General features: G+C 33.5%; 1 protein-coding gene across 1 annotated transcript; it reads left to right on the top strand.

Annotated features, from left to right (window-relative positions):
• Positions 1-231: 231 nt before the first annotated feature.
• On the top strand, positions 232-58999 carry LOC145296998 (V-type proton ATPase subunit d-like). The gene is made up of 8 exons (XM_080143220.1): positions 232-606; positions 25609-25780; positions 39397-39575; positions 42016-42095; positions 46409-46486; positions 48683-48859; positions 54668-54745; positions 58759-58999. Exons 1-8 carry the CDS (start codon positions 483-485, stop codon positions 58918-58920), a joined length of 1050 nt encoding a protein of 349 aa, XP_079999346.1. The 5' UTR covers positions 232-482; the 3' UTR covers positions 58921-58999.
• Positions 59000-60948: the final 1949 nt, after the last annotated feature.

Raw genomic sequence — 60948 nt, 5'->3', positions numbered from 1 at the left:
AAACAACAAGCACTGTGTGTGTGTGTGTGTGTGTTGTTTTGTTTTTTTTCTCTTACCATTTTTCCATCACTTCAGCAATCACTACAATACCACATTTACTCTGTGGGCTACCTTACTTAAAATATCACCAATGGTTTTAAATGAATTTTATTTACAAAAAATTCATATATATTCATAATTTCATGAAAAATTATTTTTACCCTACTTCGAAAACCGAGAAATGTAACAATCTACGAAAATTGGGGTGAAGCAAGCCCATTTAATCTTGTGACAAATTGTATATATTAAGATTAAATAAATAACAGAAAAAAAGGCGGTGTCAGGAGGAGATAACTATGAGTGTTTTCGTGGCCGTGAGATGGCGCTGTGATCACATGATCGAAAAGCGTGTGGTGTGTGTGTCAATTTCTTCACTTAGAATCTAATTCTTATCCCTTCCCTCGTACATTCTGAAAACAACAACAACAAAAAAACTTCTCAAAATGATGTCCGAAATTTCTTTCAACGTTGACCACGGCTATTTAGAAGGCCTTGTTCGAGGCTTCAAAGGCGGCATACTAAAACAGTCGGACTACTTGAATTTGGTACAGTGTGAGACATTGGAAGGTAAGCAGTAGTAATAATAATAATATTACGAAACTACTACGACGGTACGTCACTCCATTTTGACTTCGGCCAGAGGTCGTGGCTCAGTTTTAAACATGTTGATTGTTTTTATCAGCTGATGTCTATATTAAACTCGGGATCCAGTTGTATATCAGAAAGGATTGAAAAAAAAATCTCGCGTCCAGTATACAAGTCTTGCATTACATTTTTAGTCTAGCAATAAAAAAATTAATTAACTTAATGTGATTGTTGAAAATGTAACTTTACTTGATTTAATCGCCGGCGGCCATGGTTATTTATTTTTCTTTCTTTGTTATAACCTGAACCAAAAGTATTTTTGCTTTCTTAAACTGTAAAGTAACGCTGAACACATAAAAATAAACTTGAGTAAATTCCTATTTTAGTCGCGTAAAATACTTAGAGTGAAATAGATTTCAACACTATCCTAAAACAACTTGGTTATTACTTAAATTATTTTTCTTTTTTAATTCTAACTCGTGATTTTGTTTTTATCCGGAAATCAAAGCTCTATAAGAAGGTGTGGGTCGGAAAGGGAGATAATTCTGACATATCTTGTTTCTGAAACTACAACTTTGACATGGTCACCATTTCTCTAAAACTGAGCGACAATTTAACATTTCTTGCAAACTAGTTATAAATCGTTTTTTGATCTTCAAAAAAAGTGGGGGGGGGATGGGTGACAAAACCCTTCGGCCTTTCACTCTAATGTACGTGACTGAAATAGGAATTTACTAAATATTCTTTTTACACCTCCCTCGCCCCAGACCTGTTTACAGACATTGAAAACAAAATATCGTGATGTTAAAACATAGTTGGATCAATGTGGTCTGGTTGTCCCACTGAAGACTTACATGCAAAGGGTGTTTATTTTGAAAGCCGTTCTTAACCTGAGGAGGTTGGGAGTAAGACCGTTAGTTGATAACAATGACGATCGTTAATATAAATGGCCACCAGACCAGCGATGAAAAAAAATATATATATATATATATATATATATATAATATATATATATATATATATATATAATAATGGTAAACTTTTACTTGCATTCCACCTTAACAATCACCTTTAAAATGACGACTTTTATAGTTAGGGTATGAAAACGTTTACCGCAAACAAATAGTTTTCAGGATATTAAGTAATGCAATTCGTTATGTTATAAGTGGTAGCCGTTGCTGTAATAAATAATATGATAACGTTAAGGAAAAAAAAAATCCGGATTGATACGACACATATGCACGAGAAAAGGTTTTCTTGGATTTGAAGAGCACAAATGAATCGTAATACTTGGCTTAAACCAGGTCGGAAATTTCACTTTACTTACAAGTTTAAAGATTTCACAATTACTTTCGAATGATAGCGATAATAAATCGAGTTCGAGTTCTGTCGGGGCACTTTCGCCAATGATATATGGTATGAATCAAGGCGAATTTGACTTTTAATGTTCCTAATAATAGTTTATTAATGAACCTGATTAAACTTTAGTATAAAATTACAAAGACCCCAACGTTATTCATAAATACGCCCCTTCATTACCACTAACCTTAAGTCCGGGTGACAATACAAAAAATAAATGGTACTTATGCAAAATACGGATCGTGTTGAAATAATTATTTTTAAACTCGTTCTTAACACGGGGAGGGCGTTTTGTAACTATTTTGTACTTTCACCGAACAATTTAATTAAAAATAGATATAAAACTTTAATTTAATTTGAAAATCCTATCTAAGAAATAGTACAGGCGGACAGGCCGTAGTCTGCGTAAGTACCAAATAAATAATTTAAAATTGAAAAAAAAAAACAAAAAAAAAACGAGGACTAGAACAGTGTCCGCGATGTGTTTAACGGGACCGTTAAAAACCAAAGTGCTTTTACAGAATTTGAACCTAACTAAACCGACTTTTGTTGAACTAAACCTAAAACTTCGGGTTGAAAAAACAAAACAAACAAAAAACGTTCAAATTCTGTGTAAGTACGGTAATTAATTTCGTTTGCATCCATATATCCTCCCTCCAGCTATGGGCTAAATAAAGTAGACAAAAATTCTGAGATGGCATTCGTCTTTTTCTATTTGTCTATGCATTTTTTTTTCTTCTCTTACTAGGCTTCTTTAGCACTGGGACTCAAGTTATCCCGTTTAGGATAGGTGGTGTTGGTGATTACACAACCCTTCTTGCTTGCTTCAATGCTTCACTAATTCTCCATCTAGGCATTATTACAAAGGGCATTGTCCCTAGGGATGGGGGAGGCTTCTTTTTTTCTTCTTTTTAATCAGATATTTACAAAAATATTTTCGTAATAAATTAATATGGCTTCCTTGTGTTTATTTAACACCACCCACGAAATTCTAAAGTAATTTTTAAGCTTAAAATGATCGAATGATATAAAATTATTTCTGCTTTGATTAAAGTTTAAAGGTCAAGTATTATGATTTATTTGTGCCTTTATGAAAATGTTCATTTGTAAAATAGAAAGACAATCGCATTCTAATATTTTATTTAATTTTAAACTTTATTGACCATATCGTTAAACAAGTCACTATTACCGTGGCTTGCGCCTCTGTCGCATTAAAGAACCCATTGTTGAGTACTTGAGTACCATAAAACAACAGATGTTTATGAATTAAATGACACTAACATTCTTTTATCTGAGCATAACAAAAATTGAATACAGATGAAACGTAACAGTTGCCATCTACAAAATAATTATTTGCTGATCAGTGAAAGCCAATTTATATAAACATATCTCAATTAATTGGTTTTTAATTTATTAGCAAAAGCAAAATATAGTTATCTTGACAATTCGTGCCCCCACTTCACTTCCGGTTGCTGTTTCAATTAAAAAATATTTAAGATTTTTTGGCCGACCTGTGCGGAATGCGCACCCCCTAAAAATGCGTGTTTTACACTCCTTTTTTTATTATTATTATCCCCCCCCCCCCGGCGATTATCGAAGATTACAGACTTAAGTATTATATTAACAGAAAAAAATTGTGAAAAATAAAAAAAAAAATTGATGACTTTTAAGAAGGGGGTTCCACTTTCTGGTTATAACGTTCTACTTCATTCATTGCTATGGCCCATTTATTTACCGACGTGTCACGTAACTAGGACGTAATAACGAGAAAGTGATCCCTTAAGTCATTAAATTTATTTTGATACTTGTACACTTTTGCCACCGCAATTTTTTTTTTTTTTTTTTTTTTTTTTTTTTTTTAGGTTAAATTCAAGCTTCACGATATTTTTTTATTATTAAATTGTAAAGTGGAAGCACAATGGTTACAAAACATCCTCACCTCACCTATGTTAAGAATGGCTTTCAAAGTTGTTATTCAGCATGGTGGCACAACACATTGGAAAAAAAAATAAAAGTACTTGTATCTGGCACAAGTACCTTTTATTTTTTTTATTTTTTTTCCTGTTATGATACTCAAGTCTGTAATCTATGATAATCGTTAAAAAAAAAAAAATAAAAAACATGCACTTTTAAGGAGTGGGCACTCTCGTATAGGTCCGCCGATTTTTTTTATATACTTTTGCAGATTACAGGGAATGTTTTTTTTTTTTTTTTTTTTTCTTTGTTTTTAGATAGGATTTTCAAGTTAAATTCAATTTTTACTCGATCTTTTACTTATTAAATTAAATTGTTAGATGAAAGTACATAATGTTAAGTGTCTAAATAAGAACGTTAATATTTCAGTACGGTCCGTAAACCGCAGAAGTACCGATTAAAAAAAAATTCATTTGTATTTCCAAAGTGTTGACGTGTAAATAAATCACTCAAAAATAAATAAATTTTTTTTTTTTTTCTTTTTTTTTTTTTTTTTTGTAGTTTTACCTTGGACAACTCGTAGGGCAAAAGGTAGAAATTTTAATAAAGCATCTCCGTTTGTTCTGAATAATTTTCTAAATTTCATTTAAATTATATTTATTGGTCAAGTATTGTTTTACGATCGTTTCATTCTACGATATACATGTATTTATAAATTGTTCCAGAAAAAAAAAAAAACTAAACAAAACTAAAAAAAACAACAAACGGGATATGTGAATTGCGATGAATGAAAAAGCGTGAGTGGGTGTATATTTTTTTTTTTTTACCCCCGTTTCATATTGGAAATATAACTTTAAATAAACAGACGCCGTTGAAATAATAACGTTATTAAAGCCGCTTTTAACAAGTGAAGGAGGATTTGTTAACTAATCTGTACTTTCACTTAACAATTTGGTACTAGTGCAGAGAGTGATCCGGACGTAAATAATGTTATTATTTAAAAAGCCATTCTTAACATGGGGAGGGTGTTTTGTACCTATTATTCTATACTTCAACCTTACAATTGAATAAAAAAAAATATATCATAAAACTTTAATTAAACTTGGAAATACGATTTCAAAAATAGCACGGATCCGGATCACGGATCACTCTCTGCACTGTGCACGAGCACCAACAATTTAATAAACAAACGGTAGCGTAAAAATTAGGGAACTCGTGACTCTTGTCTCCCAATTTAAATTTCGTTCCGCTTTAAATTCAGTACATTTTTACATTTCCATCATTCACATTCGACATCAACCTTTATAGATTTTGCTGACAAAAGTTAAGGGTGTCTATTCTAAAAGCCATTCTTAACATGGGGAGGTTGGAGGGGTGTCTATTCTGAAAGCCGTTCTTAACATGGGAGTTTGGGGTGTTTATTTGTTGTAAATGTATAGATGACCACTAAACTTTTTAATTTTGATAAATTTACCTGTTCAGTTTTTAGAGAAGCAGAGCAGGTGGCAGTTTGCTATGTAGGTTTAACGTAAAATGAAGTTTCTGTTGCTGAAACTTCTGAAATTTTTTAAATAGATTATTTTTTGATAAAGATCTTTATCGAAAATAATGCAACCATTTATTTTACATTGAATTTGTAGAGAAAAGGTAAAATTGATAATTTTTTAATTGTATTTCTTGTCCAAAAAATAAAATTCTCTTTAATTTTTTTAGAACTTTTTATATGCTCCCTAGATTATAATATCTACGATTTGCGAAGGGACGTCCTATCTACATTTATTTACATCGACTTATAAAATTCACGCTATTTCTTCCTCTCGCGTGTTTGTTCGACTTTTTCGTGTAAATAAAGCGAAACTGAATTTAACAAAATTGGCTCACTGGCCTTTGTAGCCGGCACGTCTAGAAAGCAATTAGCTTTGATCAATGTGGGGAAAAGCCCTTCGTATCAGACAATTGCTATTCATTTGCGAGTTCCCCCTTTTCCTGGGGAGCTTTGTTTCCCCAACATCCTAGGGAAACAAATAAATGAAATGGCGGAAAGCTGAACTGGCCTTCAGCCAACATTCATTTCTGCGCCTCACTTAGCAAGTCAACTTTGTGATTGACATCGCTTAATTTGAACGCTTTTCACTTCCTATGGCCTTGTAGTGCAGCGGTAAAAATGTCACGTTTTCTTTCACTTTCTTTTCCACCTTCGTGTTCATCATGGGTTCCCTACTAACATTTTTTTTTTTTTTTTACACCTCCAAACACCCAGGCAACGCTGGGTACCCCCGCTAGTGCTGAATAAATAAATTCAGGTCGGCATGTTTCTTTTAACAAAAGCGTTTATTACGATCTTAACATCACTTAAAAAGTCTCCTGCTGCCACATGTCCATCTAACTTGGTTGGTATTTCTCTTTCTTCCGACCGCACACCAGCCACAGCAAACCCATTCTCGCCTTCACTTTTCACGTCTGGCTTCTTCAGTTCTTACTGTGTTTCTCTTGACCACGTGGTGTCCTTTTTTTTTTTCTTTTTTTTTTTTTCTTCAGACGCAAGCCCGAGCATACTTGCCAATTTGCATACGTGTTCAAACACTAATCTTGCTGCTCATACAATCGTTTGCCATCCATTCTTCACTGCTGCTGCTTTTTTTTTTGTTTTGTTTTTTTTACATGGAGGTCACCACTTATCAAGGCCCGGAAGCCATTCGGGGATAAGGGTTATTGCGTGAACAGTAATCAATGGGATAGTGTCGTAGTAATCGTTAGTATTGGAGATTTGATAAAGTGTCTTACTTAAGGGGGCGATTCATCAGGAATTTGTTTGTTGGACTTGAAGACATCAAAGTTGTAGTCAGGTGGGAAACAGGCAAACGGGAGAGAGTTCCACAAGCGTGCACTTCTAAGAAGCTTTGTTCATGGAATCTATTTTCATACGTGCTTATATGCGCTCTGTTACATTTTAAGCACAAGCGATCATTTCACATTTTCATTAAAAATATCTTTTTAAAAATGGGTACTTGCGCAGAATATGAACTGTGCTATTTTTTTTTTTTTTTTTTTTTTTTTTTTTTACGTGAAAGTAGAAAATAGTTTTAAAAAACACGGGTTTCTAAATAATGTTATTATTGCAGCACAGTCTGTATTTTGCATAAGTACCTAAAAATATAATATACAGCTTTTAATGGAAGTTAAAAGCTAAGGGGTTAAAACAAAGGTTATGGAGTCGGACGTTTTAAAAGGAGTCTAAGTTGGATTTGCAAGAATGCAGTTATTACTGAATATTGGAAGATCTTAAAATGAGAAACTGAATTTGTGGAATCCTAGCAGACTGATTTGAACAGTATACTTCCCGACTTTGCCACCCTGGTTAAGATATGAGTAAATTGATAGAAAGTTGTTCAAAATAAAAATGTTTAATCATTTTTGATTAAAAGTGAAGTAATATACATGTTAAAAATCAAAGTACATTTTTACTTGTGGAAAAAAATATTTAGGACAAATCAATTTAATCTAAAATTAAAACTAAAAAGTGAAATATTCCAATATTGCAGTACAACCAAAACTTTAAAAACAATTGAATGACAAAAATGTTTAGAATGCGTCATTTAGTATATACATCTGCATCGGACCAACTGACGTGCAATGTGAAACAAAGATTTTAGGTTATCTTGATTGTTTAAAAAATGAACTTTGAACTCCACTAAAAAAAAAAAAAACTAGAACAAAATGTCTGTGCATTTTTTGGGGGATAATAAATTGAAACTTGACAACAACCATGTTTTTTTTTGTTTTTTTTAAAGTTATAATCTTCTGGCTTGGGGTAAAGTGTAGTATCTGTTCTATACTCTGCCAATGAGGGCAAGACTCTTCTAGACTGAGTGTTTTTTTTTTTTTTATAATCTCCATATAAAAAACCGACTTCATTAGGAGGCAAATAAATAGGTATTATAATTTTGTTTAAATATCTATTTTATTGATTTAAAAACTCTGGATTTTTATAGTCCTATTTTTTTTCTATTGCCTTTTTTATTTCTAAAAAAATTAATTTTCACATGCTCCCTTAATCCTATAAAAATATCCCTAAATGGTCGTTATTTATCCAAATTATTTTTTTTTTAATATTTACTCCAACTTTTATGCCAAATTGATATCAGGGATGAATCCTGACCCCTTTATCCCTTTTATTTTGTGTAATTAATGAAGTATTTTTTTTTTTTTTTTTTTTTTTTACATGCATTATCTTTTAACAAGGATAACTTTGAAAAATTTATTTATTTCTGAAAAATACAAAAATAAATTAGGCACTAGGCCATTCAAAAGTGTTGAAGAGGGGGACAGGTCTATAGTCATCCTTGTCACTGTACCTTATATATGTCTATCATTTTCCTAACTAGAATTTTCATTCACCATAACTCATTCACTCGGGGACTGTCCTACTTAGGATTCTTTAATCTTTTTTTTTTTTTTTTTTTTAAATCAAATATGAACATGCATAAATTGTTTTTATTAAAATAATTTCATTGGTGTGGGGTGAGGAAAAACAAAAAATTCAAACAGATGTTAGTAAGACCCTCTCAACCCTTTCTAAATGGTAAACCACCCACTTTTTTCTGTCTTGATGGGAGTTAGGAAGTATGTAATGTACTTCCGAGATGAAAATGTGAAAAGAAGAAATGAGGGTGGGCGTCTTGGAGACTTCCTATCAGGAAGGGGGAGGGGGCATTCACTCGCCTAGCTGAAAAGGCTTACCTTAAAGGGTCTAGGGTCTGACAGGACCAGGAACCGTGTGCGCCATGCTCAGACAGGGAACACATACTCAAACTTGACTCTTCTACGAGCACACAAATTTGTTGCTTTTCTTCATCTTCGTTCAAAAGCCACAGGATGTAATCTTTTTTATCACATCTGATCTTGACCTTCAATTGAAAAATGCAATCAGATCCTGATCAGCAAAAGATTTATCCCCCCCTCTCCCAGTTCTCATTCAGATGCAATGTCCACACTACCATTTTTGCTACGACCAGAAACACTATTCCACGGCTACCCAACATTGTGGATGCTGTAGGATATCTTTAGTAGGCAAGGATGTTTGGGATTGATAGGAGCAATGAAGTGTTTGATTGGGGAGAAAAGTGATGTTGACAGATGATTTGAGCTGGCAGCTGGTTATCCCTGGATGAAACAACACCTTGAACTTGTCAATGTCATTTCTAATGGGGAATACTTCACCATGTTTTAAACATGCAATTCTTATCATTTGGTTCAGAGTTTTACATTGTAAAGGACGGCCGTAGCATCAACAACTGGAATTGTGCATTTAGTAAGATTGTCCGAAATATGCCAAGTATGATGACACTCATTTATAGTTATTCTAAGAGCGTATTCTTTGGAAATGTTTTGTTCCTGGAAAAAACCTCTCAACTATTTCAACCATTTCTCTCAACAGTAGTTATTTTTTCTTCTTGTATGGTTGGTCACTAAGACTGAGTCTTCCTTTCTTTGGTTTTTCGTCATGAGATGGTGTGGTTAAAGATGATAGTGCAGTGGAGTAAGATGATTCCCATTCCTCCATAACACATTCAGTTGTTTTATTTCCAGGTTTGCCTTCAATCAACCTGAAAAAATTGTGCTGGATTGCTCTTTGATTACTTTTAGAGCAGCAACATCATCTTTTTCCATTTTAGTAGTTGTTGCTAGTAAACGCTTGGTATACTGCAGATAGAGCTGAAGTGTATCTTTCTTGCTTAGTTCCATTTTCCTATAATTATTGATAAAAGGATGATGTCAAAACTCTCATTACTTCAACAAAACAGTTTATGTAGCATTTCAAAAACAATAAAATAATGAAATCATTATTATGCAATGCTTATAGTATAGGTAATTTGAGCCTTTCCCAAAATTGTGAATTTTTGAATTTTTCTATCACCAAGAGAATTCCATTCCGCTTCTAATACGCCATCAACCACTACAAGACGATCATTAAAACAGTGATATCTCCCCCCCCCCATATGCCATTATCGTTATAACCATTATCAGACTATCAGTTTTAGTCAAGATATTGAATTTATTTCCGTATTTGGCATTCTGGGCACAATGTGCTTTAAGTACTTCGCAGACAGAGAAAGTACAGCCGGTTAATAGAGGATGAGAGAGATGTACCTGGCATACATCTCTGCTCTACTCTTTAAGAAAAGTTTCCTTCAAAGCCAGGAGTCTATCGACATTTGACTGTACCTCCAACCAATTCTTTTTGAGCTGAAGGCCCAGCTTGAACTACACGCCAAGGATTTAAACTGGGCCATCCATCCAGCTGAAAGGAGTTGGAAGGATGGTGATACTGCTCCAGGCGCCTAACCACAGACCAACCGACTTACTGCAGTTGATTTTGGCCCCTGTGATTGTTTTGGAATGTGAGAGCACCTCTGCCACCATCTCAATGTTTTGGAAGTATGACGCAAAGACGGTGATGTCATCGGCAAATATGGAGAATCTGGCTGGCACTCCATCGGGCAAAGCGATTCTACAAAAGACAAGTTCAGTCTTTTGTAGAATCGCTTTGCCCGATGGAGTGCCAGCCAGATTCTCCATATTCGCCGATGACATCACCGTCTTTGCGTTGTGCTTCCATATGCCTCAGCCTGCAAAGTAGCAACTCCAATGCAAGGATGGAAAGCCGGGGCAACAACCGGCAGCACTGACCAGGAGATGGAGGAAGATTTTATCATTTTCCGTTAACCTGTACTACTGTCATCAGCACATGTACAGTACGGAGATCTATTTGCAGAAGTTCAGTTTAAAACCGTAGGTCTCTAAAACAGATGGCAGGAAACAATGGTTGACCTTGTTGAAAGCTTTGGACGGATCCAAGTTAATCAGCGCAGCTTTCACATTTTCTACCCTTCCCTCTAGGATCATTTGGATCGGGTGCAAGTTGTTCTGAATCAATCTCTCCTTCACAGCATAATTTTGCTCGGATTTGAGCAAGTCTCCGATAACAACATGCATGATTCGATAGGATTTTGGCTAAAATCTTTAACTCTGTTAAGCAGAGTTATGCGCCTGTAGTCATCTAGTTCTTCCTCACCGTGTCTGTCTCTCTTCATCAGCAATGTGATTACTCCTTTAGTGACTTGACCTAGGATGGAACCCTTGTCAAACGAATCGTTGAACACATCCATCAAAATTGGTATGAATATGTGCAACAGCCTCAATTACATTTTGTAAGACAAACTTTTAAAAACTTTAGTGGAAAATTATTTATCTATACTAGCAGGGTGACCTGACGTTGCCCGGGATTGAATGATGATCAACAAATGTTTCATGTTCGTATATTTTTATTGTCATTGAAATTGATGAAATAAATCATTTTTCAATCAAATCGATTAATTGTCTGCTTTAATTGGGGACCCATCGCAATGCACCTGGAGAAAGCTTCACATGCTTCTCGCAGTGACTTAAGTTCGCAATATACTGTAGTCTCCATTGCACTGTGGAGAACCCACTGTTGATTTTTATAAAATTATTTTACGTATAATGGCTTGCATTAAAGTGCAAAAGTCAAGTATCATACTTCAATTGTGCTTAAAATAGAAACATTCATTTCGAACGCGCCCTTGTCATCTCAAAGAACCTACTGTTGATTTTACGTCAGGCCTTTTGGCTTGTGTGGTAATAAAACTTCTCAAATGCACTTGTGATGTTAGGCTGTGTAAGGTGTTAACTTTAATCAAAATCGCCTGTTCCTTCTTTCATCAGATTATTTCGATTATTGATTATCATCAAAGATATTCTGACACAAAACCTATCTAAGAATACTGCCAGGCACATAAAGCACCTTCATGTTAAATTTCATAAAACTTGACCCAGCCGTTTTCGAGTCCATGGGGAACGAACTCGGACACAGATACACAAAGTTCCTCTTATATAATAGAATAGATAGATCATTAATTGCTTAATAATAAATTTTTTTTTTTTTAATTGTAAGAAAATGTACATAATGTAAAATAAATCCAACGTAATTTTTAGATTAAATTAAAATTTTTATACCTTACTTTGTAAAGTTTAGAGAATTGCCCTAAGAAAATTGATCAATTTAAAATAAAACATTGTACCCTAATTTTTAAAGTTTATAAAAACATTTTGTTTTACCATTTTTGATTAGTTGGTATTTTTTTTTATGACCTAACTCAGCATAGTATAAACACCCCCAACCTCCCTATGTTAAGAACGGCTTTCGCAATAAACATCCCACCCTTGAAAACTATACTACATACTAAAACATACTTTAAAAATTAGGGGAGGGGATGATTCTTGTTCAGGCCCCCCCCCTTTTTTTTTTAATGCTGTTTAAATTTCTATCAATGTCTGCTAGTGTAGAAGCATGTTAGGTGCCGAACCTAAGAATAGTCATTAACCCTTATATTTGAGTGGCTTTTAATCTTGATAAGTTGACTTTTTTTAGTAAAAACTAGCATTTATTAGTGGTATTTAAAAAAAAAAAAAAAAAAAAAAAAAAATGGCAGAATTTTATTGGTTTATTAGAAAAATACCCATCATTTATATATAGGTGTAAGCAATAGATATAGCATTAGTTTTAAGTTTTTTTTTTTTTTTTTTTTTTTTTTTTTTTGTTCTTGGGGTGGGGGTAAGGTTTTGATGTAAACCTTGCAAAACAAAAATTAACTAATATCCCAATGTTACTCACTCTGTTTCCTAGAGTACATATTCGATGATTCATAATGATAAATTCAATAATTTAGGATTTTACCAAGCATATATAGATTGAAGTTCACGCGAATGCACTAGTCTTTTTAAAAAATTCAAAAGTCAAATTTTTTTACTTTTTTGTATCCAACTTGTTTGAAACTTTTTTAGTTTTTTTTTTTTTTTTTTTTCTATTTTTTTAGAGGGGAGGTTCAATATGAGTAAAACCTCATTTTTGTGACACATGACGTAAATGCATCTATTCAAAAGACACTTATTTTTATCTACTTCACTCTGTCTCCTCTTCTCAGTCACTAATTTGAACCTTAGTGATCCCACATGTAATGAAGGAAAACTTGAATGGTTTGATGAAACATTTTAATCCTTATTGAAACTAATTTTAATTTTTTGTCAACTTTCTACAGGATAGAATGATAAAATTGTCGCCCTAGAAAAGACAACATGATTCCATTTCCGTTTGATGAAAACAAAGTTTCTGGCCACGGTTATGGTCTTTGGTGTGGTTTCAAGTGAAAGCCACATTATATCTTTGAAGTTGGCTTGAAAGTCAACACCAAAGTGTATCTGGATGTGCTGAAGAGTGTGGTGAACCCCCTGATGCAATCAGGTGATTGCTGGCAGACCCTGAGTGTGGCAGCAGGACTCGGCACTGGTTCACAAGTTCAAAGATACCCAGGCTTGGCTTAAGAAAGAGTGCTACGACTTTGTACCCTTCTCTGACTGGCCTTTCTCCTCCTCTGACCTGAACCCGCTGGGCTACTTTGTTTGGTCATACGTTGAAAACCTCATCAACATGACCTATCACAACACCAAAGCCATCTTAATCACCGTCATCTGCCGAGTATTCGCTCATCTCCCGCAGGTGCTTGTGGAAAAGGCGTGCTCCCAGTTCCGGCCCCATATCAAGGTGTTGATTGAGGCTGAAGGCAGCTACATTGAATAGATGTTGGCTCTACTACATAATCAAGTTATTTGAATTGATTTTTTTTTTCAATAAAAGCTTTAAAATAAGGCTGTAGTGTTTTCTTTAGGGCGACAACTTTATTGTTCCACCCCGTATAATGGGTAAACAAATTTTCTTTTATTTCGATAAGATTCTCCTAGTACAAAATATTTCACAATTGTTGCGGCAATTAACGTTGGCTTTTGAACAACCTGCTTAACCAGGTTGTAAGAAATTTCCATTTTAGATAAATGTTTTCTTCATAGCAGTCATTCCCATTGTTATTCTGATTGCAGCCTGTCGCATGACTATTCATATCAGCAAATGACCTATTATATTGACTCAAGCCATGAAAACTTGCCTGCTTGACTATTTAAGGACACACACATATATATATCTATATATATTATATTTCTTTTAGTTTGTCTGTCTGTTCATTTCACTTTTTCTCAGAAACTACTTGGCCGACATGGTTTAAATTTTGTATAATTATAAATATTAAAAATATTAGCACCAGTAGATATTGATTACAATATAATAATCAATAGAGTATTGCCGCTATAATAATAAAGATGAAATCTGCATAAATTAAAATATTATATTTAAGTGTATTTTACGATCGGGCAACGCTAGGCCGCCTGCTAGTGTATTGATAAGATTACTTTAGTTGGAACTCTATTGAATCTTTCAGAGACTCCTTCAAATGACCACATGTGATACTTGGAGACTCGCTACATTATAAACCTATCAGCATCAATATATGTAAATGAATGTACATAGTTCATATTGAAATTCATTTCTGATTGGCAAGCATATAACCGGTGAACCAAATGTTAGAGATTCAAACAATTGCCTTTAAAGGAACGGTCAGAATTTTAAAAAGATCTTTTGATTGGAATATCTGAGTTAGTGGGTAATGTGGTATGCCCCATCCCCAGCTTGAATAAACTGATAAGAAAATTAAGAAAAAAAAAATTATTAATCACGTTTTTGTCATTGACATTCATGGTTTTCTTCACCGTTTGTATATGTTTATATGTACAAGATTCGCCTTTAAAGTAATTAACCTGTGACCAGATGGTGCACCGGGCAACACCGGATAGTCTTGCTGTTAGGTCAAGAAGTGGTCGGTTTTCTGTGTGGTTCTTTTGACACGAGTCCAGGAGATTTCACATTGTTGGATGTAACAGTGATGATGATGGAAAAAAAGAATCTGTTAATAAATAATCAAAATGACCCCCCCCTCCCATCTTTTTTGGGAAATGGAACGTGACTGGACCTAGTGAAGGGCAAAAGACAAAGGGACGGCTTCCAATTGGCTGATGACCATTTGGGACCCATATTGAGAATGCGGAGTTACAGCTAACCAATTCCAATATAACGAAAAGCAAAGACATCTGAACGACATGTACTGCCATGTGTCTCCTTCGGCGACCCCTTCCTGTTGCACTTCTGGTTGGGACTTGCCACGGGTTTTTTTTTTCCAAGTTGATTTTCTTTCAAAGTCTACATCAACGATAAACAAACGAGGAACTTTGTTAGCGAACGGCTGCGGGCACCTATAAATTGTACGAAGTTACTAACGCCTTATAAACATACTAACTTGAAACTTTCGTGCAATAATTATTTTGTGTTGAGAAAAAAAATTAATCCTTTTGTCTTGTTTGTAAAACGCTGTTGTATAGAAATGCAGTCTATTTTAGATTGGCCCTGTTGACGCAGTTTGGAAGCTGGACCAAGATTGAGACCAGTAAATGAATCACAGCGACGGGAGCAAATCCTATCACTCGACAGAGGTAAAGGTGATGCCACGGGGATTGGAGCCAGGTGCACGTTTATTTCAAGCCTGTGCATTTGTTCCAGCCCTGTAGGGGTTACAACCGATCATTATGAATTTTGGAACACAGCTGCTAGTCATAAGGAGTGTTTATGTGGGCTATATTTAGTTTTAGTCTTTGCAAAAAGGGTAGGAGTCCCTTTGTAAAAATTCATATACCTCTGATTTTTGTGATATTTTAACAATAAGTATAAATATATCAATTAAATATTCTCCAAATTTCAATTTCTTTGAGGCATTTAAAAATTTCTTTTTTTTTTTTTTTTTTTTTTTTTAAGGGGATATACAAACGCCATCTATGATGTAAAAATTTTGTGTTTGCATTTAATTTGATCAAATCATTAGATACCAATTAAACAAGATTCCCTGAATTTCAAGGTGCTAACAGATTGACACGATTATGTAAGGGAGTTAATTAGCATCTACTTAGCAAAAGCATTTTTTTTTTTCAATCGACCAATGAAACATGATTTATGTATTCATGTATTGAATTTTGTTAATATTTATATTTGCGCTCACAAATTTATTTTTCAATTTCAAAAGGATATGATTTTTTTACTTGTACTAGCAGTTCAACCCAGCTTTGCTTGGGCTCTGTGTACTGTTCATAACTTTATGTGCATGTATATATATATATATATATAGATAACATACATCTAAAATTTCAAGTGTTTAAACCCAAATTTGTGCGGAGGAGTTTGGTAGCGTTTTGAAAAGTCAAATCATTGAACTTTGACCCCTTGACAGCCAAATTTCTGGCTGGAAACTGATTAAAAAGATTTTCCAAAATCTCCATTGCGCTTATGTCAAATCTCGAGTCTGTAGACTAAAAATTGACAGCTTAATTTAGTAGGGAAATGTACACACGCAGACAGGCAATTTCGCTTTGACCTCTTTATAGATATATGGATTTCTTTTTCATAAACTGCCTAGGCAATTTCCGGGACTATGCTCGTCTTTTTTTTAGTTGTTTCATTGTTCGATCAATTACTTTAGCGTCTCAAATTATCTCTTCCAAAAAATGCTTATTTTTGCTTAGGTGATGCTAATTATCTCCCTTACATAATCATCTTGAACTCTGTTAGTGCGAATTGAACTCTGTTAGTGCGAATTTCAGTTTCTTAAGACCTTTGAAAATGGAGTCTTAAATTTTAGACATTTTCTATAATCAAAACCATGCGATGGATTTTGATCAAAATTAGAATAAGGATTCTAGGCATGAAATTTAATATCATCATCAGATCTTTGTAAGGAGACATAAAAATGGTGCAAGTCTGTTCTGTACACGGAAGTTATTTTACCTATCCTGGGATGGGTATTCTAATTTGTGTTAAGCAAATGATTCTGTTCACCTCTCTCCTAATCATATAAAGGAATGAAGTATCAAGAGGCAAATTACAATAAAAGATTCATTCCTGGGATTTCTGCCTAGGGGAAAAGTGTAGTATCTGTTCTGATACCACAATTCATCTTTTCTGTCCTCGTTCATCATGAATTCACAAATATTTAATAAAAAATACGCCTATACATTTTAACAATTCCAGTGCTATAAATAATGTGACTGAAGAAACTTTACTGGAAAAAAATTCTTAGTCAAATGTTATAAAATTTCAAAATTCTGAATCTCAAGCCAAACATACTGATTAATGGAAATGTAAAGATAGAAATATAGATTGGAAGTTTAATTTTTAAGAATACATCAGTAAAGGTGAAAAATTTCTTTTTTTTTTCTTTTACTAAACAGCCATTAATTATTAAGGCAAAAACACTTGAGGATAAAAGTGAAGGAGATGAATAAATTGGTAGTTTAAAAACAAAAGGCAATTCTCCTCACTTTGTCAGAAACATCATCTCGTCTCGAATGTTTACCATACTGCAGTTCTTCATATAACAATTGTTTTGAGTCTCCCTTTTATGCTGTCATTCTTAATAACTTTTCGTTCAACTTTTACTCAGTGTCCAAAAATATAGAATGACTAGCCTGGGTGCCCGGCGTTGCCGGGGTGCTTGGAGGTGTGTGTTGAGCAAAAAAAAAAAAAAAATGTAATAGGCAGACAGGCTCGGACCCGTGACGCGAAGGGTGTAAGGGTGTTGGTTGAGCAAAAAAAGAGGAAAATTGCGAGCACAAAAAAAAAAAAAATAGGAGTAGTAAGCAGGCTTGAACCCATAACGTGCCAGAGGAAAAAGAGGTGAAGAAAAAAACTGTCTTACCGATGTGCCTACCATGGTTGTGACATCACAGGTGGTCGAAATAATACATTTTAAGCAACGTCATGAACGTGAGGGTTGAATGACTTGCAAAAAATGTCAGTGAAAAAATCCACCCTTCCTTAATAAAACTGCCCAGTTAAGGGTGAAGGAATTAATGTTTTTGGCTAATTTTTCGATATTTGTCGTTCGAAGTGTCGAGCTTCAAAACGATACTGATCTCGTTAAAATCCGTCGCCTATTTCGAAAGTTTTAGACAGACATACATACATACATTTAAACAGACAGGTGAGATTTACATTATAGATTAACAAGATGAATAGAATGCCAGTTGGATGATGATAAATACGGTGAGAGAACTGAAAATCTTCGCATACCATTCCTCCAATTCGGAAAACAGAAATTATTTTGTTAGAAATCCTGTTCATGGAATATGGGGACTAAAGGACCAGATAGAAGAGTTATGAAATTGCTGAAAGTAAACCAGTGGCGTAGCTAGGAGAGGGAGGGATCCACCTCTGGTGACAGCAAAAGAGGGGGTGACACAATGTCACCCCAACAAAATTTTTCAGCCAGACTAAGGTGCGAAAATAGTCTGAAAATAGGATTTATTTATCACATATGTAAAGTTTTTGAAGTTTTTAATCTTTTCTAAGACTTTTTGTATTCCTACATGCAGTGGCGTAGCTAGAGGGGGGAAGAAGGGGGGCGGTCCAGCCCGGGTGACAGCAAAAGAGGGGTGACACAATGTCACCCCAACAAAATTTTTCAGCCAGGCTAAGGTGTGAAAATCGTCTGAAAATAGGATTTATTTATCATATATATTATGTAAAGTTTTTAATCTTTTCAAAAATATTAGAAACTCTTACATTTTTTTTTTTTTTTTTTTTTTTTTAATTAGTAACTGAAGAATATTTTTGCCGATGTTTATTGAAAATTCTTGACCCTGTATTTTTTGTAGTTTTGAATAGTAATTCATTTGAAATCATTTGATGAAACTCATTTCATTTTCTTTTAACTGTGAAATATAATTGGAAAAAGAATTAAATGGTTATATATATAGTGCCCCGCAAAAGTTTACAATACACATTTGAAACTGTCAGTTTTTGTATTTCTAGCTTCCAAATGGTAATGAAACTTTTTATAAACATAGAAAATGTATTGAAACTAAAATAGGAACAGTGGGAAAAATAAAATATAACAATTTAACAAAACACAGAGAAAACTCAATAATTAGCACCACAAATGTTTATAATAGATATCAAATTCATTAGATTTCTCAAAAATTTTATGACAGTTTATCATGGTAAAATGCTTAGAAGCTTCTAGAATGTTCAGGAATATGCAATTGTGTTGTGAGACCGGATCTCACACCATAATGGACTTGTCCAGATCCTATATAATCAGCTCCTAAGGCTGGTACGGTGGAGCGAGATTTCAACGGATATTGTACCTCGGGGAAGCGAGATCTTACTAATACCTGCAACTACTATTGTTCTCTTTATCTCTCTCTATATCCTTGTACTTTTCCTTAATGCACTTGTAAACCACATACATGTTTTTCCCATGTTGCTCTTGTGGATCCAACTGAACCCCACAACAAATAGACATCAAAGTAAGCAATTAGTAAAAGTATTGCGTCATTCTTTATCTAATAAACGTATTGTAAGCAACCACATCATGGGAAAGAATAAACAGATTGGTCAAGAGCTCAGAAAACGAATTGTAAATTTTCATCAAAGTGAATTGGGATATAGAACAATATCCAAAAAGTTAATGGTTCCATTGAATTCTGTTGGAACAATAATTCGGCACTGGAAATCTCACAAATCAACCCTTCATTTGGCCAGATCAGGTCGTCCTTGAAAAATCACCAAACATGCTCAAAGGTTGTTAACAAGGAAGGTTATGAATTCGCCTAGAATTACTCTTGGAGAGCAGGAGAAGGACTTAGAAAACAATAAATTAAGGTTAGCAAGGACACAATCAGTAGAACCCTTCACCTTAAAAGACATCTCAAGATTAGCAAGGAAAACTCCCCTTAAGCCAAAGCATGTTTGTGCTTGGCTTGATTTTGCAAATGAGTATGCAAGCAAGCCTCTAGAGTTTTGGCATGACGTGCTTGGGTCAGACTTGTTTGGCACTCCAAAAACATCGACAGTTTGAATAAAAAAAGGTACTGAATACCAGTCAAAAAACACCATTCCAACAATAAAATTTGGAGGAGGATCCATTATGATCCAGGGTTGTTTTAGTGCAGGGGGCGTAGAAAAAGTGGAAATAATAAAATGAGAAATGAATGGAGCACTTTATAGGAGTCTCTTGGAGAAAAAACCTTAAAGAAAGTGAAGTTGCTCAAATTAGAATCAGACTGGATCTTTCAACAAGATAACGATCCAAAAACACACTGCGAAACTCGCACAAAATTGGTTTAATTAAAATTAAGTGAATGTTTTGAAGTGGCCAAATCAATCTCTCGATCTCAACCCTTTAGAGAATTTATGGGGAGAATTGAAATTACGGGTCCATAGAAGAGAACCTTCAAATCTGAAAGCATTGGAGAGATTTTGTGTGGGAGAATGGAATAAAATAACACAAGACACATGTAAGAAGTTCGTAGGAGATTACTCAAAACGTCTGCAAGTATCAACAATAATGGTTATGTTACAAAATACTAGATATTATTTTGTAAATGTGTTGTAAACTTTTGCATTATTGAGTTTTCTTTTCGCGTTGTGTTAAATTATTTTTTATATTTCCCACTGTTCCTATCTAAGAAAAAGTTTCATTACCATTTGGAAGCTAGAAATACAAATACTGACAGTTTCAAATGTGCATGGTAAACTTTTGCAGGGCACTATATATGTGTCGTATCTGGGGGTGGGGGGGTCGGTTGACAGCAAAGGAGAGGTGACAGTGTCAGTGGGGTGACGTTTACTCTAGCTACACCACTGAAGTAAATCCAAGGTCTACTTTCTACTCTCTAATGAGTTATTGAAAAAGAAGATTGAAGAGTTACGTACCTACCTTATACAATGAAACATGTTTAAAAGAAAGGTTTGCTTCCTAAGCATACTTATAACTTGTGGGATCTGTGTTTGTTGATTATTTGAGAAAACTTAGGGATCCAATATTATTATTAATTTCAAATTTATAATAAGAGTTTAAGAGCCGGATTTTAAGTCCTGGTCTACTTAATAAACAAAATTTTGTAATGGACAGACTCACAAAATTAATAGATCTGCCTCCCCCTATTAATATGTAAGTATTAATAAAAAAAGATTTTTTAAAAAGAGTAAAAGTGTGAGGTGAAGGAATAAAAAGAAAATAATTAGCTATGCAATTTTATTTTGGAGAGCGAGGTATTTTTTAAAAAGTAATCTATATATAAAATCTATATCTATATATATATATATAATCTATATAGCTATATATATAAAAGGCAAAATGTGTGTGACCATTTCGTGTATGTCTCGCAAAGGCTTCTTTCGCACACGCTCCCGGGGTCGTTACTATCGCTTACAACTGTTTATATAGGTCCTATATAATAATATCTAGGATTTAGGAAAGCGCATAGCATATAGATTTATTTACATCGATTTTTACAAAATTATTGCTATTTTGGCTTCTCGCGTGTTGATTGGGCTTTTTCGTATAAAAAGCGAAACTAATTCAAAGTTAACGTGTTCTGGCGCCGGGAAACGTCCAGAAGCAATCAGCTTTGATCAATGTGGGGACAAAGTCCTCTTATATCAGACAGTTGCTAATCAGTCTGGAAAGTGGGGAGCTGGTTTCCCCCTCCCCAACATCTGTCAAAGTGGGGTAAACAAACCCAAGTTAACTGTTCTATTTAACGTCAATAATTAGGTCAAATAGGAGCAGCGGAGTTAACTTTTATTGCTGCCACCTGTAAATAGTTAAATAAGTAAATTCAAACGTATTCCTTTGCATGTTGCGGTGGCCCAGTGGTTAGCGTTGCACGTTTTATTTTAACACTTTAATTTTCAACTTTGCCTCAAGGGTTCGATCCTCATACTCACCTACCAAAACTTTTTTTTTTTACCCCCCCCCCGGGAGTTTGGATTTACCCAAAACTAAACGCACCTCAAAACACCCGGGCATCGCCGGGTACCCCCCGCTAGTCTATATATAAAATCTATATATATATCTATATAAAAAGCAAATGCGCACTCGCATTTTTTGTATGTCTCAAAAAGGCTTTTTTCACCGACGGTCCGGGGGGGGGGGGCTTACTATCGTTTAGAACTGTTTATATAGCCCCTAGATCATAATATGTATGATTTGCGAATATGCGTTGCATCTAGATTTATTTACGTCGATTTTTACAAAATTATTGCTATTTCAGCCTGTCTTGTGTTCGTTCAGCTCTTTTGTATAAAACCGAAACTAATTCAAAGCTAAGGCGCTGTTCCCAGCAATCGCACCAGGGAACGTCCAGAAGCAATCAGCTTTGATCAACGTGGGGCCAAACTCCTTATATCAGACAATTGCTATTCAATCTGGACAATTGGGAGCTGGTTACCCCCCCCCATCTTGGGGAAACAACCAGCCAAAGTTGGGTAAACAAACCCAAAAGCTGCCCCGCAGCAAAAGTTAAGTCCGCTATTTCTATTTGACCTCATTAATGAGGGCAAATAGAAGCAGCAGAGTAAACTTTTATTGCGGGCACGTGTCAGTTCTGTTTTTAATACTTAAATAAATTCAAACGTGTTTCAGTTGCTCTTTGTTGGCCGAGCGGGTAATGTGTTAGGTTTTTGGCACACTTTTTTTTCCACCTTCGCCTCAAGGCTTCGGGTTCGATCCTAACTACTTACCAAAACTGTTTTCTTTTTTTTTTTTTTTTTTTTTTCTTTTTTGTTTAAGCCCCCACCCCCAACACAAACACCCAGGCAACGATTTTTTTTTTTTATATATATATATTTAAACAGGGTTCTTACTTCGCTTATTCTTTTGTTTTGATTCATCCCCCCCACCCCCAATACACGCGGACCTCTAAACACCCGGGCAACACCAGGTACCCCCGCTAGTCTATATATATATATATATGTATATATAAAAGCGAAAATGTATGTATGCTTGTATGTGTGTTTGTGTATCCGCTAAAACTTTTGACAGACACAACGAAAATTCACAAACTCGGTATCATATTGAAGCCCCATCCTTCGCCCGAAAAATTGGCCAAAAACGCTAATTTTTTCACTCCAAAATCGACAATTTTCGACAGGGGGGGTGTCAACAAAAACCGTCCTCTCGTGATTACGACCGGTTTTACGTATGCGTCAGATGACGTCATAAACTGATTTACTTTAAATAGTTGGAGAACTGACTAAATTTCATGTATGTCGCGTTAGCTCAGTTGGTTAGCGCGTTGAGTCATTATCTAAACGTTTTGGGTTCGAATCATGGTGTGAGATGTCTTTTTTTTTTGCGATTTTTTTTTTTTTTTTTTTTTTTTTTTTTTTTTTTTTTTTTTTTTAAATTTAAATATTGAACCAGTGTTATTTAAGCCATTTTTCACGTAACGTTTGTTTTTCTGTTTTTTTTTGTTTTGTTTTTTTTACTTCGCTTATCCACCCTCGACCACACACCCAAAAACACCCGGGTGCCCACTGATTTTTTAAGTTTTAATATCGAAACAGGCTTATTTAAGCCATTTTTCACGTGTTTTTATTTTTTGTTTTAACGTTCGTTTTTCTGTTTTCTTTTTGTTTTTTTCGATTTTTACATTTAACATCGTTCGTTTCCTTACATTAGTTTTTTTTGTTTTTTTTCTCGATGTTTTGATTACCCCCCCTAAATGTTTTAATGTTCGTTTTTGTTTTCTTTTTTTACTTCGCTTATAACAAACAAACCTGATCATTGACCTCATTTGCTGAATAGCTATTGCTTAGAACTTTTTATATGCTACCTAGATTATAATATCTATGATTCACGAAACAAGGTCATGTGTATCTTTAATTTGGGCGACTTTTACACGCTATTTTTGCAATTTTTTAAAAAATCTCCACGTGTTTGTTCGGCTTTTCCGTACATATGCAAAACTGAATCCAGAGACAATGAAACTCTGTGGCACTCATACCAGGAGGTCCAGAAAAGCAATGAGCTTTGATCAATGCGGGGGAAACAATGCTATTCATTTGGACACTCCCCTTTTTAAGGGGAGTTGGTTTTTCCCAACATCTTGGCTTGCAGCCAAAGTTAAGTCACGTGATGTTTGACCTCATTAAATTCATGCACCTGTCACTTAATAGTTGATAAGAAAATCATTATTACAGAAATGTCTGTCTATATTCTGTTGAGGTAGAAAGTATTTATATTTGCAAGCTTAGGAATTTAGAAAGGTGTAATTTTGGCGATTTAAGTATTTAGTATAGTTAATGTTTAATAAATGGTTGATTTCAAGAATGTTGGTAAATTTAAAGGAACTGTAATATGCAGATTTAAAATTTTGATGGAAAATAAATATGTATGGATGCACAGAAGCGTAAGAATAGATGAAATGGTATCTGTAACACACATAAAATATGTATCATTTTAGTTAATTATTTCAAAAATGTTTATTAATTATTTACCAATGTGTTGAACCAGGATGGTATCAGTCGTGTTATGTTCTTTGAATTTTCAAGGTAGATCTTATCTTCATAAGTAAATAAAATGATAAACCTACTCCAACTGCATTGTTGTATATACTTATTTATGTCTTTCTGAAAATGAGGTCTACCTCGAAAATTCAAAGAACATAACACCTGGTTTGATATATTATGTTGGTAAATAATTTATAATAATTATTAAAATCTTTCTATATTATCATTTATTCTGTTTATTATGTCTCATATCCAACTCTGTTTTTCTACCAAACTGCATTATCATAGCCTTCAAACATGACTGTTACAATTGTGTGTTTTTAATGATAAAAAATCAGGTATTGTAAGAATGTGTAGAATCTTAAAGGAATTTAAATGCATAGGTATAGCTCAATTGGTAATCTCAAATCACTGGGATATGTTTTGAAGCAGTCAATACTAGAAAATCTGCCAAAACACAAAGGTATAAGCATATGGGGAAAAGATTTTGAGCATATTGTCAGGTGTATTTTTAAGTTCATCGTAAGTGTTAAGACTATTGGAAGTGTGGAAGTTTGTTAACTTTGCCTCCTCACGGGAACAGTTAGACACCAGGGTCGTTTTTTTAATGTGGAGAAAAGGAACAAAAATAAAAATTGTCTTGGTCGTGAAGGATTTCTCCTCTACTAACCGAGAACAAAAAAATTGAAGTGTAGCATCAGAACAGATACTACATTTTGATCTTGGCCCGAAGTGTGGGGGAGTTATCTCTTCTAATTCCCTTTTTTTGACAATAGTAACAAGATAAAAGTTGGTGATGGAAGAATTAAAAATATAAATTGATTTGGCATGTAAATCTTATTCAAAACTCCAACCAATAGATAATTAAAATGAATAAGGGAAAAAATTATGCAGCTTTTATTTATGGTCAGTGCAGTGAGAGAAAATCTTTTTACTTTATATGTATTTGATTAATGATCAATTACAATTTTAATTTTTTTTTTTTTTTTTTCAGTAGAAAGTATAGACATTTAAAAAAAAAAACTTGTTTCATAATGGTACTTCATTTAGAAAGCCATAACAATGGGTTTTGTTAAAATAAAATTTATTTTAATTTGAGTTTTCAAAATAAAAATTTCCTTGAAGTAAAATATTTTCCTTTTTCATTGTTAAGGTTGACTTGTAATCTGGGTTTTATCTTGGCACAGCTATGCCAGTTTGAATCGGTAGAAAGTATTTTTTTTTTTTTTTTTTTTAAGCATAATGTTTTTATTTATAAAACCATAATATTTGTTAACATAAAATTTATTTTAATCTGAGCTTGCAAAATTAAAATTTCTTTACAAAGTAAAATGTTTTTTTTTTTTCTTTCTTTTTCATTGTTTGCTGTTAAAGTGGAATTATTTTTTTATTTCCTCTTCTAGACTTAAAACTTCATTTGCAAAGCACGGATTATGGGAACTTCCTTGCCAATGAACCCAGTCCTCTGACAGTAAATGTGATTGATGAACGTCTTCGAGAGAAACTGGTGATCGAATTCCAACATTTACGGAATCATTCCCTGGAACCTTTGGCTTCATTCCTTGATTATATCACGTAAGTATTTTTTTTTTTTTTTTTATATTCAAAGCTGGTATTACCGATCTTCAAAATGAGATATTTTCACCACTGTTCTTGAATGCATCATAGTTTTTTGTGATCCCTTATTTAAAATATTGCCAGAAAATATAACCGCTTTTAACAATGACAAGATATTTGAAACAAAACAAATTTTATCATGCATGTGTATTAATTTGACCTGAACTTAGATTAAATCAAATTTTCACTCTTGAAAATTGCATGTTAAATAAAACTTGTATTATTCAGATTATTCCGACTACTATTCTCATCTTGGATGTTATTCTCACAACTTTCAATCCATGTAATCTCTAATATTCTTCAGGTGCATCTTGTTGAACTCTGGAACAAGAACTGTGGGTTTAGGGCTATTGCTCTTGACATATACAAGGCTTTTGGTATGGTATAGCATAAGGTTATACTACACGATATTTCCAGTTATGGAATAGTTGGAAATGTCTTCTCAATTATTACATCATTCCTCTCTGCTACGTTTATAAGAGTAGTGATTGATGGGCAGCTCACAGTATTAATGCTGGTATCCCTCAGGGTTTCATCCTAGGCCCAATTCTCTTTCTGATCTTCATCAACGATCTCCTAAATCACATTCTTAGGTTATTCATAGACATTTATGCAGACGTTACCATCTATGTCAACACTTCAAAGGCCAGAAATGACCAAGATTACTCTGATTCTCTCTCCTCTGATCTTGAGCACGTAGTGCAATGGGGAAAAAAGTGGTTAATTTTTATGCATCTACTACCAAAATGGTTGGATCATTCTACCACTCCAGTAAATATCTCCCTGTCAATGCAATCCTTTACCTGTATAATAGCCAAGTGCGTTCTGGGATGGAGTACTGTTGCCACATCTGGGCAGGAGCTGCTCGGAGCATCCTATCCTGCCTTGACAGAGTTCAAAACCAACTTCGTAATCTAGTAGGTGATGCCCTTTTCTCTTCTCTGCAACCTCTTTCCCACAGAAGAGACGCTGTGAGCCTACTTTATCGTTATTTTCATGGCAAGTGTTCGACTGAGCTCCAATCTATGGTCTCGCATTTGCCAATCTTTCATAAAAACGACTTGTCTTGCCAAAATCACTATCAAAAATTTCCCCCACTTTCTATCGGTGCCTAAACCTAAACGTGGATTCCATGAAAAAGCTTCTTTTCTAGAACTACCCACCTGTGGAACTCTGTTCCGCTGGCCTGCTTTCCAATTAATTACTATATTGTCTTCAAGTCCAGTGTAAACAAGTTCTTATTGAACTGTCCTCTAAAATAATCTAATTATACCAAATTTCCAATACTAACGATTACTACACTATTGTCTTAATGACTACCGTACACACATTAACCCCTATCCTCGAGTTACCTGCGGGCCTTGATATGTGGTGACCCCTTTGTAAACAAAAAAAATCTATATAATTGTGGAAAAATATACAAAGGTGAGACATGTTGCCCACTAAAAGTTAGAACACTAGAAAGCCATAATATGAAAATGTTAAAAAGTCGGGCATGGTTGATCACATATGGAGGAAAAGGGGAAACCGTCTATCGTTATGAAACAAAGTAAAAATTTTAGGCAGAAAACAGTGGAGAGTAAAACAATTTAAAGAAGCAGTGCATCTGCATTTTTTTTTTTTTTTTTTTTTTTTTTTTTTTTTTTTGTGGGTGGAGGGATAAACAAGTTTACTACAGTGGAATTCACTGCCATTTTCACAGTAGCAATAATATCTACTCCCACTGATCTCGCAGACACTCATTGCAGTTGTTTTAATTTTTTCTGATTAATGTTTATATACTATACTAGATTTTAAATCAAAATAATGAACGCTCCCTATAAATACTTTGATTCTTTCAGATGTTATGACTGTCTATTCCATATACATTTTTACATGTTCTGGATTAGCAGAATATATTAATGAATAGCTTGCACAGTACGTCATGCTAATCAAAATGGCACCTTCACCTTACACGTACTTCACTTCATTTCAATCTCAAATCTTCATTTTTTTCAGAAAAAGTTCACTGATCTGAAAAAACAAAAATGGTAAAATCTCTTATTTGATTTTTATTTCATTTCTGTGTTTCATACACACAATCCTCGTGACATTTTATGATATGTCATGCATTATTACATTCTTTGTCAAACAATTACGAGATTTCACATGAACTATCATAAACGTTATGGCAAAGAATGAACGCTGCCCAAACATTTCCAGTATTTTCGACGGTTTTCATTTTGATTCAATTCGCTGCATTTTGTGACAAAGAGAGGACCACTCGCAATATTAAAATAAGATACAACAAATTAAAAACATGGACTAGACAGCCTAATAAACTATCACCAATATACTAATAAATTATCACCACAAAATAAAATTTACTATTGAACATTCATACATTTCTCTTTACACACTTCTGTTCCATGCTTGGATATAATATGATCTCAAAATAAGATTATCTACCTCTACAATGAGCCTATAATCACAAGTTCCTAAATTACTACAGCAAATCCCTCTCAATCTAAGAAAAATCCATAACACATAGTGCCATTATACATATTTGCTAACAATCCTGTATTTACATCTACCATATTCATAAATTAACACAACTATTCTATCAGGATCACTGTCTATGGAACTTATAATTCAGTCATAAAAAAGATCATTCATAAACAACAACTTAAAATATAAGGAAAACGATAAGGTAGAAAATTAATTATTGATAAAAATAGTTTTTGGAGACAATTAGCAAACATTGAGCTTTAAAAAAAAAAAAACAAAGAGAAACTGGAAAGTTCTAATTATTACAAGGGGTTAAAATATTCTGAAAACTTTGAAAATCTTAGCAAAATTTAACTTCCACCAATTACTTTCAAAGACTATTTTCATTAATAATTAATTTTCTATCTTACTGTTTTTCATAAATTTTGGATATGTTCATTACTACATGACAATTCCAGAAAAATTACACAAGCCTGTGCTTTTGTTGTTTATTTTTACAAAGGAGTCACCACTTATCAAGGCCTGGAGACCACTTAAGGATAAGGTTTAATGATTGTATGGTAGTTAATGGGACAATATCGTAGTAATCGTTAGTGAAAATTTGGTAAATTTGATTACTTAAGGGAACGGCTCATAAAGAATTTGTTTACGTTGAGCTTGAAGATGACCATATTGTAGGCAGCTGGAAAGCAAGGAAACTGAAGTGTTCTACAGGCGTGCAGTTCTAAGAAAGACGCTTTGTTCATGGAATCTACATTTAGGTTTAGGCACAGATAAAAAGTGGTGAGCAATTATTGATAGTGGTTTCAGATAGTCTAGTGTTTTTTTTTGTAAAAGTTTGGCACGGACTGCATAAACTGATCATTAGTTCGTTATACCTGTCCAAAGTTGTAGTTCAATTTCAACATTGATTGCAGTGTCAACCGTGTCATTGCTGCAACAGAAGAATTCTCCCTCCAAATAAAATAACTCCAGTTTTAAAAACAAGTAATTTTTTGAGGAACTTGTTTTCTTGTTTTGAATAACAGACTCGCATATAACAATATGTGAGTAGAGTAAGGTATCCGCCGTAATGGGTTCACCTGCATTCAAAAAACTATAATGGATGAGACCGGTCGCAGACCACTAAACAGTCAGCATTACCTTCTTTTGGTGCGACTCTGGCTTCAGAAAGTGTTATGGAGCTTCATCGGCATCTAACTACTGAACTGAGCATCGCCAGTTGTCGTAAGGAACCCATTTTTTATCATAAGTCATAACTCGGTTGAGAAATGGGTCATTTTTGTTGTGAAAAGAAAGGAAGATGACACTTCATAATATTTGCATATGACCAAATCAAAACACAAGTCTCATAGTTAAGAACCCAAAAGGCCCATCTCTTTCTAAGAAGCACACAAATTCAACTGACCATCAGACCACCAAAAAACAAACTGCATCCCAGATGCCCAAAGGACCAAAAAAAAAAAAAAAAAAATGGTACTTGGGGATCATTTGACTTTTCTGTTCGTCAACTGTTTCAAATATAATATACATGCATATTTTACGACGGTTATATCTCATAGGATTAGCGAATCTCTCGACAAAGGCTTCATTTCTAGGGCAATTGCTCTTGACATATCAAAGGCCTTCGATAAGGTTTGGCATAAAGGCCTACTACACAAGATTTCCAGCTATGGTATAATTGGAAATGTTCTCTCTATCATTAAATTATTTCTCTCTGATAGGCTCATAAGAGTAGTGGTTGATGGGCAGAAATCAGAGGCCCACAGTATTAATGCTGGAGTCCCTCAGGGGTTCATGCTGGGCCCAACTCTCTTCCTGATCTACATCAATGATCTCCCAAAACACATACTTAAATCATTCGTTGACATCTATGCTGGTGACACGACTATCTATGGCAACACCTCAAAGGCCGTAAATGATGATGTTCTCTCTGATTCTCTCCTCTGATCTTGAGCGCGTGGTACAGTGGGGGAAGAGGTGGCTGGTTACCTTTAATGCATCCAAGACCAAGCTCCTATCTCTACATCATAAACGCTCTGATCCCCATCTGGCGTCGATTGAAATGGATGGCTCTCGTCTAGGGGAGGCCCCATGTTTTGATAAGCTTCTGGGTTTGACCTTTACTCCTGATCTTAAATAGAACACATACATCAAGCCTGTGGCCAAGGTCGCTGGGAAAATGGTGGGATCCTTCTACCACTCCAGAAGATATTTCACTAATGATGCAATTCTCTATCTATATAAAAGCCAAGTACATCCAAGGATGGAGTACTGCTGCCATATCTGGGCAGGAGCTGCTAAAAACAGCCTATCCTGCCTTGACAGATAGGATCCCATATTGAAAATAAACTGATATACCAGCATACGTACCAACTTAATTTTTTTTCTATTTCATATATAATACTAAGTATATTTTAATGCCAATACATTCAGCATGTCATAATCTGAAATATATAATATAGGGGGATTAAAGGAAGAGAATAAGATCAATTCTTTAAGAGGACATCTATCGTGATAATATAAAGCTCAACAAATTTTTTTGCAACTTATATAGGAATCAGTAAAAAGTGAAAATGATGGTATAAAAAGTACACACACACACACACACACATATATATATATATATATATATATATATAACTATTTATTCATTTGTTTAATAGGGGTATTTGGGTAAAAAGGAACTCTTTATTCCAAATACTCAATTGATGTATACCCATATTAAACAAATGAATAAACCTATATTACTATGTAGTTTTTATACCTTCATTTTCTCTTTTTACTGATTCCAAGAGATTTTATATATATATATATACACACACACACTTTTTGAGCCAATGGATTTTCTGCTAAAAATGGTCAGATCAGGAAACTTCATGTCTATCAAATGTTATTGAAGTTCAGACTTTACTTGTTTGTGTTCAGTTTTAAAATCCATTTTATTTATTTTATTCTTTTTGCATGCATTTATGGATAAGAATTTGGTGTCTAGTAAAATACATTCATTGTTATTTAGTGTATGGTTTGTTTGGTTATTTGAGAGTAAGAGGAATGATCACACAATGTTGGTTGAAATTTTCTCCAATTCACCATACTTCAATTAATTTTTTAATTTATTGTTATTTTTATTAACTTTAGTGTTGTGATGTTTTACAGTTTTTTTTTTTTTCTGAATGAAAACCGATTAAAACACTTTCCACATGTCAGATTAGCAAATTTCAAGTATATAGATCGAAAATTTGTTGAGTATATAGGTTGAGAAGCGTCCTCACACACATACACACTTTCACGGATATACTAGCAGGCCACTCAGCGTTGCCCAGTCGTAAAATACGCATGAATATTTTAATCAATACAGAAAGTGAGGCATGTGCATGCAAGTATTATTTTTTTTTTTTTTTTTTTTTTTTACACTTTTCACTTCTTGTAAGTAAAAATAAATTACTTGAGCTGAGACCAAAACCTAAAGACAGTGAATCAAGTACGATAACCATTACACCAACTTGACACAACATTTAAACAGTGTTTAAACAAAAATCTTATTCTTAACATAAAAAAAAGCTGTCATGTTTCACAGCCGTGCATGCGCATTCATGAAACAGCTGACAAACAGATACAAATCCGATGACTCCCAAGTACCAACTGTTCAATTTTTATCCCTTAGCACCCGTTTCCCCTTCCCCCAACCCCCGGATGAAAACTGATTAAAAAGTTTTCAACGTGTTTGAATACCTTATATACCAAATTTCAGGTCTGTAGATCAAAAATTCGTTGAGTATATAGGTTGAGAAGTATCCTCTCTCTCACACACAGTCACTTTATATATACTCGGTTTCATTGCCCATTCTTCAAATGATGCTGCATTATTTTACGGCACAAAGATATCTTCATCTAATAATAGACATCCTGATAACGAAAAAGATTTCTGAATTTTGTAAACCATTTTCTGCATGTTCTTTCATTTAAGCTTTTAAGAAGATTTTGAGATACTTCAGCTACAGAGTTACCGTTCTTGAAACTATGAAGCATTATGTGTTCAATGAAATGTTAATATTTTTTATCAAGGCTCAAAGGCCACTCGAGGATAAGGGTTAATGAATGTAGGGTGATAGTGTAGTAATCGTTAATATTATAAATTGGATAGCATTTGATTATTTCAAGGGACGGCTCAACAAGAACTTGTTTACATTGGACTTGAAGGCTACCATATTGTAGTCGGCCAGAAAGTAGGCCAACAGAACAGAATTCCACATGCAGGCAGTTCTAGGAAAGAAACTTTGTTCATTGGATCTGCGTTTAGATTTAGGCATAGAGTGGGGGAAATTGTTGATAGTGGTTGTAGTTGGTCTAGTTTTTTGTAAAAGTTTGGCAAGAGGGATCATAGATTGGAGCTCAGACGGGCACTTACTATAAAAATAATGACAGAGCAGAGATTTTTAAATTAATATTTAAAGTATTTTAAGTTGTGGATTTTGCGAAGCTGAATATACATATCTATAAACGGTAGTTGTCTGTATGTGTTTGTGCCTGTATCCAACTAAAAATTAAAAAAAAATACAAAATTGGTATATTCTTAATTGGCATTGCCCTGGATGAATAATATCCAAAATATACATTAAAAAAAAAAATATTATTCGTTCTTTGAGAATCAACTGGGTCAGATTTAACCGGGAGAGGGGGGTCGGTTTTTCAGCCATTTACAATGTTATCTATGACATAAAGAGGTGAATGATTTGCATCATTATTATTATTATTCATACTTTAAAGCAAGAGAAAGGAATGGACTGAGCAGAGATGAAAGAAATCTGTGGGTGACGAGGGGGAGAGGAATATAGAAAAATGGGGAAGGTGGAAAGAGATAAAGATAGACACACAGAGAGGTAGGGAGATAAAGTTTTAATCTATAGATGTTGGACACACTTTTTTAACCTCTTGTATTTTTTATGACGACTGGGCAACACCGGATATCCCTGCTAGTGTGTGTTTCTGTCTCTCTCTCTCTTATATATATATATATATATAAACAAATGATTAATAAAACATGTTAAAAGACATCTTGAAAAAGAGTTAAAAACATATTTAATTTTAAAAAAGGAAGTACAAATGGATAGTCCTTAATCCGCTGGGTTTCAAAGTTTTTTTGTTTTTTTTACTTGATTCCTCCAGCCTTGACAGACGTGTTTTAAATATTCTCTCCAGTGCTTTTTCTTTTAATGATTTGGAATTCATTCCATTTGCGCTTTTTTCCAAGGAACTCTGCCTTTTGGATCATTTTGGACCATTTGGAATTCACCCATTGGATTGGAAATTTTAAATTCGACCGTTTTGGATTTTACCATTCTTGCATTTTTTACCTTTCACTGGACTATCCATTCATGTGAAATCTTTTTATCATTTTTCTTTTACCTCCTATTCCCCTTACCTCACCCTTTTTTTTTAACCAAGTAAGATCTGTGACTTACTTGTAGTTTCATTAAATACTTTTATATGCAAAATCTGATCCTGCATTTTGCTAATTCCTGCCCTCTGATGAGAAGGAAAGTATTTCTTTGAAACTCCGCAGATTAAGGACTATCCACTTATCTTGTGCTTCCTTTTTTAAAATTAAATATGTTTTTAACTCTTTTTCAAGATGTCTTTTAACATGTTTTATTAATCATTTGTTCATATAAGCTCTATTTCCTTTTAAGTTTTATTGAGCTTTTACATCTGGTTGAGATTACTTTACTTGTAAATATTAACTCTTTAATATTTATAATATATTTTAAGTTTACCATTTTGATTACCTTGGTAAACTTATTTTAATTTTTATATATATATATATATATATATATATATATATATGGACACAAGCAAATTTTCTGGATAGTAGGATGAAACAGGTGACCATTGAACTCCATTTTTTTTTTTTTTTTTTTTTTCAACTGTCTTCATTATATGAATCACTGATGAGGAATTGTAACTTTCTTTTCTAAACAGTAAAGCTAGATCCATGTCAATGAAACCATGGTACTCCCTAGATTATCTAAAATAGTTTTTAAATAATTTGTATTTTAGTTCTCACATTCTTATGATTGAGCACTTTATTGATTTCTTTTTTACATATGTCAAAGCATTACCCAACACTCCTAATTGATGTATACCGTTATTAAATAAGTGTGTCCCCTTATTAAATAAATGAATATTTATATAAATAGATATATTATAAATAAATCTATATATATTACTATATACTTTTTATACCTTCGTTTTCTCTCTTTATTGACATATATTGTGTGTCAGTCAGTCAGCCAGCCAGATTGATTCTGTGGAAATCCAAGGAAATAATTGCCTGAAAATAATGGTAACAGGTGGGGGAAGGGGAGGAGAGAAAGAACAGTTATTTAAAAAGCTTTGTTTAATGAAGGACAATTTTGAATATGATGTAGATAAAAAAAAAAAATCAATAGTGAAGGTCAACTGCATAAACACACACACACACACACATATATATTAATGTTTGAACGATTAAACAGGATCAGAAAAATTGAAACTTTTTGGGTAAAAATATTTGTACCTAGTTTCTGATGCCAAAAACAATTCTATATTTGTTGTTTTTTTTGTTTTTTTTTTAGTCTTTTTTTTTTTAGTTTTTGTTAGTTATTTTTTTTTTTTTTTTTTTTTTTGTTTAAAATAAAAAATTTTTTTCTTTACTAGTACTAATAATATAATAAATATTTATTGATTTTAATCTACCAGTAAAACTTGGTCCTGGATATGACCTTAAACTATATCCGATGGTGAGGCCCCAGCTTGTGGGCTTTGGGGAGTGTGGAGCCACCCCTTAATTACCATTGTTCCCAGGTCCATTCTGACCCAGAGTGGTAGTACCTGTTAGGGTCCCAACTATGGGTTGAATAGAAACTTTTTTGAAAAAAAAAAAAAAAAATATTCTATTAAAATCTTTTTCTTCAAAATCACTGGATCGGCATTAAATGACCTAAAAAGGGTTGATATGCCGTAAAAAAAAACAAAAACAACCAACCAACCAGTAAAACTTAACTGTATAAATCACATCATACAAATGTATTTTTGCTAATGCAAAAATATATGTAACTATTATTATATGGGTTTTTGAGGTAATCTGAAAATTAAAAAAAAAACAACAAAAAAAAACCCCAGCTCTATAGCTACAGAAATTAAAAAGAATCAGAATTTGGAATTTAGAACGGTACCAGTCATTGTATTGAAATTGAGGAAAAATATTATAATCATTCTATTATTAATATATATGAAGGGATACTATTACAATTGCTGTTGTTTTTGTAAATAGTATATGTTCCAAAATGGTCAATACTATTAGAGCAATTAGAATAATAGTTTTGCTTTTGATAGATCTGCCTTTTTCAATCACATACATCAGCACAATATAATCAATTTAATTCAAATAATAGGATTTTAATATTGCATTTTTATTATCATGAAGACTTAATTAGAGATAAGTTGAAATTATCCCCCACACCCCTTGTTCCCTTTGTTTTCCTCTTCTAGCCCTATCTTTAACTCTTGCATTGATGTTTAAATATTTTTTTAAAATAACAATTTTAGCTCACTCTCAATGAAATCTTTTTTAATAATAAAAATGAAATATTAATGTAACTAAGACCATGTTCCCTCTCAAGAATAATTGCCAATCCCAACGTGTTGGATATTGATCAGACAACACTGAGTAACCTGGTTTATTATTATTAGAAAAATAAAACAAATAGATTTTGGAAAATGTGTACTTACAGCTTGAAATGTTTATTCAAGAATTTAACTCAGAAATAAACTATACAAAGTCGATTTAGGAATTTTAAAGTATATTGGAATTTGGTTAGTTAAGTAAACAAGGTTTTAGCTTACTTGATTTGGTCTGCTTTGCTGGTGTGTAGAGATCAAATTAATGAGTTGTCGACAAATGTGTTAGCAAACAGATGTGTTGATGACCCTGCTGGAAGCAGAAAGGGGAACAAGTGAAAATGTAGAAAGAGACTCGGTGTGCCAAACTCCAACAAATAAAACCCATGTAAAATATAACTCATTGTTGTGGCGTTCTTTTAGGGTTTCGACAAATAAGTAGTATGTGGTTCTTTTGGTCTGAGACAAGCAGATCTATTGTTATCATTTGATTGTAAGAAAACTCAGTAAAAGTTTGTCACGTTTGTTTACTATGTATATTTGTGAAGAAGTGGCCACACACACAAACATTTTACATATTAGTATTAACCACTAGATGGCACTGTATATACCACAGTGTTAAAGAGATTTGGACAATAGACACACATGTGTGTACATGCACACCCACTGGCTATATAACAAACGTTTCCATGTTTCCATGGTCTTCTTTCATGTTCTCTTCTTCCTGTGTTCTCATCTCTCATATTGGCAGCTGCTCTTAAAATGCTCCATTGGTATATAGTGCTACACGCATACACAAACACCCAGGGTGTAACTGTTATTTGCAGAGTATGTTGGAGTTTTGCACGTGTTCACAAGTATAAAAAGATAAAACACAAACTCGAACACATTATGCATATAACAATTTCACTGTGTACGTGTGTGTGATACCATCGACCCTCTACTTGCTAAGGTCTACATCTATGTTATGTTAATGCCATATTCGTCAATTGATGTCAGTTCATCTCAATCTCTGAAAGTTTGCTCTATCTGATCCAAGCCACAATCTGCCTTCAACTATGTCAAACGGGAAACTGTTGTCAACTGTTGCAAACCTAAGACTGTCACAAAACTCACCACTACACCTAAAACTGCCTGTAAACTAACTCTAAATATGTCAAGATTTTGGCTGCCATACCTTCATTAACGATCCTGTTTAGCTTTCTTTGTGTACCTTGGTGAACAACTTCCTCTTTTATTGTTATACTGTTTTACTTTATTTTTTTTACTTCCTAAAACTTGGGAGGGGGACCATTAATAGTATTACATTAACGTCTCCTCATTTTAGAGTGCATTGTGATGGTATATCCACTTTTTATTTCATATTATATTTACATGAGGAAATGATATCCTTTTTTTTTTTTTTTTTTTTTTTTAAGCATTATTGGAATATTAAACATAAAGCCATTAGAAGCTATGTAATGCAAATATCTTATTTTAATCTATATATGAATAAAAAAAATTGCATTTTCTTGCTTCTAATGGCTCTCTCTCTCTCTCTCTCTTTATATATATATATAAATAAACAAATGCGACACAGACTTACAAGAGAAGAGACAAACTCCAATACATTGTTTTATATATGTGATACATCCACATCTTATCTAAGTTCCAATGTATAAACTGAGAATTTGTTTTTCAAGGCATTGTTGTCATTTGATTGATGTCAATTTATCTCGGATTTGTACCAATCTGTAATCTCTCTCGCCTCCCTTAGGTCTACCCCCATCTGCTTGAAGACAAACTCTCTCAGTAACTTTCCCAAGGCACAAATTGCCTTGGACATCTGACTCATAAATATATTTAGTTTTCACCGGAAATCCTAAAGTCCGATCTTCGTCTCAGTGACTACTAAGCGGAACTGAATAGCTCTCTCAGCTGACTGTCTGGAAACTATCAAACAACCCGTCTCATTACAGTTCTAATTGCTTTTCCTTTTCATAAATCATTTCCTCCATGTTCTTGAGGACAATGGCTCTTTTTATTCATCTCGCTTTCAATCATCTTTCCTTTTTGGTAAATTATTTCCTTGCACTCTCTGAGATCTTGGATCTGAGGGGAAGAGAAATCTCAACAATTCATTGTATCACGCTTAGCAACACTGATTTAACAGTCATAGAAGTTCATTTCCTTATTCTCTTTGTGACTGAAATAATGGAAGAAAGAACATAAATAACTCCATTATTTGCTCTGGGATTTGATTTATTTCTTGATCTACTTGCTGCAAATTACTTAAAGATGAACAGCATCTTCTTCACCCAAGGAGGAAGAAGAGGACTTAAAACCTACATCTGATTACTCTATTCTCAAATTCTCACAAGCAGTAACTTTCTAACTTGTCACATACTTTCTTCCATGGTGTTTTATTCTACCATATAGCCCTTTTAACTTCTAAATGGAATTTATCATTCTGTTTAATTTTAACCTGAGAGATATCACTATCCATTGAGCAAAAACTTGCTATGTGCAATCAAATTAACAAGACCTCAGCTGCCTACATGATGAACCATCATCCAAATAATCTGCCAGAGACAAAATGTGGTCCATTACAATACTACACATTTAAAAATATACAAAATGTAAGAATTAAATCTCAATGCATCTTCTCTCAAGAAACTCAATAATTTTACTAAACCATACATGCTATATTTTTACTCTATCGTCTAAAATACAACTGATTTTCTTTGGAAATCATTTTTCTAGGACGGATGCCCTTCCTGGCACTTAGCCAGTGTAGTGATAGTGATCAGTACTTTTGTGTGATTGCCTACTGAAGCTAAAGAGCATTTCACCTACCCTTTTTGTTTGTTAAATCTGTTTTCCTATAAAAAAAAAAAAAAGATGTAGGATAATTCACTGGTTCTGTGTTCCTCCATACACTGGAGTGTAGCTTCTGTAGGGAATATACCAAGGAATTCCATTTATCTTAGTTGAGAAGGGTGATATACAACTAGTATATGCCTACCAAATAGTTTTTAGTCACTACTAGTTTAAAAATTAGTCCCCAAAAACTAATATATAGTAACCTGAAATTGTGATCAAGCCTTTTGTTTCTTTGGTACAATTAGCGCTCAGCTATAGTTTTCTAATGTATACAAGTCATAGGTGATCAGTCTGATTTAAAGAAAAAAATCAGGTTTAATAGAATAATGATGCTAATAAATCACAGCTATGAAATTTCTGGATGCCCTTATTAGAGGAACCCAACACGGTCTCGTTATTATGAACCCATCCTGGAATAGATACTCCTGTTAGTGAGCAGGACTGGTAAGCTGTGTTGATTATATTTGTTTCCACTGTTAAATCTTTTATATAACCCCTTTTCCTCTTTCTACACAATTATGGATTCTCCTCAGTTATTTTATGTTTTTATTTTTTTTTTTCAGGTACAGTTACATGATTGACAACATCACACTGCTTATCACAGGTACCGTTCACCAGAGACCGATTTCTGAACTCATTCCTAAGAGTCATCCCTTAGGTAGCTTTGAGCAGATGGAGGCCATTCATATCGCTTCGACACCGGCTGAACTGTACAATGCAGTCTTAGTGGATACGCCTCTTGGTTAGTATAAATGCTATATTGTTCATCTCTCTAGTGTATGGAGTGTTCAGGAGCTGGTCTCCATGTTTGCAAAGCCAGACAGCCAATCCAAGTACCTGGTTCCATCCTTTGGTTTATCTGGAGTTTTGTCTAGTCCAAAGTATGACCCCTATTACTAAACGTCTGATATATCAACAACATTTTTGTCTGCATAAACATAGTCAATGTGCGTTGAAATCACCTTTTCAATTTGATCGTCGTGTGGTAAAACAGCATCCAAAATAAATCTTTATTACTTGCAGAGCCTAGTTCAGGCTAAATTCCAACCTTATTGGTTAGTAACTTCTGCTTTAGAAACAAACAATCTGATGAAGCCAAAATTTCATTTTGATGTGCTTATTGGATATCCAACATGGCAAAGATCCAATTTTCGATCCTATCCATCTCTATATTATTTAATTTGAATTCATTATTGAGATGAGTATTATTTATTAATTTACTTATTGCGAACTATTATCTTCATCTTTTCTTAGTTGTTGTTTCACAATGTTTCAGCCAACTATTCCTCTGCCCTTCGTCATGTGATAACTATGACGGGATAGGAACTCTGAATCTCCTAACTGCATTCTCAGCAATTACTGCCATCCATAGTTGTTGTCGTCTCACTACGTTTTTGCCAAGTAAGCCTCTGACCGAATTTGGGTAGGATTGAAACCGCGATCTTCAGACAATTCTCATCTGGAACCGTAGAGATTCAACATCTCTATCCACTGCAAAGAGGCGTGTGGCGCAGTGGATAGACGTTGTTTTTCCCTCTTGGCTTACTTGGCCAAAACACTTGAAATCAACAAGTGCAACGCTTCTTTTCCCGTGCACATCTATTATAGTTACCAGTGCTGAGTTTACATCTTGTCCAGGGACGAAGCTAGTGCTGTTATCCACTGACCCCCCCCCCACAAAGAATCCAAACAAACATGACTCATTTATTCACATTGAAAGCAACATGCAAAACTCTTCAAAAGGTTCCGGAACACTTCGTTTGGCACACCAGGGAAGAGAGCAGGAAGATGACCATGGGTTTATTTTCATCAGCCTTGTAACTCTTGCTTTCCTTGCTTTATCCTTTACTAATTACATTCCACAAACAATATTTCTGATAAAGGGGAAAGAATTGCTGTTTTCTGGTTTGGAGTCTATCCATTTAACACTTATCATTGACTAATTTTTGATCTTGAAGTTTTTTTTTTTTGTTTTTATTTTTTTAGCTCCTTACATAAAGTGACTTCATGCCTTGTTTGGAATGATTTTCATAAAAAAATGGTGAGACAATCCTTGACTGTATGATTAAATTCTATCACATTCAAAACACCTTACTCTGGTATATTTGTCTGGGCTTTCTTATGTGATAGCTCCATGGTCACTGTAATTAGCATGGCTCCGACTGAAACCTCTCTTATATAAAGGACAAATGTGTTCTTTCTATATGGCTCTTGCTCAGCTCAAAAGCTGGTGTATGTAAATCTCTTCCATCTAGAGAGAAACATGTAGAAGGAAACCCATAGTGTGATGTGCCTTTTAAAGACGTGCTTTATCAAATACAAAAAACTTTCAGATTTGCCAAATAAACACCCAATTTTATCTGGACATAAGTGGCATACTACAAACTGCATGTATAGTGAATATGCCTAGGGTAAATCTAAATAAGGTGTTTTTAATAAAGGCAAAATTCCTTTCCTTCCGCAATCAGTTGTTGGTATATTATTGTGAATGCACTGTCCGTAACTTAAGATGCATGGGATCACACATCTTGTTTTCTTCATTGTGCTTTTAATTTTTATGAAAATTCTGGATACAACTTTTTTTGCATATTATGAAAAAAATTTTTTGTTTTGTTGCTATTTTTTTATAAAATACTAGCTGTATCTACCATGGGATCCAGTGAAGTTTGATTAGTTTTTAATGAAGTTTTTTTATTTTTATTTTTTTGCACAAATCTTAAACTTGTACAGAAAAAGAAATAAGATTTTAGTTCTAAGAGATAACTCATTTTTAATTGAAAATATAAAAGTAGTTATTTCCCTTGCTAATCTTTAGACTTCAGTCACAATTGAAAATTGTTTCTACATTATCATTTGAACTTCATAACTTTTTTAAATAAACTGGAACGAAGTACTTTTTTTTTTTTTTTTTTGTGCTAATAACAAAAAATAACAGATGAAAATTGTCTAGTCAGAATCAAAGTTTCATGTGTCAGGTTATATGCTATTTAAATCAAGCTTTTAAAATCTCACAAGATAACTTTACATGTAAAATTTGATGAAAAAAAATCTTTAAAAACCAAAACAAAACTCAAATAGCAGCAGCCTAACAGTTAAGACACATTAAGTGATTCCTACTGATGGAAATGTGATTTCTTTGCTTAAAAAACATTAAATCATGAAAGATAATGTATCTTTTTCAGCTCCATATTTTATTGACTGCATTTCTGAACAAGATCTCAATGAGATGAACGTGGAAATTATTCGAAATACACTTTATAAGGTGAGTATATCAGTAATATATGTAGGTATTTATCCTTTTGTTTATTTATGATACTCCAAATCGAAAATGCTCAATTATTTGTAAAGTGTATTGCTTTAATATGCAAGAGTAAATCATTTTCTTCACCAGAGTTCTTCAGCTATAGGGAGCATATATATATATATATATATATACTAGCAGGCTGGCTGGCATTGCTTATTTGTAAAATATGCTGAATATTACATTTTAATTTATACAGATTTCATATTTACTATTATAGAGCCAATAATCTATTGATTATTATATTGTACCCAATATATAGTAGTGATTTCAAAATTACAAAAATGAATGACTTTGGTGCTATCAGCTAGAATAAAAAACAAAACATCTACTGCTTCAGCATTATTCATTACCATCTGAACCACCAACAGATGGATATCAAAATGCCAAAAAATTAACTGGCATTAATTTATAAATGTATATTTGCTTATGCGTAGAGTCACTTAAGTTGACTTACACCTGCCACGTTTCAATTTTGACTCCTTAGTGACTATTTTTACTGGCTAAAAACCAAATCGAATTTGTCCCACAGATTCAAATTTCCTATATATCAAGTTTCCAGTTTGTAGATAAAAAAATTGAGAGTAGTTTGGTAGAGACCGTTCCTCACAGACGGGCAAGGTCATTTATATATTAATGATGGGACGATTTTAATATTTTTACTGATTCTGATTCTTTTTTTTTAATTTTTAAATATAGAATTGATTGGGGGGGGGGGTACTACAAAAACCCGTGTAATATTTACATATAATTATATAATCAATTCATTTTTTATGGGAGATAAATCATGAACGATCTATTTTTTGTTTTTAGATGCTTATATGTAGCATACAGAGGAATTTTGCTTGGAAATTTGGTGGGGAGATTACCACTTAAATTTAGCATTACTATTAGGACTAAGATTGTAGTAGAAGGCTTGCCACTCATCCTCAGGGTCAGAAGTAAAGTTAAGGGAGTCTTTTTTTAAAGAGGGTGTTTGACACTAATACTTATGGTTATTGGTTCATAATTATTGGCCTTTGAAAATGTTATGGCTTGGATTTTGAACATTAAATTACTTTTAAATATTTAAACTTTGGTAAATGAGAATGTGAAAGTTTACAAGAATTAAGGCAGACAAAAATAAATATTAATTAAAACAAGTGACGTCACTCTAACAGAAAACGTGACGTTTTGGAAAAGTATCAAGTATTTTTTGCCTACTTATTTAAATATCAAAAAAAAAATTTTGCTTAAGCTGTAAAATCGTTTACAAATTTTGAATGAATTCGATTTTTATTTTCAATTACATTTCATGTCCTTTTTGTCTACAGAGTGGTACATTATTTCGTTTTTAAACACTTTCCAGTTTAAAATGTTTATTTCTTAATTTCACTAGAAACTGAGCACCCTTGGCCTTTTGGTCAAGATCAAAGTGTAGTATCTGTTCTTCAGATGCTGCACTTCTATTTCTTGTTCTCTTTCGGTGGAGAAATCCTTCACGACTGAGACAATTTTTATTTTTGTACCTTTTCTCCACGTTAAAAAACGACCCTGGTGTCTAACTCTGTCCCATGGGGAGGCATAGTAAATAGGTACAAATATTTAAATATTGATTTTTTTTTTTTTTTTTTTTTTTTTTTTTAATTTTTTTAATATATAATCTGGTAGATTAGTGTCAATTCGATAATAATTTGAAAAAATTGCAAAAAAGACGGAAAAAAAATTGTGGAGGTGTACCACTCATATACATGAACCAAAAAATCATTTTGCTTTTCGGTTGTTCAAAGCAAAATGCTATTTAATTCACCATTAAAAACTAATGCAACAGATAAAAGGGCACACAAGTTATACATTTAGAAAGTTTATTTTCTTGTCTTTTCAACCATATAAATATTTTTAAAATTTAACCAGAAATTTTGTGAGAAGTTGCAAGTTGGGATTGCTTTAATAATTATATATTCTGATAACCGAATAGCTCTGATTAAACTAATTATATTCTGATAACAAAACAGTTCTAACTAAACATGTAAGAACGTTTTTTATATTCATATTTTCAATTTCTTTTAAATTGTTCTAGAATATAATCAACAACAACAAACAAAAACGTCTGTTTACAGCCATGTTATCACTGCTACTGCTAATATTACAAAAGTTTTCCATCGAATGTCAAAGAAACGATTTTTTGTTTTTCCGGGTATTATCATTTTAAATTGCTAGCTACCACAAGAGAAAACAACATATGATTATACTTTTAATGGATAAAAACAGTAAAAAGATTGTTTTAATTTATTAGTTGGTGTCCGAAGAAATTTTTTTTTCAAAATTTTTAATACTCGTCTTTTAATACAATAAAAACACCAGTGGTCTAAAATATTTCAGACATTCCAAACTATTAAAATTAGTTTCTAAATTTCATGACAAAATTTTTAATACAAATGCAGTACAAGCTTTTACAAATTAGGATTTTTTTACAAAAAAAAACCTTATCGAAAATGCTGTTTTATGATGTTCATATTTTTATCATTTTATTTGCTTAAAACTCTTGAATGTATATTATTATTTGTTAAATCATTTGAAAGTATATTCATTTCCGAACAAAACAGTATTTTGAGGACTTAAAATGCTTTGGTTTTTAAATTATGATTGTTAGGGGATTCTGTAAAAATAATCTGTGATTATCCAAAGTGTTTTATCGACCATGTGTATTGCTATTTTAAATCTCAACTGAAACAACTTTTCTTTTTTTTTTTTTTTGTTATTATTTTAATTGATTAAAACCAGCCATATTACTAAGTTTCAGATATTCTCCCAATAGCAGACAGTTTGTACTGTTACCTCAAATGTTTGATTTTCAAAAACATACACTTTAAGTACATTAACCTTTTATTAACTAATGCAGAGGTTTCAAACCTTTTTTTTTTTTTTTTCTTTTGTGTAAGCTGATGATGGGCAGCCTACCAGATGCCGACACTCACTCATTATCTTATACATTCCAACTAAGAAATTTTTTAAGATTTTAATTGAATTTTAAAGTGCAATTGTTTGAATCTGTTGCACTTGGTTCACTGGGTATATTTGTCAGGTAGTTTTTGAAAATCTGAGTCCAGGTGCTCCTATATTATAGTATTTTATCTTTTCCCTCTTGGCTCTATTTAACTCAGCATCATTGAGGACAGTAACTCGTAAGGTTGCTTCTTTCTCTTTCTTGTCCGATATCACTGTCGGGTTTAATAGCTCCGTTTTCTAAGTGTGTAGCTGTAGAAATTGTATAGTCGTGAATTATTTCCAACTATTCTTTCTGATATATGTTCCTAGGAGTTGCTGCTGCATTCGATATTCAACTTTTTACAGATGGTCCAGTGGAGATATTTACACACTCAACTGTGTTGCACTGTATAGTAGCTGCCCTCCATGTTGTCATTGCTGTGACCATTCATTTTCTTAAAAGCATTAGTCATCAAGTTTTGATCTTGGGCAGACATATTTTCCTCTCCTGACTATAATGGAGCGATCCTTATTTTAACCAGTTGATAGAGCCTTCTTTATCTATGTAAGTCTTGGATGAATTCATTCAGAAAATATTTGGTGCACTGTTGGTTGGCTCATTCTTTCCGTTTTTTTTTGTTTTTTTTCTTAATGGAAAGTCTTAGTATATTTTTGATGAATCTTCTTGGACTATTTCTGCAGCAGACTTGTTTTCTGATTCTGTCTCATTTGTAAGACAATATGGTCCAAAATGTTTGGCCAGTTTCGTGATGGAGGTTGTTCTTCTGGTTCATGTTTTGTGATGTTGATGTACCATTTTGAGGTTTGGATTTTGAGAGCTCATCAGATATTACCGAGTGCTTACAGTAGTGGCATGATGTTGATCAATTTCTGAGATTCCTATCTCCTGCTTCTTTTGCGCAAATACAGCCTTCCAACCCCATATGAGTATGTCACTGATATTCTTGGGGGGGGGTCTTTAAAAATCTAATTATGGTAGGCATCGTCCATTCTTACCTTAGGAGGTATAAATCAAAAGTAGAAATGGGTAAAGAGATTACTTCAGATGAAAGAACACAACTGGATTATCTCCCTTTTCTTACTATCTGTTCCAGTGAATAAAATGGAGAAATGTCTATGTCCAGCAGTTCACTGAGATGCTAAACTGTCATTGTTCTCTTTACCGTTTTATGTATTTATTTTTATTTATAAATAATTGTTTGTTACATGGTATGAATGTGTAAATTCTTTTTCATTTTGTGTATCTTTCTTTTTTTTTTCTTTTTTTTTTTTTTACTTTTTTCCAGGCTTACCTTGAAGATTTTTATAGTTTCTGCAAAGAAATGGGAGGAGCAACTGCTGAAGTAATGTGTGAGGCTTTAGCTGTAAGTATTTTTATCGTTAATGAAATAAAATGAAATAATGACAAAACAATGAATTTATAACATGTTCTACAAGAGTGCAGTTAACTCTACATCAATATATATTAGCAAGTTTGAAAAGGAAATAAAAAAAAGTCAGGTGGAATGGGTTGCCCAGGCAAGTTTTAAGGCTAGACTAGAGTGCTCTTCCTTTAGGGACACTGGCTTGACTCTCCCACATTCCGACCTTGTCACATCTTCCTGCAGTGGGAAGAAAGTAAATAAGAGCATGGAGCAAACTGGTTAAAATCCTGGCACAGACATGTTTAAAGCACCAATATTTCAGTCAGTTGATAAGTCAATAGTTTATACAAAACCCAGAAGATTCCATGAGGGTGACAGTGTGCTGAGAAATGATGGAGAGAATATGTTAGATATGAAAGGAAAGAAGGAAGTAAGAAAAGGATAAAGAGAAGAATAATCGTGTTATTTGATTTTTGGCAAGTAGAAACAAGTGTAAATTAGTGTAGGAGTGATGTTGAGTGCTAATATCAGCTAAAAAAAAACTAAAGGGAAAGAATGAATCAGATTTGAAAAAAGAGGGAGAGTGACGAGAAAAGGGCAATGTGAGTATGATGGTTTGAGTCTAATTTTGTCGATTTTTACTTGACAAAAAATTGTTTCAGCATAGTATTGGAAACCATAAATATGGCAAAAAAACATAATTCAATAAGGCTTCTGAGCTGTGTGTCGGACATGTGTTTAATTATAACAGATTTTGAAAGTAATTATGGGATAGCATGTGTGAAATGAGTACATTTAAAGTATCTAACTTAATAACCCTGTTTGTAAAATTTTTTTTTTCTTTTTAGGGGACATTGGGTCTCTCCAATGTACAGTTTATTGCAGCAGGGTATTATGTAAAAATCGTTGCATGTGGTGAAGTGGAGTTAATGGTTTTGTGTTGAGTATATTTTTGAAGCCATATTTGAATAAAGTTGTTACGTGAGTTAATGGGGAGGATAATAGTTCTAATAGTTGAGGGGGAGGAGGGATTTTGTTTTCGATGTTGTGAATGGCTTTTTTCTTGCATTAAGGAAGAAATGTTAAAGATTCCAGGAAGGATTCTATGATATATTCATTATATTTATTGCTCTAGTTTGGAATTCCCTTCCGGGTTCCTGCTTTCTGAACTTTACTGATATGCAGAAGTTCAAATGTAATGTGAACAGACATTTTGCTGCTCAACTCCTTACATAGTATCCCTGCAACTTATGTCTCCAATAGTAGCCCCCTACATCAAAGTGGCACTGTACCTCGTTTGGGGCGAAAATGAAATTTAAAAAAAAAAAAACAAGTTATAGATCAGTTTTTATGGTGTGATGATGTGGGTTTACAATAAAATTTGTATGATATCATGTTGTTTTTGTGAATAAGAATGTCGATGGATGGTATATTATTGTTTTCAGTTTCAAATGTGAATCTTATGGTGAGTTCTACTTTATTGAAGGTCTTATACAGCATAGTCACGTTGACACACTGGTTCTCGCCAGATCACCAAAGTTAAGCAACATTGAGCCTGGCCAGTACCAGATGGGTCACCATTTGAGAAGGCAAGGCACTGTATGTACCACAAGATAAAATCCAAGGTTGAGAAACTGGCACGGTCTATCTTTCTCTCAAGAGTAGATGGGAGGTTTAGACTGTTTTTTTTTTGTTTTTTTCAGCACTTGTGCATTTTAAGATTGGAGGACAATTTTTTGTTTTGATATTTTTTAAGAATTTCACTTAGAAAAAAGGGAGACAAAGTTCATTCATTTTCAGAATTTTTTGTTCATTGAAAAAAATGTGCTTCTTGTAATTTGTCAAAATTCTAATTATTTTATAAAAGCTTAACATTTTTTTAAATTCAATAAATGTTCAAATGTTTGGTTTTGTGTTATGGTTTTAGTATGTTTTGTTTTTACCAATAAATTACACAAAAGTTCAACAACTCTTTGAATCGTCTCCCTTTGTTCTAAGCTGAATTCTTCAAAAATTGAAAGCAAAAAAATTGTTCTTCAAACCTAAAATGCACAAGTATCTTTTTCCCCCTAAACAAAATAAAATATAAACCCTAGTCTAAACTATAATTTCTATGAGACTGTAATAATTTAGATACTTATATTTTTATTTAATTAAAAAAAAAAAAAATTTTTTTTTTTTTTTTTTTTTCATCAGTTTGAAGCTGACCGAAGAGCCTTTGTTATTACCATCAACTCCTTTGGAACTGAACTAACCAAAGATGATCGTGCTAAGCTCTACCCACGACTTGGTAAGCTCTACCCAGATGGCCTCAGTATGTTGGCCAGGGCTGATGATTATGAACAAGTCAGAGCAGTGGCTGATTATTATGCTGTAAGTTTACATTTTTATTTTATTTTTTACTAGCAAGGATACCAAGTTGCATTGGGACCCACCTGCTATACATAAAATATTGTACACTTTTAGATTACAACATTCCACTTCCATTCCGAGAAATGCTAAGTAAATTTGTAAATTTTGCATTCACATTTGTTTGCAATTGTTTCAATGCCGCAAATAGGAGTTTTTTTTACAATGGGTCTACCACTCATTAGTTAACAGTCAACCAAAAGTATAATGCAAAAAACATTGACTTCCTATGTGTTTGTGTGTATGATGAGGGTAATACCTATTTTTAGGTATGTGGTAAACTCAAATGAGGAAAAATATGCTTGTTTTGCTAAATAAAAAATATAACGAATGCATAAATTTAAAACAATAAAAATAAAACCTCAGAACCACATAGAAATTACTGCAAATTATTTTTGTTTTGGTTTCTGTTACAAATATAAATTGGGGGAAAGAAGTTGAAAACATTATCACAGGTACATTTGTCAATAAGAAAGTTGTATTCAAAGTAAATTGGTCACAGTACCGCCATTTGTTTTTTTTTTTTTTTTTTACTTATCCAATTTAGTTGGGAATAAGTTGATAAATTTTTTAGGGTGTTGGGGGTGACGAAATTAGCAACTCCATGAAATAAAATATTGACCATGACAAGAAAGTTGAATTTGCACACATTCACTTGTGTGTGTGTGTGTGTGTATATATATATAATGTGTGTGTGTGTGTGTGATTCAAGCATGGACGCCACTGTTGCATATGGTGGTTTCATTGGAAGAGGATAGTCTTAGTGAGAGAAGTTGTAAGAATAGAGAGGGATGTTGAAAGGTCTCAGAGAGAGATTTTTGTTGTAAGAGACTTGTTGTAGAAGAGACTTAGATAGATTGTTCGTTTATAAGAGGGACTTATATTTTAAAATGTTCATTCCTTGTTATGTAGAATGGAAGAAGAAAACTCTTGGAGCGAAGGGATTAGTGTTCAGACAGTTCGGACATTATGATGTTGAGACGTGTATGTAAAGACATATAACACAAATATATAATACAATTGGACTTTACCTTTTTGGTAAGAATCATAAGACACAAGACGAGCTTTACAAAAAACACTTGATGGTTTATTCTTCACACGGCCGTGATTCCATCATCAAGAATTCAAAGTTTCACATTTTTCCTTGAAGTGACGTCTCGCTTCCAGACGTCTGACTCCCTCTGAGTTTTCTCACTGACTGCCTCTTCTAACTCAAGTTTTTCTCTATTCCTAGAACTTTCTATTTTCCGTGACATCATACACATGTTAAAACATGTGCATTCTTTCACGTGTCCTGGACATACGTGTCCAAAACTTTTCCTATTTCTCAGTAACCTATTTTTCCAATATTTAAAAACATTATCTTATAAGCTGCATTTTTTCAATTTAAAATTTCATAAACTTGACAGCTTACATTCTTTTCTTGAATATTTTATCTATATTCTAAACAAATGTTTGGTTTACATTTTTAAATTCTCACACGTAATCTATTTCTAAACTAGATTACGAGGTTCGAATTCCGCCTATGCTTTTTCATTTTCATTTTAAACTAAATTCTCCATTTTTATACTTACATGAAAAGGGGACAGCCCTTATGTAACACCACGATTGTCCAGAGTTTTACAATCATATGGATTTTTTTTTTTTTTTAAATGGCTTCTTTGTTGCTAGAACTATAAAATTCTTGTGGCAACTTGTGTATGTCAGAAGTATGCAGAAATTTAGGAAAACCAAGTTATGTTTACTAGTCTTTCTAATACAGTGACTACTTAAGAGCATATCAGACTATGATGCAGACGATGCTTCTTTATGATTGTGAAATGTGCCCAATTGATTTGCATGGGTTGAACCAGTTTTTGATAACTGCACTGCCACCTTCTGGATCAAGTACCAACACAAGATCTCCATCAATGATTGAATCTCTGACTCTTGTTGTTTGTCCTTCTATAACATGATCTAAGATGGTTTAGGGCATATAGCTCGGCACCCAGAGGAAGAGTTTGTCTACAAGGTCCTTCCCCCCCACACACACACGCATACACCTTATTTACCTGATTGATGTAAACATGCTGTTGAGCAAACAATCAAAGGTAACCTCCTAGCACTATCATGTACACAAGTAGAAATCTGAATTGATTAGCCATATTGTGTGACCTAGCTCAGAATCAGTGAAAGTGAGCAGCAATGATTAAAGACCTTGTACTTGCTCAGTCAGTTCAACACTAGCATCATTATTTTCTCTATTTTGTACCCCTTCCCTAAAAAGAAGTTGGTCTTCAATTACCCCTCTCCCTAAAAAAAAAGTTGGTCTTCAATTTCCCCCTCCCTAAAAAAAAGTTGGTCTTCAATTACCCCCTCCCTAAAAAAAAGTTGGTCTTCAATTACCCCCTCCCTAAAAAAAAGTTGGTCTTCAATTACCCCCTCCCTAAAAAAAAGTTGGTCTTCAATTACCCCCTCCCTAAAAAAAAGTTGGTCTTCAATTACCCCCTCCCTAAAAAAAAGTTGGTCTTCAATTATCCCCTCCCTAAAAAAAAGTTGGTCTTCAATTACCCCCTCCCTAAAAAAAAGTTGGTCTTCAATTACCCCCTCCCTAAAAAAAAGTTGGTCTTCAATTACCCCCTCCCTAAAAAAAAGTTGGTCTTCAATTACCCCCTCCCTAAAAAAAAGTTGGTCTTCAATTACCCCCTCCCTAAAAAAAAGTTGGTCTTCAATTACCCCCTCCCTAAAAAAAAGTTGGTCTTCAATTACCCCCTCCCTAAAAAAAAGTTGGTCTTCAATTACCCCCTCCCTAAAAAAAAGTTGGTCTTCAATTACCCCCTCCCTAAAAAAAAGTTGGTCTTCAATTACCCCCTCCCTAAAAAAAAGTTGGTCTTCAATTACCCCCTCCCTAAAAAAAAGTTGGTCTTCAATTACCCCCTCCCTAAAAAAAATGTGGTCTTCAATTACCCCCTCCCTAAAAAAAATGTGGTTGGTTTTAGAGCATCTATTGCTGAATTGTGTCCACATAATACTTTCTATGCTGGCAATTGTAATTTGAATTTATTCATTAAGCTATTTGTTTATTAGCACCTTGTTAACACAAATTCACTGACTGCAACGCCATGCAGAGGAATAAACCCTTCAAAAACGGGGCCATCTGTAAGTAGTGGATGGTGGCCTGTGATGCCTTAGGATGGGATCTTATGGCTGAGTTATTCTTTCACTTCAACCCTTACTTCAGCTAGATAGAAGATCGGAGAGACCCAATTCGATCTATTGGCTGATCATATCATTCCCTAGTATTGATAAGTTCGCCTCCAACTGATTCTTCAAAAAAATATTGTAATGTATTGTATAATATATATATTAGAAGACCATAGTGGAATGGGGCCACAAATGAATGAAAATATTTGATGCTAGTAAGACTAAGCTGCTTTCCTTTAACAATTACAAGACGCCTTTCCAACTACTGATATCTGTGACAAATAACACCCTACCTAAGAATTCTTCCTTTAAACTCCTTGGCTTAACATTCACAGGCAGTATGAATTGGAAAAAACATATTGAGGATATTATGAAAGCTGCTGCAAAGAAGGTGGGTTCCCTCTATTGAGCTAGAAAATTACTCCCACATGAGAGTATCCTGTATTTATACAATGCCATTATTTGCATGGAGTATTGTTGCCTCATCCGGGCTGATGTATCCACCACTAGCCTCTCCCTCTTGGATAGAGTCCACAAAAGAGTTTCCAATCTAATCAGTCCTACTTTGTCAACTAAGCTGCAATTTCTGTCCTATCGCTGCAATGTTGCATCTCTGTGCCTGTTTTACAAATATTTTAATGGAATGTGCTTTGATGAACTCATTGCACTTGTGCCCCCTCGATGTACATATCCTCGGCCCCCTCGATGTACATATCCCCGACAAACCCACTTAGCAACAAAATCTCACCCCTTCACTGTTGAGGTCCCTAAATGCCAGAAAGCTTTCTACTCTAATAGTTTCTTCCCTCAAACATCTAGACTTTGGAATTCTCTTCTTGCTAACTGCTTTCCTGACTGTACTGATATGCAGAAGTTTAAATGTAATGTAAACCAACGTCTTTTTAATCTTTCTTAGGCATGGTCTCAAATAGTAGCCCCTTACGTCAAAGTGATGATATGCTTTGTTAGGGGTGAATGTGAAAAAAAAAAGGGGGGGGGGGGTCAATCGTGTTGAAAACAAAAGATTACCAATGCCAAAGAATACTATTTTCTAAAATTAATGTTCTCACTCTCACTCTGAAATTTTGTTCTTGGAGCAATATATGTAATAGAATGTAAAAAATATTATCCTATCTATAGAATTATATATAAAAAAGTGACCTTGTCTGTCTGTCTGAGGTACAGTCTCTACCAAACTTGTCTGTCAATTTTTGGTTTACAGACTTCAAATTTGATATATCAGGGATTTGAACTTGTGGAACAAATTCGATTTGGTCTTTAGCTGATAAAAATAACTACTAAGGGGTCAAAATTGAAAAAAAAATTGGAACTTGGCAGGCATAAGTCGACTTAAAGTGCTCTTCTATGTATGCACAAATATACATTTATACGTTAAAGACAATAGCTTAAACAATAATGACTAAGGCCGAAACATTAAATGTTTTGATCTCAATTCTATTTTATGGCACCCAAGTCATATTTTTTTTTTAAATTTGGAAATGTTTTTGTATTGGGCCTATAATAATAAATATGAAATATGCATGAATATCATATTAGTCATATTTTATGACTGGGCCAAGCTAGGGGTGGGCATTACTATATATTGGATACAATATAATAATCACTAGATAATTGGCTCTATAATAATAATAATAATAATAAATACAAAATCTGCATTAATGTATCGTATTTAAGTGTATTTTACAACCAGACAATGTCCGGTAGCCTGCTATTAGAATATTTCACAATTTTGTTTGGCATTAAATAACTCGTAGATAATTTGATATGCCATAAAACAAGCCAAACGAAACCTATCTGCCTGTTGAAATGGAAAAAGTCTCACTTTACTTTCCATAATGTATGGATGCATGTTATGCATAAAAATAAGGCTAATGATTTTTATTTATTAATCTTATCTTAATTGTATTTTAGCTGTGCCTTTTAAATGTTTTTATGTAGTTAAATCAAAACATACTGCTAATAAATATTCTACATTTGTTGTAAGATAAATTAGTTGTAAACAGTTTTGAAAAATTTGTAGGTCAAATGTAGTGATATTAGATTATTACTATAATGCACATCTGTAGCATTTGCAACCATCGAAGTAAAATTTATCTGTTCGACTAAATAAATGACCTTGATATAATGGGTGGTGGTTATAGTATGCAATAAGATTGGAAGAAACTAAAAGATAAATCTGGACTCAAAAGCTAAACTTTTTTTTTTTTTTTTTTTTTTTTTCAGGCCATTGATCAATTTATGACAAAATGTTTTTTTTTTTATATATATACTCCTTGTTTATTAAGCTATTATAGTCAATAAAATCGTGATAGAATCCATTTCTTGGATCTATTGTGGTCATTGTTGCACTAATAGTTTCTAAAAGTGTATGAAATGGCACTAATTCCCTTCATCACTAAATTCTTAAAAATGGAAAAAAATATTTTAACGTTTTGAGTAAAAAAAAAATAAATAAATAAATAAACAAATAAATAAAAAAAGGAAGTAATTTGTGCCAGTCATTGTTTCATATATTTTTTATTTAAATGTTTTTTTTTTTTTTTGTTTTTGTTTTTTTTTTATTTGTAGGAATATAAAGAATTATTTGAAGGGGTTGGTATAAATGCTGGAGAAAAGACGCTTGAAGATCGATTTTTTGAATACGAGGTAATTCTTTTCCAAATGTATAAATTATGGTTTAAATGGATGGGAATAACACTGACTCCAACTTATCTGAACTAAGAGAAAAAACTGTCATGATGAAAATAGTCTTTTATGAAGAATCTATAAAGATAAGTGGAAATGGTTAAGGGATGTGACCAATTATGGAAAAGGGAGAGACAGTATAAAACGCACGGAAAAAGAGAGGAGAGTTTTTCTTTCAGTGAATTCAGGAAATTGGCAGTAGAGTTGGAGTGTAGCATAGCTCCTTTTAAGGGGGATCCATATAAGTTTATAACATACTATGCCTTCAACTTTTCATAATGTTAATTCAAATCTTTATGCATGACATTGCTTCTTATGGTAATGTGTAGCCATAATCTTCATTGTAAGGCTTTGCTTGTAATGTTACATAATGAGGGTTGAGTTTGAATCTGACGTGGGAGTCAGAAGTGACCCCCAAAACAGAAGTCTATGAAACTTCCAGCTAGAAATTTTCTGTCTCTCGTCTTTTGATATTTCAAGCAGGGAAGATGTGTCAAAAATGCCCTCCTTCCCCAATAGAGGTGGTGGTGGGGGGTAATATAACTTAGCGGGATCAGCTGTTTTACTCTCTCAGGCATACAAAAGCAACTCGTCTCTCTGATTTTTTTTTTTTTTCTTTTTTTTTCCTGTGACTGTTCTCCTCTTTTAAACTTTTTTCTAAATTCGCATTGGTGTCCAAGTGGTTTTGTCAGTAGACACTTGGGTTTTTTTTTTCAAGTATATAAAATCTGTAAACGAAAATATAACAATAACTCTCCAAGATGCCACGTATCACACAAAGATCGTATCTTTCATCAGTGGATCATCTCGTTTTAGATCACATTTTTCTCAGCAGGTTAGAACTATTAAAACTTAAAAGAAAAAAAAAAAATTTTTTTAGATGACTGATAATTTGTATTGTTTGATTTATTAGGAATATTGTTCTCATATTGGATGTTATTCTCACAGCATTTTGGCAGATCTAACTCCGACTTTCCCACAAGGACCTGTGGCGTAATGGATATAAGTGTTAAGTATAATTAGTTCTAAGTGGCAATTTTCTGAAGATTAAAAGGTCAATTCTTAGCGCAAACTATAGTAAGAATACAATTACAAAATACTTAAGACTTCCATCTGGTCATAGCTGATGGAATGAGAGCAAGCTAACCTCGTGGATTAAATTAAAGGTTCTATTCAAAATTCCATACAGATCACCAAGTTCGGCAAGACACACCTGAAGAAGGTTGGAGGTTACATCAACCAAAACATTGTGAGAATGACATCCAAAATGAAAATAATAGTTTGATTAAGCCAAATAATACCCCCCTCCCATAAGGGATTTTAGATTGTTGGACTTGGGTAAGCCCATATTGAGTGTTATTTTCACGTTTTGACCGATGTAACCTCTGACCTTCTTCAGGTGTATTTTGTTAAACTCAGATCTTTCTATTGAACTCTGGAATCTGTACACAATTTCAAATGGAACCCTATATTTAATCCAAGGAAGGGTAATATGTTCTTGTTCTGTAAGCCATGACCAAGTAGAAGTCTTAAGTAATTCACAATTGTATTCTTAGGATTACTCGCGCTAATGATTGAACCTTTGACCTCTAGAAAAGTATCGCTGACAACTGATTTTACTCAATATTTTATTTATGGGGAAACCTGTAATTTACCTGAATGCACGAGTTTCATGTTTTTTTTTTTTTTTCCTCTAAGAAAAAAAAAGTTAAAATGCAGATGTCGCATTTATATGTATGACAGTCATGCAAATTTACGTGTGAGATATGCAAATTAGAAGCGAGGGAGTTGTTGAACGGGTATAAAAGAGGAAGAGAAAGGAACCACTGGCGAGACAGCGTGTTGGGAGAACGTGTGTCGAAACGAAACTATTGAAAAGACAGAACAACAAATTTGACTCGGTTCAAATACTGTAGAAGCTATTTCGGCCTTTTATATCCCCTTTCGGTCATGGAAACCAAGATGTTTGATATCAGCATGATTCCAGAATTCAGTTGTGCTGCCGCCGATATGCCCATTATTGAGTGGATTGAAAATGTGGAAATTCAATGATGGCAGTAGAATGGATGGCTGGTGCCATATTCAGAAGAAGAACTTGGCCCATCCAAATGCCTAATTCCCTTAATGACAGTTGTACAGGAGCAGAAGCACAAGGTACGTCCAGTTCTTGATTACCAGGAATTGAACGAATTTGTGGATGCCTTCACTGCCAATGAAAAAGTGTGCGCACAGAAAGTAAGAAAGTGGCGGTGACAAGGAGTTAATGTGTATGGATCTGCAGAATGCATATCTTCAAATTCACATTGACAAAACATTCAAACAGTTATTTTCAGGGGCCAGCACTTTTGTCTCACGCGGTTGGGATTCAAGCTGAATGTGGTGACACTTATTATGAAGTCTGTAATAGACACAATCATATCTCAGAACCATGCAATCAAAAATGCCACATCAGCATATGTGGATGATGTTTTCATTAATGAAAGTGTAGTTCCTGTGTCATGCATGCAACAACATTTTTTTTAGACTATGGCTTAGTTTCCCAGGATCTGGTGCAACTGAAAGACTGAGCCAGAGTTCTGGGTTTGCAAGTCTGGGAGAAAGATGGCACACTGCAATGGAAACGAGGAAATCCAATTCCAGGAATCCCCGATGAATTGACCCGTCAATGCGTATTTTCTCTTCATGGGGAAACTCATTGGTCATTTTCTCCGTATGTAGATGGCTCCCAGTGGCAGTCGAATTTATCAAGTGCCTAGCAACTGCAGTATCGAAAGGCTGGGATGACAGAATCAAAAATGCATCTCTTTATCACATGTTAGCAGATCAATTAAGTGAGCAAAGTACAAGAAGCTAATCCCATTGGAAGAGCCTGGTGCATGGACGGCAAAGAGGTTACAGTCTGGGTAGATGCAAGTTGCATAGCCACAGGAGGGTCATTGGAGGCGAATGGAATGGTCATTGAGGATGCGTGTTGGCTACATCCTACTAACGACGCTCAACACATCAATCTAGCTGAACTTGATGCAGCACTCAAAGGAGTCAATTTGGCCCTTCTCTGGAAGGTAAGTGTTACACTTAGTTACCGATTCTGTGTGCGTGCACAATTAGATCTCTGACACTTTGACTGGAAAAGTGCGTGTGAACATGAAAGCAGCTGGTGAAATGCTCATCAGGCGACGGTTAGAAACTTTGAAATCACTGGCAAAAGAATATGAATTGTCTATCGATATAAAACTCGTAAAGTTCTATCAGAATCACACAGATAGTTTCATCAGTGTCACGCAGGTGGATGGATCTACTTAATGAAGGAAGAGAGTCGGTGCTTGGGAGTTGCACAGCAGTAAGACAACTGGATGGGAACCAGGTGGCTGATATCCGTCATCAAAGTGGACATCCAGGAGTAAAACAAACCCTATATTTTGCCAGGATAGTGGACCCGCAAGTGTCCAAAGAGACTTGTAAATCTGTTGTGAAAGCATGCAAAACCTGTCGATCAATAGATCCAGCACCTGTACACTGGAAAAATACTAGCTTTTCTTCCTAAAAATTGAACCTTTTGCTCGCCATAATAAATTGTCTTTTCGCTGTAAAAAAAAAAAAAACTACTTGGTGAAATTGTTTTCTGGAGAACTTCATTCCATAATAGATACGTATGATATAAACTTTTTTGATATTTTCATTTTTTAATGTCTTGATTAAACTGTACAAGTACCTTTCTAGTTAGAATTCTTTCTAGAAAGACATTGGGTACTTATGGAAGGTAAACATAAAGGTTGTCAACACCGTTAAGTGAAACTTTTTCTGTGGAATGAACTGGATTTGAACCTGGCACACCCAGGTTGTAAGTCTGTCATTAACCACTTTCCCACCATCACCTTCCAGATGTTGTTTTTGGAAGCTTTAATTTTATGATTTCTGTGTATTTTTTTTTCTAAAATTATTATTTTATTTATTTTTTTTTTTAACAAAAACAGGTGCGACTTATGAGGAACGCCTTCATGCAACAATTCCAATATGGAGTCTTTTATTCCTACCTGAAACTGAAAGAACAAGAGTGTCGCAACATCATCTGGATTGCTGAGTGCGTTGCTCAGCGCCACAGGGCCAAAATTGACAGTTACATTCCAATCTTTTAAACTTTCTGCTATAAAAAAAACAAAAAAAACAACAACAAAAAAAGGTACAGTGCCATAATGGCATATAAAAATCATCAACTGCTTTTGATTTCTTTGACCCATAATCGTTAAAAACGAAACAATTTTATATACTCTAGTGATAATGTTCAATCTCTTCATCCATATTTTCCTTCCTCTCTCTCTCTTTGTTACCAGGTCCAATCGTCTTTCTTTTCGTCTCTCTTTCTCTTTATAACTGGATAGAAGTGGTTAGACTAGTGATTTATCTAGAACCTTCTATTACTCAAACTGAATTCTGTGCTGAAAACTCCTCTCTGCTGTTCATTTTTATTACATGCAATGTGCTGGTTCTTGCATACAACTAAAATATTAAGTACTTAAAAAAAGCAGTCACTTTTTTTTTTTTTTTTTTTTTTTTTTTAGGTAATTTTTTTAAGTCAATTTAAAATGTTTATTTCTTGTTGATTGGTACTAAACAATGTTCTGAAAAGAAATTTTGTACGGACAAAATTTCTTTAAATAAAAATAGGTTTTTATCTAGAATTCCCCATGGATTAAAAAAAATAAAGAAAAATCTACATCATGAACATAGCTGTGACAAAACTAAAATATCATGCTCCAAAAATCACAAATTAAGTAGTTTTATTTTTTAATTAGAAAATCAAATTTTATGAGTGGTAACAAGAGTGGCTGTCTTATTTGCCATTTTGAAAACGATATAAAAAAAAAAAAAGAAAGATAACTCAATAATTCAAACTTGCAAGATTTGTGTTGTAATGACTACGAATTTCTATTAATCACTTAAAAATTATTTTCCTTATAAAAATAAAATTAGTTGATCAATTTACATGATTTTTGGTATGATATTTCTGTTTCATCACTATCATCATATACATCGTATACATTTTTCTTTATTTTTTGATATAGTTGGTTTTTTGGACAGAACCCTAAAATTAAATAAAAGTATGTTTTCTTTTTTGTTAGATTATCATCCTCTAAATATACCTCACGAATCTGATATAAAGTATAATCATCTACAGACATGTGTTTTGTCATTAAAACTTTTTTCTCATTTACACATGTATTTGAATAAAAATTAAATGTCATTTTTATATTTAAAAAAAAAATATATAGTTTTATTAAAAACATCTTTTCATTTGGTTTTGGTAATGATACTCATGTGATTAAAATAAAACTTAATATTTTTAAAGTTATTAAATGTGTCCTAAAATTAGTTATTTTAATTATTTCATAAAAAAACTACTATAAAACATGACATTAACTTTTATTTGTTAAGTGCAAAATCTTTATAAAACATGTTACATTTTTTGATATATCAATGAGAAGTAAATTTTTTTTTTTTTTTTTGCTTAAATCCAATATTCTTCTTGTAGCAATATAAAAACCTGTAAATCTTATATTAAAATAACCTTTGCTTTTCTTGTTGTATTTCCTTCTGATTTTTCATTGGCTGTTGTCTGGACCAATCATCTTAACTATTTTTCAAGATGGCTGCCATTATCTGAAAACTTTTTTCTTTCTTTGCCAAGCTAGAAAGAAAATTCATCTATATCTTTACTGATTGTTTTTCATAATTTTTTCTTTTTCTATGCAGTTTAGATCAGTATGAATTATTCTTAGAGTAAATATTAACATACTATTAATGTGATCATGTAATGACCCAAATTACGACTAAATAACCATTACTAAGAACATTTTTTGTAGTGGACTTTTTGATAATATCTAATAATTATCTATTATTTGCAAACATTAAAATTATGATAATTGTCAGATAACTAAATACAAAACCACTTTCTGTAGGAACATTTTTAGATATTTAAAAAAAATATATTGGTTTATATTCTATGTTGCAACATTATAGGCTATTTGTAACGTTTGATGGGGGAATCCTATTCAACCTCAAGAAATGGAGCAGTAATCTTCTTGCCGACAGAAACTACTGTTCTCTTGTTGACATGTATTTCATTGGCTTAATTGGGTGGTGAACTCTTTCTCTGTTCTCTCTCT

Source organism: Euprymna scolopes, chromosome 2 (genome assembly GCF_053919585.1).
Source record: "Euprymna scolopes isolate OS-2025 chromosome 2, ASM5391958v1, whole genome shotgun sequence".
NCBI lineage: Eukaryota > Metazoa > Mollusca > Cephalopoda > Sepiida > Sepiolidae > Euprymna > Euprymna scolopes.
The sequence above is the reverse complement of the archived record's forward strand: the minus strand, read 5'-3'. Positions and strand labels throughout refer to the sequence as shown.

Bases quoted from the DNA above. Each gene is read 5' to 3' on its own strand.
- LOC145296998 (XM_080143220.1), top strand. From the start codon at position 483: ATGATGTCCGAAATTTCTTTCAACGTTGACCACGGCTATTTAGAAGGC. The intron at 607-25,608 runs GTAAGCAGTAGT...TTCCTCTTCTAG, and splicing joins ACAGTGTGAGACATTGGAAG to ACTTAAAACTTCATTTGCAA. The intron at 46,487-48,682 runs GTAAGTATTTTT...TTTTTTCATCAG, and splicing joins TAATGTGTGAGGCTTTAGCT to TTTGAAGCTGACCGAAGAGC.